A 72,089-nucleotide genomic window follows, 5' to 3' on the forward strand; every position below is an offset into this window, starting at 1 on the left:
CCATATCTTATCGTGATCATGGGAATGGGTTATACGTAAGGAAAGGGTTTTAGAGTAGAAGGGTAAACAATGTAAAATAATGAAAGGGTATAATTGTCCATCCGCATAAATTTGTTATGTATTGAAAAATCTTGTTGTATACAGATCAGCTTCCTTTCCAAAATCATAACTTGTTCCTTCATATACCAAAAGTCAAACATTCCAAATAAAAAAGATTTGAAATACTGCAAATTAACACCAAACCTATGGTTACAAAGTTCATGAATTTGAGTAATTTTATGTGACCATGTTCAATTGCACATGACATAACATTATGACCCACATAGTAGGACCAAGATTTAGCTATTGACCATTTAATTGTTATTTATTAGTTTTAAATTGTTAATTGGTTAGTTTTAAATAGTTTCATTTGTTGCATCAACATATTTGATTAGTGTTTCATATATTGGTATGCTTATTTGTTTAGGTTATACTACAATGATATGTTTATTTGTTCAGTGTAAAGTACATTGCTATGTTCATTTGTTTAGGGTTTAATTGAGTAGAATGATAGGCTAAATATTGTTTATAGATCAAAATGACATCAAATAGAGAATGGATATACACAAAGAGACTCACTAGGAATGGGGATTTTAATACCGAATTTCGACATTGTGTCAATCATTTCTTGGACTTCGCTTACACGAATGCAACAGACATCCAACATAGTACTGTGGAAGGGGTGGAGGTTTTTGAAATTAGATGCCCGTGTAAGAAATGCAAAAATCGTTATTACAAGACAAGAAATTTAGTTCAATTGAATCTATGCTAGAATGGATTCATGGAAGATTATATGTTTTGGTATGCACATGGGGAATTATATCCAACACAAGAAATTGGTCAATGTTAAATCTCTGAAACGGCTCAAGACAATGATGAAGGTGTGGGTGATTATCATAGATATGAGCAGATGATTATCGAAAGCATGCATCAACCTGAGGCTCCTTACTATCAACAGGCTCCTTATTGTCAACCAGCACAACAAAACCAAATCAATCAGCCCAAACTTTCTAAAAAATGTTAAACCAAGTTAGCGAGCCTTTATGGGATGGGTCTAAAAAAGCTTCCACACTCTCCACCACCACCAAATTGTTGAACTGGAAATCGGAGTGCAATATATCAGACTCTTCATTTGATAGATTAATTCCTATAATCAAAGACAGTCTACCTATAGGTGAGAAACTTCCTAACAACTTTTACGAGACCAAGAAAATGTTGAAGCTATTAAAACTACCTTCACAACGAATTCATGTGTGTATAAACCATTGCATGTTATTCTATCGATATCATGCTAATCTGGATCGTTGTGTAGTATGTAATGAAAGTAGATACATGGAAAAGGGCAACAAGGTTCCTAATTTGGTCATGACTTACATGCCTATTGGACCTAGACTTCAAAGGTTGTTCTATTCGAAGAAGACGGCTCAACATTTGACCTGGCACTCAGATCATGAAAAGATGATACGTCCTAGTGAAGGTCGAGCTTGGAGTCATTTTGATGAAGTTTTTCCTAATTTTGCACAAGAGACACGTAATATCCGACTTGGGTTGTGTACCGATGGGTTTAGTCCAAATAATTCAAATAGGAGTCTGTATTCATGTTGGCCAGTGTTTATCACAATATACAACCTACCTCCTTTGTTGGCCTTAAAAAATCAATACATATTGCTTCCTTTGATCATTCCTGGGCCTAAGAATCCAGGACAAAATTTGGATGTTTTCCTACAAGCTTTAGTGTACGAGTTAAAGATGTTGTTCATAGATGGCATTGAAACTTATGATGCTCATCAAAGGGAAAATTTCCAGATGAGAGCTGTATTGATGTGGACAGTTAGTGATTTCGCTGCTTATGCAATGTTATCCGATTGGAGCACACATGGTAAGTTAGCTTGCCCATATTGTTTGGATCAATCAGAATCATTCTGGCTTCAAAAGGGAAATAAACGTTATTGGTTTGAGTGCCATAGAAATACTTACGCAAAGGCCACACTTTCAAAAAAGATAAGATTAATTTTAAGAAAAACAAGACATCGAAGAGCGAAGTAGATATTCCATACCCAACCAGAGATGAAATTGGGCAGACAGTCAAACATTTAAGCATTGTTTACGAAGGGAATCCGTATGGTCCAAATTATATAAAGTCGGATGGTTTTGGAGTGACAAATAATTGGTTAAAGAGGAGCATTTTTTCGGAGCTTCCCTATTGGCATCATTTGTTGATCCGACATAACCTTGATCTGATGCATATCGAGAAGAATGTGTTTGAAAATATGTTTCATACTAGTATGGGCACCCCCAAATCTAAAAATAAATTGAGCGCAAGACAAGATCTTGAGATGCTATGTGACCGACCTCTTCTAAACCCTGTCCGGGACAATAATGGGAAGGCTTGGATGAAGAAAGGAGACTACACTTTAGAGAGGGACGATGTTAAAAAAGTTTGTGCTTGGCTGAAAAAGCTGAAATTTCCAGACGGGTATTCATCGAATATAGGGAATTGTGTGAACGTCAAAGATGGTAGTTTTTACGGTTTCAAGAGCCACGACTATCACGAATTTATGCAACAGTTGTTTCCACTTGCTATTAGAGGGTTTGTTCCAAATATGGTATATGAGGCCATAACAGAGTTATGCATGTTTTTTTGAGTATTATGCTCGAAAACATTGCATATGGAGGACTTGTACAACATGAAACGCAGTATTGCTCAAACCATCTGCAAGTTGAAGAAAATATTCCCTCCTAGTTTCTTTGATTCCATGGAACACCTAACCATACATTTAGCTGATGAAGAAATTCTTAGTGGTCCCATGCAATACAGATGGATGTATCAATACAAGAGGTAATCATTTTGTTTGTAATATTAAGTATTAAACTTTTACATATTCTTTTTAGTATTCATAACACGTTCTTGATAATTTCAAAGCATAGGAAGTTGGGCATAATAAAAAGAAGAATTAGGAACAAAGAAAGGGTTGAAGGTTCAATCATTAGTGAACATCTAGTGAATGAAATCGCTACCTATTGTTCTTTATATTTTGCCCCCACGGTTGAGACACGCCATAATCAAGAGCCACGAAATTTCGCACCACAACATGACAACTCTTCAAGTGGAGATTTATTAAGCGTATTTGCCTTTCCATCAAGAAGATTACATGAAAAGGGTGGAAAGAAAAGACTCTTGAAACATGAAGAACTTCACAAAGCACACACTTACATCCTACTAAACTGTGCAGAAGTTGCCCCTTTCATCCTAGAGTTTGATCGAGCAGCCCAAGCATCATATCAAAATGAACCAATTTCAGTACTTAGAGATAAATACTTTGCATAATGGTTTAAATACAAAGTAAGTAAAACCAATTCAATCATAGTTGTTAATTTTTGTGTTTTTTTAAACAAACATTTTGCATATATGCTCTTTAATGTAGGTAACGAGGGACTCAACCGATGGAAGTGCTAAACATTTAGAACCTATAGCAAATGGCCCTTCGAACGATGCTCAGTCTTACAATGGCTAGTTTGTAAATGGTTACAAGTTCCACACACAAGAATATGGTAAAGGACATGCAACGAATAACTGTGGACTATGTGTGATGGGGGGAGATGTATAATGGCGAAGAGTCAGACTACTACGGCTTATTGGATGAGATCCTATAGATTGACTATTATGGCATTGGGCGCTCGAATGTTGTACTATTCAAATGCACTTGGTTTGATAATATCCGTGGTGTAGTAGTTAACAAGAAAAATTGGTTGATGTTAAACCTAAGTGTCGTATCCAAACGAATGACCCTTTTTGTTTGGCATCACAAGTGGAACAAGTATTTTATACACCATATTATGCGGTGACAAAGGAAACAAAAGATCTTTGGGCGGTTGTCAAGAAAAAACCAAGAGGGGATATGATGTCACCGAAGTTGAAACGGAAGTTGCGCTTGATGGAAGCAATGAAGCAAATGGATTCTTTCATCTTGATGAGTGGTTTGAGTTACCGAATGAAGTAAATGTTAGTGAACGTTTGAGCCTAGCCTCAAATAGAACTAACTTTGATCAAATATCTTCCGATGAGAGTGAAGGTTCTGAAGCGGAAAACCAAGAAGATGATAGAGACGAACCAGTTTATTTTGCCTACTCTGATCCAGATGAGGACGAATGTTAGGAGGTTTGTTTTATGTTATATGGTATATAAAATTTAATATTTTTGTTATCCTGTTTTACTTTTAATTTATAATATGGTATGTGTACGCTAATCTATTTGTTATTTTTCATTATCATCTAACATATCTGACTATTTTTGTTCTATAAACACAACATGTCGGATAAAGGCCTAGCACGTAACCTTTTTCTGGTTCGTCCTCCGTCGGGTGGTAATCCATCCTCTTTGCCTGATCCTAGTGGCCTTCTACGTATCCCTCTCATAGGTGGTTCTGTACCAGGAGCCATGTCATCACTTTTGCCTGATCCTAGTGGCCTTCCACGCATCCCTCTCACAGGTGGTTCTGTGCTAGGAGCCAGGTCATCACTTTTGCCTGATCCTAGTGGCCTTCCACGCATCTCTCTTATAGGTGGTTTTGTACCAGGAGTCGGGTCATCACCTTTGCCTGATCCTAGTGGCCTTCCACGTATCCCTCTTACAAGTGGTTATGTACCAGGATCCGGGTCATCACCTTTTCCTGATCTTAGTGGCCTTCGACGCAGTGTGCCACACCCCAAAACCAAGAACGGCGGAAACGTTCTGGGGCGGAGGATGTCATGTATAGTATCACAACAATGAAATGTAGTAAACAAGCAACAACATCATCCATTTCATTAATAATATAATTTTAATACAAGTGTGTTCTGTCAAATTATAATAAAAACTAAAGCATAAATCAAAATGAAAGATGAGTCTTGAATGAACTCCATCTTCCTTTCTCCTTGCATCGGTACCTGTCTATAATGACCTGAGGATGCAAGTAATTTTGAAAGCGAGTATCAACTTTGAAGCTGGTGAGATCATAAGTATTTTAGTGTCTTAATTTGTATGTAAGAAGTTGTAAGTTTATGAACTGTAAGTATAAAAATGTTTGTAAAACAACTGTAAACGTTTGAAAAACTCTAGAAATCCCTATGATTCCTACTATTATATAAGGGTGTCTTCTACCAAGACTTAACTGTTCTCAATGTAGACTTCTACCAAGACTTAACTGTTCTAAATGTTCGTTTCATGTAAAAGTGTGAAATTTTCCCAAGTGTAATCATCATTTAATAAAATATAGTTTTTACATTTAAAGTTTAAGTGAAAAGATCACTAAATATATGTACAGGGAAAATTAATGTAGTACTAAAATGTAGCGCTATAAGAACTACTGTTGTACTAACTACCTTAAACTGGATTTATATTAAGGTATTATGTGATTAATTGTACCATACTATTGACTGGTAACAACGACATACGAATGGTCATAAAACGGAATGACGTTTGGCACCCGTAGACCTGCAGGTCCGGCTGTAGCTAGCAGCAAGGTGTAGGATAGTCAATCCAGTATAGATCTATACGCAAACTCACGCTCTCCCTCCAAGAGAATCTGGCTACAACACGGTCCATGACATTTAAGGCATGCTCCGATACAGTGGATCACAATTGTTAACGTATTCATGTATATGTAATGTAATGTTACTTGTTCTAGTATCGTTGTATATGTTCTCTTCTCTAGTATAGTTGTATATGTTCTCATAGTAGTAAGTATTAACTCATGAATGAACTGACTCATAGTATGATATTATGTTCTAGTAATAGTTCTAGTATCTTCCTAAACCACCTTATGGTAGTTTACTAGTAATCTAACTGGTAAGTATGAACATGGATGTATACCCTTGCTACCTAAGGGCATTGGATGAACTGGAAGGATCTTTATGATTATATATGTACATATGTTATATAACTAATATTTAAACAACCTTCGGACGAGTACTCGATATCCCACCAGACCACATCTCAAGCGCGAAAAGGAAATACGGTGGATAGCCTTCCTAAGTCTTTTAAACATTTCTTATATAACTATACATATAGAGGCATGCAATTTATAATATAAAAGCATAAATAAGTTTTGTAAAACCTTTGAACATAATTATTATCTTAAGGAAAGATCGACTTGATGTCAATCTATAAAACGGTTTGAAGGCATGGGTTTGATAAAACAATTTAGTATAAGGAAACATTTGTTTGAATCACAATTGTAAATAAATTTGAAATAAAACATACATAGTAAAATGTACAATGTAATAAGGAGTTTTAAACATATAAAATATTTATAAAAATAGTTTGAATGAAACTGTTTAGTAAAACGGCTAATGAATAGCCAATCATTTGAATGCTACTTATTAATCACATATGATTGATATGATAATTAGCATAATTCTACTTGTATCCCCCCATAAAACATTCAAAAACTATTAAAACATTGATTAAGGGGTATGAACTCACCTGCAGTAAGTGATTGGAATTGAACAGAAAGTTATCGTAAGGAATGATCGGATAAGTGCTTGGTGTCAAGTGAAGACTTTAGAGACACACAATGATCCTAATTACATATGAAGACATATGTATATAAATAATTAGTGATTAAAACACTAATTATACAAGTATAAGCATTTTAATGCGAGGAAAACGCTTTTGGTCTAGTGTTAGGAGGCAAATGGGTTGCAACAAAGGAGTGCAAGACCTCTAATGGGGGTTTATGGTCAAATGACCATATGATTTGGAGTTTACGGCCCATGGGAGTAAAATCCTGGCCGTAAATTCACAATATGGTCTCTAAATGAAGCGTAGAATTAATACAACTCTAGTGGTGAATTGTTCCAACGCTTAAACAATTGATTGGGCTTCCTATTGACTCCATTGAGGAGTTCACGGCTCTGGGACCATATCCCATGGAGATTACGGCCGTAATCTCCCTTGGGGAAAGGTTTATGGTGCTTTCAAGTCCCTAAGTTATCAAGGAATGCATTAAGGCAATTGTCCAAGGCTTTAGGAGGATTTATGGCATCATTTGGCACCATTTAATGGAGTTCACGGCCCTGGAACATCTTGGGTCGTGAACACCCTTTTCTTGGTGTTCCAAGTGTTTTTGCTAGTCCTAAACTCATTCAGGTACATGCCCAAATTAGTCTCTTGGCTTAAGGTGGGTTTTTAAGGCATTTTGGCACATAAAAATGGAGTTCATGGCCCAAGAATCTCCTTGGCCGTGAACTCACTTTCACCCTTGATTCTTAATTGTTTTGTGGTCTAAAACATGTAATGCTAGTCCCTATGTTGAGTTCTAAGGCTTTGAGGGATATTAGGACACTTTTGGCCCTTAAAATGGAGCTTACTCTCCGCGTGTTCTTGGGCAGTAAACTCCCAAATCTTGGGGTTTTGATTCGATTTTGATGTTATAAAACATAATCTAAGCTATATAATACAACTAGATCGAAGTACTCACAATTTGGGATAAAAACCCGAAGATCCGTGAGAGAGAATTTTGGCTTTTCTCAAATGGGAAATGTAACTAATGAATTATTTTGGTTCAGATTTCTATATAGAGTCCTGGGATTTTTGACAGAAAATATTTTTATTCCCGAAATGAACTCTAATATCATAGAGTATTGGAATAACAACGTTGCACAAAACCCTATTGCATCCACTCTCCTGATATCTCGTTAAGTATAAATCCTGAAAATCTACCAAACTTATACCCGAAGTTTGGAATTTCACTGTAGCTGTTCTAACTTCTATTGGCTTGGTATGGTTTGTTCAGAATGGAAATTTCGGGTTGTCACACAGTGGTTTTGTATCGGGAGCCAGGTTATCGCTTTGTCCCGATCCTGATCTTAGTGGCCTTCAGCACAACCTTTTTTTGGTTGGTTCAACATCGAGAGCCAGGTCATCGCCCGATCCTAATGGCATTCTACACATCCCTTTGTCGGGTGGCCTTTCACGCACTTCAATTAGGATGGAAAGGTTGGGATTCTCAGGGAATAGTAGCATGGGTGACATAAATACCTACATGGGCTTGACTGATGCTATAGAAGATACAGGGGTGGTACAAAATGGTGGGAATGGTATTGCATATGGTTATGAGATGACAGGCAACAATGAAGATACCGCTAGTGATTTTTTCTATAATGGGCCTGAGCATGAACATGAGCCTGAGTATGGGCATTAGTCTGTGCATGATCCTGAATCGTTAATGGTTCAGATGCCCCATTATTCGGGTACACATAGTGGATCAAATGATGCATATTCGAATGGCTCTCATAGTTCATTTATCACACGAAAGGGGTACAAGTAAGTCTTTTTTTTAATTATTATAAATTTATGATTTTTGATGTTATAATTATCCTTATATGGTTATTTCAATATTGTAGATTTGGAAGACAAAGTATTCATCGAGCGATCTTAAAGATATTTTGGCAGTCTATAAATGAACCTTGGATTACTTATAGAAAAATTCCGAAGGAAGTTGTCACTCAAATGTTTGAGCGTTTCAGGGTAATATATTAATTATTTATTTTTAATATCTATTTCTCATTCACTCTTATTTTGCATTCTAAACTTTTAATTTTTATTTTTTTTACAGACTTAATACCGATGGGATCCAAATGAAGAAGGGATAATTCGTGAAGGTTTTGAGAATACACTGAAAGATCGCTACAGGGGTAGAACGAGGTATGCTAGGGAAGCATCAGTAAATTCTGCAAGAAAAATTGGCCACGTTATCCCAGAGATTAATGATAACTTTGAGATTCTTGAAGATTACAATCCTCCTGAAATACATAGAGATGTTTTGGCGACGTTTGTGCAGGGCAAGGAATCTAATACATTATTGATTATTTTGTATTATATATATATATATATATATATATATATATTACAAAAATAGGACATAAATGAGTGGAAAAAGTTGTCCAAAAGCGGAAAAAAATCGTAACACTAATTCTGGGGGGGGGGGGGGGGGGGAGGGGAGCCAAACATACGGGTGGTAGCATTGGATTTGAGGAGCACCATCTTAAATCGGTAAGTAATCATAATTATAGATTTTAATGATACATTTTTCTTTCAACACTAATTACATCAATTATGTTATGTCGTTTATGTAGAAACAGTTGACGGGTGAAGACCCCTCATTCATTGACCTTTATTATAAGACACATCTTACCGCTGAATCAAAGAAAATATATTTTGGGGGAGATAAAGTGGCGCCAATGGATTTTGTGAATGAGACATCTAGGGTGGCGATCGTAAGTTGTCTTTATCTTTTTATATATTTACTAATATTAGTTTTACTTTTTAGTACAATAACAAAAACTTTCTTTTGGTATATTGTAGGAATCATATAACAAAGCCCTATCTCAAAAATATGGTGATGATCCGAATCAACATAATGTGAATGATCCTGAATTGTGGATCCTGATGTGTGTAAAACTCACTTAGTTTTAATCCTACTTTAATTATCAAATAACACACAAAAGGCAGTGAACCTATCAATTGTGGTATAGCTAAATAAGCAGGGTATCGAACACATGGAACGGCAAATTAAATTAAAAACTAATTCTATCTAAGTTGATTAAGAAAATAGGGGTTTTTCTCTAGTTTTACAAGACTAGAAACTTACTAACTATAACTAATTAAAGACTAGAAAATGACAATTTAACTAGATTCAATAATGGGAGAGGAACTTCTGTTTAGTTCAACTCGGTTAACTTTATGGTTGATTTCAAGGTAATAGTGCAATGGATTAATTCTTTCGTTGGTTACCGATTCAAGTAATTAGGTTCATGTTCACTACCCAAATCCTTAGCAAATAAACTAACTCAAACAGTGGCCAATTGCTTAATTTAATTATATTTACTAGATTAATTATTCGGGTTAAGTTAGACTTGCAATAGCTAATTAATTTATTATTCTTAATTAACCTCTTGTTTGATGGTCATCTTACAAGCTTGCACATGAATTTACTCAATTTCCTTATTAATCCTAGTTTTATATTCATTAATTCTAGACATATGGTATAGTGGTCACATATCATATGAGGTTGATAATCAATAGATGTTCATGCTAATCAATTATCTTCCTATTAACAGAAAATTAATTATCATTCATACACAAGGTTCTTTAGCAAGCTAAAATAACAATAATTCACCAACTTGGAATTAATCCTACCAATCAATCAAATCATATTGTCAACTTTGTATCCCCAAACAGAAGTCTAAAGAATTTAGTTCATAACTAAGGTAAATAACAGCAAACAAATAAGTTCAAGTTGCTTAATCATGTTGACAAAACAAAAGGAATAAGTAGAATGATGAAATTACGCCTTAATTACTCCCGGAATCGAATTCTAGCTTCCTTGGTCGACTTCTAGGGTTCTTCTGGCTTCTTATTCGCAGCAAGGCACTTCTGAAACTTTCCAGAATTCCCCTTTCTCGATTTGTGGAGTTATCTTTAAATATGCGTTCCGACTCGTCGAGTCAGGTGGTGACTCGTCGAGTCCCCCTCACATTCTTCGTATTGCGATAACTATCTTGACTTCCGAATCATTATCCTTCTGAATCCGCGACCGGACTCGTCGAGTCAAGGCTCGACTCGACGAGTAGAAGCCTTTTTTTGGGTGTTTTCCTTCTTCATTCCACTCTTGAGCTCCTAACCGCTTCTCTTGCTTCCTTTCGCTTCCGAGCTTCATCTTTGGACTGAAAAACATAATTTAACACTTTTAAGTACCTTTTGTCCATAATATGCAACAATTTAGCTAATATATGAATAAAAACTATACTTAATACACACTAAATATGCACATATCAGACCCAAACACAGTTGCTTAGGAATGGCGGGAAACAAAAAGGTCCTATCTATGGGGCAGGATACTCGGATCTTCACTTTCTGATGACGGGTGCATATTCTTATGAGTCAACTTCAGCTTCTGCTGACTTTGCAAAGTCACAACAGGAGGTACTATTATTTACATAATATATTATAGAGAAAAAAAATCAAGAGGTACTTAATATGGCTGAAAAACAATATGTTCATATTGGTAAGGTACATTGTTGTTACGGATGAAAATTGAAATATGTTGTCATTATTAATATTAGGTAAAGTGCATTATTATTATGGTTGAAAATGATACTATGTTGCTATTATTAAATTAGGTAAAACATAATGCTATAATGGGTGAAAATTATAGTATGTTGCTATTATTGATATTTGGTAAAGTAAATTGTAGTTATTGATAATAGTTTAAGTACATTGATATTATGGATTGGAAATGTAAAGTACAATGGTATAATGGATAAGAATATATTATTTTATTAAGCATATTAAAAGTTATTATTATGGATATTAAAAACAATGTACATTGTTATTATCAATAGTATGTTTTTATATTGAATTAAAAGTAAAGTACATTGCTATCATGGTTTAAAGTTGAATTATATTTACTAACTGCATGTGTTTGTCTTGCTATATTTTAGGTAAATGAGTTGCGACAACAAATGTCAAACATGGAACAAGCCATGGAAGAAAAGCAAAGTGAAATGAATTTGCAAATGCAACAAATGCGAAATGAAATGGAATTGCAAGTGCAACGACAATTGGCGGCCTTTATGAAACAAATCAATCTGTCCGGTAATCCACCAAGTAGTTCTCAGTTTTTGTTTTAGAACACTAAATTAATGTTATGTTATTGACTAGTTCTTAGTTTTTGTAATGGTATTGTAATGTTATTTTGAGTATTTGAATGTATGAATGGTATGTTAGTGACCATTTTAATAGTAATGAATGTAATGGTATTTGACTATTATTTTAATTATTTATTTGTTTTTTTTAGCAGAAAATTTGGATTTTTTTTTTTAAATTATAAATTTAATATAGCAATACATTTTTGACTGAATTGTAGGAAATAAATATTCGGTAGGAATTATAAGTTTAATATAGCAATAAAAACTGGTAAAAAATTCATAGAAAATTTGTAGGAAATAAATATTCAGTAGGTATTCTGTAGGAAATAAAATCCAATAAAATATGTAGGTATTCCATAGGAAAAGATGTTGGTAGGTAATTTGTAGGTAAAGTAGGTGGTATGTATTCTGTAGGAAAATCAGTTGGTAGTTATTCCGTAGGAAAATGTGTTAGTAGGTAATCTGTAGGTAAAGTAATTGGTAGATATTCTATAGGAAAATCATTTCGTAGGTATTCCGTAGGAAAATATTCCGTATGTATTTTGTAGGAGTTTCGTAGCTAAATAACTCGTAGGTAATCTGTAGGTATTCCGTAGTTAACGTGTTCCGTAGGTATTATGTAGTTAAATTTGTAACATAATATTTCGTAGGAAATGCGTAGGAACGTTTGTAGCTAAATTGTAGGAAAAAATTACCCACGAGGGTTTTTCCTAGAACCCGTTTTTTGTGGAAAATCTGTAGGTAACGCCTTGTTCCTACGGATTTACTACCAATTCTCCTGTAGGTAATTACTTAGTTTTCTAGTAGTGATATATATATATATATATATATATATATATATATATATATATATATATATATATATATATATATAGACTTAGGTTTATATATAATCTTTAAATATTGTGTGAATGTATGACCAAATGTCGTCCAATCATATCATAAGGGTTATTTTTGCAAAGAATTAATTTCTTATATAAAAATAAAAAACTGATAAATAAGGAAGGAGAATCAAGATACATTATAAATGATCATTTTGCCTCACTGTATTGATCTCCCTCCCATTGTGTTGATTTTAATCGAAGATTTTTTCTATTAAAATCATTGTTCATTTATACGGTTATGATCTTTCTATATTTTACTTATGTTATTGAGATGGAGATATGAAGATGATGAAAGTCAAGGTGATGATACGACCGTATTTTATCTATGTTTGTGTGTTTTGCTTTAATATTTAGGTGGGTACTTAAGATAGTGATGGTAGCGTTATATATATATAGATATATATATATATATATATATATATATATATATATATATATAAAGAGAGAGAGAGAGAGAGAGAGAGAAAGACTTAGGTTCATATATAATCTCTAAATATTGTGTGAATGTATGACCAAATGTCGTCTAATCATTTCATAAGGTTTATTTTTGCAAAGAATTAATTTCTTACATAAAAATAAAAAACTGATAAATAATGAAGGAGAATCAAGATATGTTATCAATGATCATTTTGCCTCACTGTATTGATCTCCCTCTCATTGTGTTGATCTTAATCGAAGATTTTTTCTATTAAAATCGTTGTTCATTTATACAGTTATGATCTTTCTATACTTTACTTATGTTATCGAGATAGAGATACGAAGATGATGAAAGTGAAGGTGATGATACAACCGTATTTTATCTCTGTTTGTGTGTTTTGCTTTAATATTTAGGTGGGTACTTAGGATAGTGATGGTTATGAAGATGATGGTGGTAGCGTTTTATATTGGCCTATGAAGAAGGTGATCACAAATGGTGGATTGACGTAGTATTATCATCAATTTTTAATACCTTTGGGGTTTTGGAGAACATGATGACGTACCCAGTGAAGAAGATGACATATTATGGCGTGTGTGTTTAACAGATTCTTTAAGAATATGCCTAGTGAAGAATCTCACATGGATATTGCGAGCAACATGGTTCACGAGATTGAAGATTTAAAAAAATCGCAAAAGCTAAGGTAATCTTTGGTTTTTTTTTCTTTACATTTATTGTTTATTTTTTAAGAATTTTTTTTATTACCATTAAAGTTTATTATGATATATTGTTTGTTTATGTCAAAAGTTTTTTTTTGATTTTGGGTTTCAGTTTTTCAGTTAGACGTGTTTATTCTACAGATTCTTCAAGAATGTCTATTATAGTACCATTTTTACTATAAGAATATATGATATTGTATCTCTAACAATGTTCTTCTAATAATCTTCTCTATATTCTTAGTTGTAATAACATTATTACAAAGATGTTATCAAATACTTACAGAATGTGATAGTGCTTAAGATTTTTCAAAAATGTCCTTTATATTACCAATTTTACTAGAAAAATATATGATAATATATCGTTAAACATATTCTTTAAGAATGTTCTCTATACTCATAATTTTTATCTTATCCTTATAGATTGTGATAGTGTTATAATCTTGGTTTCTAAGGGTTTTGGTTAGATTGTTGTTAAAGAATTTATTTAATGTTATTAACAACATAACAGAAGTATAAAGCTATAAATATAGTAGGTCATTATTCTATTTAAGAGTATGAAAGGCAAAGTTGATGATGGTGTTTTAAAGCATTTCATGGTCTACAAGGAAACAAAGTATCATAAGTTGGTTGCGGAAATACATAAACCATATAATATTACAAAGAAGGATGTGTTAAAATAGAAGCAAAAATAAAAAATAAATGTTTTTAATTAGAGTTACAGATATGAAGAGATATTGTTAAAATTGCAATTAATGTTGATCATGACAGTAGAAATTGTCATTGTAAGAAGAAATAATCATACAAGTATTGGTTTCATGTGAAAGAGATTTTTGTATTGATGTCTTTGTTACATTCTTTTTGTATATTTTGCATGTTTTGATTTTCTTATAAGAAGATTATTACAATTTCAACAACTTTATATTATTATCTCAAAAGAGTTATAAAATTGTTTAACTTTATTCTTTCTTAGTAACGTCTAAGCATGTGTATGTTCTTAAATAATGCATTATAATGTAATACATTTGTTATTAAAGAATGATTTGTCAAATGAATTTTCAATATCACACGCAAAAAATATTTAGTATGTGCATGTGTTTGTAATGGATAGTACAGTATGAGAATGATAAGATCAAATCTATGCATGTATTTGTAATGTAATTAAATCAAATAATTAATATTTTACAGAAATTGCATATCATTTTCATATGCATGTGGATTAAACTAACTGCTACATTCTTTAAGAATACACTATGTGCACAAAGTGCATTGTCATGTTTTCTTATTATCAACAAACGATAATCCGACATCACAATAATTCTTAACCAGTATGACGAAACTAGTTACAAACACATTCTAAAAGAATAGATCTTGCTCAATCTTTTAGTGTTTGTCTAAAATTATTCTAAACAAAATCTATACCAAATGGTAAACACAACAATAGGAACATATTCCATTCAATCATTCTATCAATGCAATCAAGAAGTAATCATGTACAATTCATAGAAAAACAAAAACATACTATGTTGCCAAATATGAAAGCACTACTATATCAACATGTTTACAAAGTTAAAATACATTCTTGATGAATCAAATGTTCAAAAAATTATATGTTTCAATATACTAAAATTCTTACTGAATAAGCCTTTATAAGTATAAGTTAGGGAAAGTTTCTGTATATATATTGTTAATGAATTTTAACATCTCATTATTAAAAATTGAAAAACTGAAAGCCCTAAACCCATAAACCTTCAAAAATAAAATTTTCTAAACTACATCCATACAAACAAATAAACCCAACCATACGAACATGTTATTTTAATAATTCATTCAATATAATTTTCAACAGAATCAAATAGTAATCAAGTAAAACTATTAGCAAAATCAAAACCGTACTTTGTTAACAGAGATGAAAAAACATACTTTGTTAACAATTTAGGTTCTCACCTACATTCTTGAAGAATCAATTGTTTAAAAATCACATTTTTCAACATACCAAAATTCTTGCAGAATAAGCCTTTGTAAGTATCAGTTGGGGAAGTTTTCTGTATGTTTTTAATGGACTGTAACATCTCATCCTTTAAAAATGTAAAACTGAAAACCCTACACAGTTACTCAATTGTTAATTTTCTTTCTTGAAGAATACAATAAATAAAAACCCTACACAGTTACAACAACGAAATCCTCATCGACTCCCAAAGTTAAAGGTGCATTAGATTCATTATTGAACGAATTAGATGTAATTTTGAACTTCGTTTTGAAATTATCTTGTAGCCTCAAACTTGTTCGTCGACCTTTTAATTCTTAATTGTTATCGATGTTCTTCTTGATTTCTAAGGAAATCATTGTAATTTGATTTAGGTTAACAAGAATGTAATGGAGGATAATTCAAATGACAGATAACGGATAGCAAAAAAAAAATGAAGTACACCTAGATTACACAACACTTCCAAATTTAAATTCCGATAGAATGTCATAACTTCCCTTATGAAGCGTGTTATCAGTAAATTGACGAAAGAATTTCTTAAAAAATAATTAATTCCACATCCATTCTTAGCTAATAATCTTAGAATTAATTAATCGTAATTATATAGTGTATGTTATTCACATGTTAACACCATGTACCATAATATCATAATTATTTATTCTTTTAATCTAATAGTTACAATTTGGTTACATATTCACACAACACTTAGGATTTATATTTGATCCTAACCCTATATATATATATATATATATATATATATATATATATATATATATATATATATATATATAAACAGAATTAGTTTATTGTTTTTTGAATCTACAACTAATGGATACATATAGTATTTATTTTACCTTCTGTGGTTTGCCTCCTCACAATATTGGCATCAAAAAATCGATTAATCTGCTTCACTTCCAAATGAATTTATAATATGGGCCATGTGCCAGGCCTACACTATATATAACGATAAATACAAATACATATAATATGCATTTACACTAACAAATCGAATTTCTTGCTGTAACAAATAGGGTCAATCACAATAAGCACAACTCAGTGGAAGCTAAAATGATTACTTGTTCTCTAATTGTCTTAAGAAAGCGATTCCTGAAACTGTGGAGTCACAAATGATGACTCCGCAAAATCTCACTAGTTTTTTGTTACACCATTTATAACAATAATGAAATTTATTTAATGTTAGAATGCATGAAATTTTCGAAACGTATCATTTTTTCTAATTGCAAGAGAACATCTTTATTTTATTAAAAATATACACAACGAAAGTTTGTAAACCAACCTTTATAATGTAATTTTTGTGATTCTTATTTTTCAAAAATTAGACGCCGAACCAGAACGAGTTCCGGGAGTGGTTCCGAAATCTTAGGAACCGATTTAACCGGTTCCGGTTCTAACATTCTAAGAAGTGTCGGTTTCGGTTCCAGTTCCAGCAAATTTGTTCGGGTATCCGCCTATGTTCACTCCAAAACATCCTCTCTAATAAATCAAAATGTTTTTGCCATTTGTCAAATTTTCATTGATTTTGCCACATGTAATTTTCTTAACATTTTTGATTAATTTATTTTCCACATGTTATTTTCTTATTTATTCTAATAATGAAATGTCTTAAATAAATTAATGATGTGTCAATAAAATAAAAATGGAATAAATAAGAAAATAACATGTGGAAAATAAATTAGTCAAAAATGCTAAGAAAAATAATGTGGCAAAATCAATGAAAACTTGACAAATGGCAAAAACATTTTGATTTATTAGAGAGGATAAATTAGAATAAATGTAAATGATAATACCAAAAACGGTTACTTTCTTCTCTTGATAGGAAATATTTCAAATTTTGAAAACGTTTTGGTCTCTTAAATTTCAAATGGTATCATATGTAACTGAAAAAAAAACATTTAATACAAAGTAGTGCATTTCCAATTTATTAATTTTTTGTTTATTGTAGAATCGCCTGAAGTAAGAAAAAATGAACTTGTATTCAACTTTTGGGTTATCTTGGTTGTAACCGACTTTGATTTTACATTTTGAAGTTTTATTTTTCTAGGTTGTGATAATATTATATTCATTTTTATTCGATATTCGTTAGAACATTTTCAAACTATGTAGCCTAAATCAAAGAGACAACAAATCATACTAATGGACAATCATAATTAATTATATAATTTAATTGAGGGTGTAATCATTATGGGGTATGATAAATTGATATACTTCAAATTTCATAAAATTTTACTTCTAATTTGATGTATATTTTATTTAAAGAAAGAATGCATATTTGGTTAATTTATATATATGTTTTTAAAATAAATAGAATGATAATGGCACTATTTCTTACAACATGTTTAAATGTAACAATTATAAAGTTAAACTATCTAATATGTATTCCTAAAATATAAGTTTTAACATCCTTTAATATTTCAAAAATTCATATAAGTTGATTTTATAAAAAAAAATTCCAAGCTTGAAAACAATTTCATCATTTCATGTCACATTGTTTTTTTATGGAATCCAATCCTTATTGATAACAATTTATAAGCTTGAATTTATATATAATATGATCGGTGTTTTTGTGGACTGCATAGTCAGATACTAAAATATACACTTTTGATACGACATTCAGACGTGTAATGTTGTTAATATGTTATCAAATATATTTAATCAACACTGAAAAATATTATATATATATATATATTTTTTACTATCAGTGTGTTTGTGATACCAGGTATAATTTGGTTCAAATTGAATGTTTTTTTCGTTTAACATCTTCATTTTCCCCTTAATTGATTACTAAACTTCATTTTCCCCTTAATTAATCATGAAACATCTTATTTCAGTATTTGTGCAGTAAATAACTATGCATTAATTTTGATGTATAACTTATCATATTTTAACCGTATGGGGTAGAATGATAAACTTTTTATAGGGGCGGAACATTTTTTTTTAATGTTTAAGCGTAGAATGATCATTTTCCACTGGTTATATATTTTGCGATGATAATAAACAAAAATAAAAGTCAGTCACTATTAAATGTGGGTTTGTTTTTTAGACAATCGGTGTTTACTTATAATCAAATGTATGTTGCATTGTTCAGAATTAAAAGCAGTGATAGATTGGAAATATTAATTTTATATAATGATAATAATCTTGGTAATAAGACATCTAATGTTGTATTCAAAGAATTTTTTGGAAATCTGTAATTCATAACAATTATTTACAATATGTCATTACTAAATTTTATTAATTTGGGTTTAATTACATACTTATTTATCAAAGCCTTTGTATATATGTAAAAGTACTACTTTAAAAATTGTTTAATGTTCATAATTTGATATTAAATTTATTGTTTTTAATAAACCCGTGTAATACACGGGTCTTACACCTAGTAACATCAAATATATATATATATATATATATATATATATATATATATATATATATATATATATATATATATATATATATATATATATATATAGAGCTAGGTTCAAATGTTTCTAACAACTATTATGTGTTTAAATGCACCAATGAGAATTCAAGAAATAATAAATAATTAAATAAATCATTTAAGGATATTTTGGATATTTTGTACATTTAATTAAGGAAATCATTTAATTGAAATCCTACAATTAAGGAAATAAAATAAATATATTTGACCTAGTAATTTAATTGAAATTCTGCAACCATTGCCTAACTACCATCTCATGTCGCCGCCTCCCTCTAGATCCACTTTCGTAGCCGCCTGTAACTCACTCAACAGTTGTAGCCGCCTCTGACTTCTTCCACTGCATCGCCAACACCCTCCATTACTACTGTGATGCCGCTTTGAGAAGTCCTCCACCTCCTTTGACTTCGTCCGGCTGCAGGAGGCTGCTGGCCTCGACTGTTATCATTAAACACCCCACCACCGCCGCCCGCCGGGTGTTGCTATTCTGCCACCTCCAGCCACCCATTTCAGTTTAAGGTAATCTCGCATACCTCTATTTGCTTCCTGTATACATCGTCGATCAATAGAAAACACAAAACGATTTTATTTTATTACTCATCGTGCATAGAGGTCGATACAGGAAGAAAGTCTCCTCCTGTTTATCAATTGAACCAAACTCCCAATTCAAAAAAAAAATTGTTTAACCCATTTATTAGAAATCTAGTCCCTAACTCAATAAACTTCATTTAATTTGTGCAAAACAAACCATCTCCTACAAATGATTTTTATATTGGTCCTAATAGCCTAAACTAATAATTATTTTATTTACATTTAACCCTCCTTGTGATTTATTTGCAAAATAATTTCAACTCTATTGCAAATGTGTGTTTGCTTCTTGAATTCATGACTAAGAATGAATGCAGATGTGTGTTGATGATTCAATCACCACTCATGAATTATGTATTCAATCACTCTTGAATTCTGTAATTTATTCTATTAGAATTTATTTATATAAATGTATTCTGTTAGAATGTTTAAGAATAATTGTTAACAACAAGTATATTTGTTTAACTGATAATGAATTTGTAATACTTTATCGTTGACTTTATAGTCTCTACTAGATTCTGTTAGAATTTATATTTTTTATTTTCTATGATATTCTATCAAACTTTATAGTATTTAATATATTCTGTCAGAATTTATAGTTTTTATTCTCTTAGAATGCATTAATTTTTTAATTTTTGAAACTTGATTATGTTTTCTTTGTGGATTTAGGTTTTGAAGAGGATAACATTGATGTGGAGAAGAAAGAAAACATAGAGAACGAGAGTGTATTATACCAGAATGTGTTATGCTACAATATATAAAGTGTTGCTTAAAAATAATATTCTTTCAGAATAGATTAATGTTTTTGTTAGATTTTGATGTTTTTTTTTTGTTTTCAAAACGTTGTTATTATTCAATGAATTACAACCATACAATGTAATTATTTGGTATATTATCAGTTCAAGAATTGATTTTATGTATTCTTTTCAGAATGTATTTACTAGTTTATGGTTGATATTCTGTCATTCTAACAGAATAAAATCGAAAAATATATTTACTAGTTTATGGTTAACATTCTATCATTCTGGAAGAATAAAATCGGATTTTTAATTTCTAATTAACTTAAAATATTCAGATTTTTAAAAATAAAGGAATTAATTATCCCTAAAAATCCGAAAATTTCCTTTTTTAATATAGGTTAATTGACTAAAATGCCCTTATGCTGAAATTTGTGTGATTATATGGTACATGTTATCCTATTCTACTATCATAGACCCTCAGATCATTACCTTTGATTATATTCCATGCAATGGTCCAGATCTGTGCATTCTGCCACACAATAGTTACTAGAAACAAAATAACGTAAACCTATATACATATATATATATATATATATATATATATATATATATATATATATATATATATATATATATATATATATATAGAGAGAGAGAGAGAGAGAGAGAGAGAGGTAGGTTCAATTGAGAAAATAAAAAAGGTTGAGAATGTGGGAATCATTCTCAGCCACTCATTTAATTAACCTCTAAACATACAAAACACGGTGGCAAACTTGTAAATATGATATAATAGTCTTCAATCACAAATACATAAGTGTAGAGAAGAAGCTAACAGTTGAAATTCATTCGTTTTTTGCTCTTTCAATCCAACCTTCAATTCTGCTTGAATACGAACATATCTTCAACATCTACGATTAATTATACACCCATCATCATTAGAATAACATCATCGATAATCAACAAAAAAATCAATTCTTATCATTCATTCAACATCGTTCATCAAATAAAACATCGAAATTAAGGTTAGAAAAAGATTAAATCATTTTTTGTTTGAAATTTTCATATATTTCTCTACCAATCTATTATTTTTTAAGATTTAAATAGTCAAAGTATCATATTTATCACATTTTTAAAAAATTTAACTTGTATGCACTCCAACTGTTTGATGAAATACATAACCTAAATTACCACGTTATATTCATATATGAATATGTTTTCTCACCTGAATCAATATGTGATTATTAAAACACAAAACAAATATGCAAGTCTGTATGTTATTCATATGTGAATAGCATATAAAAATTATATATATTTCTGAAAACACATTGTAATATTCATATATGAATATACTGTGCAATATTTACATATGAATATACCAACTATTATTCATAAGTGAATATAAAATCAAATATTCACAAGTGAATATACTATGTACTATTCTTATATGATATACCATGTAATACTATATAATATTCACATATGAAAATATCATATAATATTCATAAATGAATATACCATCTAACATTCATAAGTGAATATACCATCTAACATTCACAAGTGAATATACTATGTAATATTCACAAGTGAATGCATCGTCTAATATTTAAATATGAATATACTATGTTTAGTATATGCTATATTCATATTGAATGATACTTAAATTGTAAAAAAATTTAATCATAGTTTTTATTCATAGGTGAATAACGAATGTACTGTAGTAAAAACCAGATTTACTTTTATTCACTTATGAATAACGATAGCTGAAAAAGACTTTCAATAAATTTTTTTGGTCAAATATATCGATGGTCTCTCTAATGTCAATTCTATTTGGTTTTTATCCATCTGAAAAAGACTTTTATAACCTTTCTATTTTCTTTAAATGATTTTAATATAAAAAATTTTAAAAATAAACTTTTGGTTGTGCTATAAGTATTCCCTTAATCAATTTTACACCCTAACATCAATTTAATCAACCTTTTTATTTTTTATTTGACATTATTCTTTTTCTTTTTCCTTTTTTTCTTTTTTTTTTCTCTTATTATTTTGTTGTTGTTATTATTATTATTATTATTATTATTATTATTATTATTATTATTATTATTATTATTATTATAATAAATTTCGATAATCATATAAATTTGGACAACATTTTAAAATTCTGACAATATTATAAATTCGAATGACATTATAAAATTCGATCGACTATATAAAATGGAACAAAAGTAAACTTTGCTTTCAATCTGTATAATGCACCACACAAATATAATACTGAACAAATTAATATATCTGTAATAAATAAAGACAAACTTTATTTTTGTTCTGTTTTATATAGTCGTTTGAATTTTTTTTATGTCGTCCAAATTCTAAAATATCATCCGAATTTTAAAACGTTGTTTGAATTTTATATGGTTATTGAAAATAATAATAATAATAATAACAATAATAATAATAATAATAATAATAATAATAATAATAAGTAAAAGAATTAAAAACAACAAAAAAACAAAATATGGAAAAAAAACAACAAATGACAAAAAAGTCACATCAATGGGTGTGGGATTGAAAAAGGAGGAAGGGTACTTATAGAAAAACCGATAAACTTTTTGAACCTAACCTCCCACCCTCTCATCTTTCTCACTGGTTTCAATCCTTCATCTTCCCCTGTTTCATCGTCCGTTGTAGACATGCGACCACGAAATGAGTTCTTCAAAGGTCGATTGTTTTGATCCTCTCATGTTCTTTATCTGCAATCTTATAATTATCGATTTAGTTTTGATTTAGGTCTGATTTGATGTTATAGATTTTCCGGTGGGTAAGAGGCTATTGACGGTTTTCCGACAGTTAAGAGGTTGTCGGTGAGTCATGAGACTGAAATATGAGAGGGATAAGGGGTTTTGTTGGGTGGGTTGTGGGACTGAAGACGAAGGTGCTGAAGCAGGTTTCGATTTTGATTGATGGAGGTGGAATCAACTTGTAGGTATGTGAATTGATCTTCCTATTTCCCATACATTTGAGTTTGTGTTAGGATTTGATTTCAGTTTTCAACTTCTAATTTTAGGTTAAGTTGTCACATATTAGATGGTAGGGGTATCAAGAAGATAAAGCAAAAAGGGGTGGGACAAGGGTGGAGGTAGTGGTGGTTGATGGTGTTGATAATACTAGTGTATGGTTGACAATTGTGGTCTAGTGAGGGGTAGGTGGTGGTGGTAGAGGTTAGATGCTGGCGGTGGATTTTGATAGGAAATCAAGTGGTGGTAAAATGGTAACGGTGGACCTTGACAGGGAAAGGATAGGGTAGAATGGGGTGGGTAAATATTTTTCTTTATATTTTTTATCTTATAAATAAAAAAATTGTTAAAACAAACATGTAAAATAAACTAGAAAATATATAATGGGTTGGTTAAAAAGACACCCCAATTTAGCATACAGAAACCCTAATTAATTTTTAAAATATTTTTATTGGTTGAAATCAAATTGATCTTCTATACAGCTGAAAAAATAACAAAACTTAAAGTGTGTTTGCTTGTGAAAACTTTTTTAAATGGACCTTCAATGAATTTTTTTCTAGTTTTTTATTAAAACTTTTCAAATAAAAATAAAAAAATTTAAAATATATTTTGTTGATTTAGTTTTTAAACTTTTTCCAATAATATATATATATATATATATATATATATATATATATATATATATATATATATATATATATATATATTTGAATTGTATGTAAATTACAAAAATGATTTTTTATAGTTTTTCAAAGTTTTCTAAATTTATAAGATGTAAAATAAAAATTCTATTGGTTCTGACCAAATAAGTTTTTTAAAATTTCATTGAAAAGAAAAAATGAAAACTTAATTCTACTTTTCTAAAAACATGTTACTGAAAGATAAAATTAATTTTCTACAACCAAACCTATTTTTAATATTTCTAAAAATCAGATGAGCAATTTTTAAGTTTTATATCTCTCTCTCTCTCTCTATATATATATATATATATATATATATATATATATATATATATATATATATATATATATATATATATATATATATCATTATCATTATATACTTATAAAGGAAACATTTTTCCTTTCACCACATTCATTTGAAACTCCTATGTATTTTTCCTTTCATCACATTCATTTGAAACTCCCATGACTTTTCAATTTCTTTCTAATAATAATTATAATTTGGTTAATTAGGTTAAATAAATATCAACCCTAAAGTGTAATCATATATAAACTAAATTTCAGTATTAAAATAATATATTTACTTCTACTTATAAAGTTATTTTTTTAACATTTAACATATTATACTTAATTTATTAGTTTTAGTATATTGCTATATGTAAACTATTATCATTTTAAAGATACAATTTTGGAACAATTTGTTTAAAATACTTAAATTATTAATTTAAATATAACATTACGTTGTCAACTTAAATAAAAATTTTAGTTTACCTAAAACAACCCAAAAAATATTTGGTAAATAGTTAAAAGTGATAAATTGTAGCGTCTTTCTAATAATGATTATAAGTTATTTAATAAGGTTAAACAAATATCAAACCTAAAGTGTAATCATAAATAAACTAAATTTGAATTTTAAAATAATATATTTACTTCTACTTATAAAGTTATGCGTTTAACTTCTAACATATTATATTTAATTTATTAGATTTAATATGTACATATATGTAAACCATTGTCCGTTTAAAGCTACAACTTTTGAACAGTTTTGAGAAAATACTTAAATTGTTAACTTAAATATAACATTACAATATCAACTTAAATATAAATTTCAGTTCCCTTTAAAAACCAAAGAATATTTTGTAAATCGCTAAAATTGATATATTGTAGTGATAAATGAAAAAAACTAAAATATAATCTCGATTTAACCAAAATATTTCCTAAAGATATTTTTTATAATCTTAAAAGATTTTAAATAAATAGCTTAAAATAACAGACAATAACAATAGTTAAAAATAACTGTATAATAAATGATTATATTGTTACCTTTAAAACTAAAAATTAATATTTGATGTTTAAATAATTATAATGTTAGACATTAAAACATTAAACAAATAAATTTTAAAAAACTAATTAATAATAACAACAACTATAAATAACATTATCAAATATTATATTTAATTTTATTCATGTGTAACTCGCGGGTAAAGGTCATTCAAATGATTGAGATTATGAAGTTATAATAGATGTATATATTATCATATAATTTAAAATAATAAATATATTATATTAATTTAGTATAAAAATTATTATATCAAATTTAAAAACTATTATTATATTTATAAAAAAAAACATATATTTGTAAAGACTTCAAATATATCATTCTACTCTACATAACATTTCTTTCTTTCATTATGGTGTTATCATCTCCCTTTTCTTTTCTCAATTATAGTTTGGACGAACATTACTAAACGTCTAAACCCTCCTCATTTTCCAAAAATTTGTTTCCCGCTCTAAGCATATACGTACCTAACACTACTTCCAGATTTTGAATTGATTTAATCCCTATATATGATAACAATATCCCTAATTGCCCAAGATAGAAACAATCGATCCTCCAAAGTGAGAAATATGCTCATTAATTTTCGAGACTTTTCGATATTTGCAATTGATCGACGTAAATTATGAAAGTAATCTCACTAAATCAACTCAAAAATCACTGAGATTTTCAATCTCTCAATTTAGACTATTAGATTTCTCAATCATTGATTTTAATAAAAGTATTTCGTTTTCTTTATTCACTCAGTGTCGACCTGGAGGTTTTGTTGGTGCAATTGGCGGTTGCTATACCCAAACTTATACAGGTGGTCAAACCTGCTTCATTTTGTTATTTTGGGCTTCATGTTTAAAGAATTGATACGCTCTGAATTAAATCATTATTGCGTTGTTAATATCGCACTCTAGCTGCTTGATAAAATGTCCTGATAATTGGTATACTCAAATATGTTTCTCTTTTATTCCATGTGCATTAACATGAACATTTTTTATGTTTTGGAAAAATTTATGTGTTTTACACATATAATTTGAGGTTCATGGAATAATATATATTATAGGTTATGCTGTTTATGTATTTGTGTTTAGTTGATGACGCAATCAAGAAGTGGAAAGGAATGATAAGATGAATAAATCTGACAATTTTTAGAACTTGATTAGGTAATTGATGTCTTCACCTTTTTTTAAAATTAAGAACTAACAAACATGATTTCCACATAATAGATGACATGTGTTAAGAAACGTATTTTCTTGGAACATATACATGCCATTTCTTAGTAGTTTTAATGACATTAAAGTTGCACGCCAAGTGTTTGATGAAATGGATGAGTGAGAATTTCCTTCATTTGCTTCAATGAAATGGATGAGAGAGAATTCCCTTTATCAGTTTACGCATGAAGAACAAACCGCATACTTGCTTTTACATAAGCTTTTGATCTCTCTCTCTCTCTCTCTCTCTCTCTCTCTCTCTCTCTCTCTCTCTCTCTCATTGATTCCATGATTGCTATCTCAAAAACTTCCATTCCAAAAAGTTCATCTAAATACTTTACATCTATTTGATGTTTGCTATGTTAAAGAACTTCTTTATTTTGGATATTTTTCTCTTCATATTATTGCTAGGCTATTGCTGCATGACTTGCATCAAGTCAGGAATAACTAACATTTCTTTCAATTTCTTCTCTTTTTATTCAAAGTTTTGATTTACTATTGTGTTTATCAAAATTTGTTTTATATGATTATCTACTAGGATATTATGGATTTGAAAGTTTTTATTTGATTTCTTTCATATTTGTCTTCGCAGGTTGGGTTGCCCCTATAGTGATGGCTTTACTCAAATCTTCAGGTTATGATTGCAATTTAGACGAAATTACCCTCAAGTCTTTGTATCTGCCCAATTTATGTTGTAGTTGCTTTATGGTTCTTAGTAGGGGATATTGGAATACTTTAAAGAATTGGTAAGTTGCTCTTGGAGTGCATCCTCTGAAATTATATTGTAATTGTTGGGTGGATAATGAAAGTATACTGTTATTTGAAAGAATTCTTTTTTTTTTTTTAAGCCCTATTTCTGTTGTCTTATATTCTCTTTATTGTGTCTGTATACCTTGCCATTAATGAAATTAAAATATCTTACGATTTCAATTTATTCATAAACTATTTCTATAACTTAGTAGATTTGGGTATCTCCTGAGATCTAATTGCATTACATGATACACTGATCCATGCCTATTTATATGCTTTTTGCAAAATATTGAGATGTCTTAAGCATAGTGAAACAAGATATCGTAATTATGTATCAGAATTCAGAAATCAGGTGTACTATTATTTCAAGAGGATCAATACAAAAAAAAAATCATTGTTTAGGTTGGCTTTACTATTAATTTTTTTTCATGGTTTAAAGGTAGGAAATAACAATGTTATTTCTTACATTTCACCTGATTTTATGCAGATACCATTATATATATGTTCTAGACGAGCAATGGTCATTTTCCATAATAAAATTCTATAACTGGTACTTTAATAAATAAACAAATGAAATCCAAATAACTATTTTTTGGCATTACTTATTTTTATAGGAAAAAATGAATTTCAGTTTAGTAATAAATAACTATTTTTGGTATTACCTATTTTTATAGATGATTGGTATAATAATTTAATGTAAAACAATATAATTTTATAAAAACTGTACAGTTACTTACCTAAAAACGATTAACATGATAAAGAAGAAAAGTTGTAATTCAAAGCAAACACATTATAATAAGTTAAAACTTAAAATCTAGTTAATTGATATTCTATTTATGAATAAGTAGAAAAGATAAAAGCTAAATTATAGTTAAAAGCACAATTATTCATTTCAATTACAAAGAAAATTATGAAATTTGGTATTTATATATACTTAAAAAAGCCTATAGTCATTAACGATCAAAAGACAAAATTATACAAATCATATATACAGTTTGTATATGTGCTTTTGTTGATGTGTGTGCATATCTTGTGTTGTGTGTATCTTCGTTTCATAGATTATTGCATCAATTTACCGATTAACCCTTTTTTGATGGATAAGATTCCTTGATTTTTAATGCTTTTTAGGACACACTCGTATTGTTTGTATTAATTTTCCAGATTAAAAGCAGTGCTTATATGATCAAATATTACATAGTTTCTTCTAAAGTTGTCTTATATATCTCTTTTTGTGAACATATACATGTGATGGAGGAATGGATGAATCATGGATGTGAAGATTATTTTATTATGCTCAAAATTGGTAAATCACATTATTTTATAAACATCAGTCATATATATTAATAGATTTATATATAGCGACGTAATTTCATTTCCTTACTAATAAAAGCAACAAACTTGGTTCTCTTTACGGATTCATTATATGAAGTTCAACACGAGGAAAACATTTAATTTGTTTTTGATGTGTTGTCATTTATAATCCTCCCAATTACAACATTGTACTTTTAGAGCACAATGTTATTATTTAAACTATTTTAAGTTGTCCCGTGTAGTACAGGGGTTATAACCTAGTGTGTATATATATATATATATATATATATATATATATATATATATATATATATATATATATATATATATATATATATATATATATATATATATATAGAGGAAGATTCAAATGTGGATGCACAAATATTATATGGATGTAGGGATTAATATGAGCCAAGTAGTATTTAATTTTATTAAACAATTATTTAAATCATCTATTAATTATTCATCGCAAATTGTTAATTCAATTAATAACCATTTAAATAGAAAAATCATTTTTAATTTACACCTAATTTATCTTCATAACCACTATAATAGGCATGAAACATGAACACCATTCTTTAAGAACACAAAAAACATTCTTTAAGAACACCATTTGCATATAATTTAACATTTTTTAAGAACAAAAAAAACATGAACATTCTTTAAGAATCTCATGTTCTTCGTTAGGGGTGTAAACGAGCCAAGCTACTCGTGAGCTACTCGGGATCGGATCGCTAAAAGCTCGACTCGAAACCCGAGCCGAGCTCGAGCTTAATATTAAGCTCGTTTATTAAACGAACTCGAGCTCGAGCCTATGTCATTAAGCTCAATTAGGCTCGTTGTAAGGTCGAACCTTATAATATGATGATGTTTGAAACTGATCACTCAGCGTCAGCACATAACCCAGCGTCAGCATCAGCGTCAGCGTACCAGTTGTTCAGTGTATAGTTTTATACTCAATATTTTGTAACAGATTTAGTACTTATCTTGTTTCCATAGTTATCGTCTATTAGTTAGCTGGTATATCCCTGATTTGTAGGGATTGCCTAGATTAGTTCTATATAGTCTTTTTGTACAAGTTTGTGAGACGTCGTCTTTCACAAACCCTAATAGCCGCTTTGTGCATTCAATAATCTCTTTGTGAGATTATTATTCTTAGTGAAAGTTCTTTGTGAAACTTCGTTGTTCTTGTTGATAGTCATTGTTTGATCTAAGGTCCTCTCAATTGGTATCAGAGCAGTGTTCTCTTATCAAACAAATGGCTTCATCATCTTCCTCTTTAAACTCATCAAATCATCCTTCTGCTAAAATTCCTCCGTTTGATGAAACCAAATTTTCTATGTGGAAAATAAAAGCTCTCTATGCATTAGAATCTGTAGATGAAGACATGTTGGGCATCATCGACAAAGGTCCATATGTTCCGATGTATCAGCCCTTGAAAAACAATGTTCTTGATGGTGTCATGAAGAAAACACCTAGAGAAAACTGGACAACAGATGACAAAAGAAAGAATGGTCTCGATGTTCGTGCTCGGGCTGCAATCAGCTATGCTTTGCCATACAATATCTTTGGGCTGGTTCAGAACTGCATCTCAGCAAAAGAAATGATGGACACGCTGACTGCATCTTTTGAAGGCACTGAGGAAGTCAAGGCTACTCAACTAAATGATCTAAACAGAAGGTATGAACATTTCTTTGCAAAGAAAGGTGAAACACTGACTTAAACCTTTAACAGGTTTAATACTCTTGTTAATGATCTGTGGAGACTAGATCAGTTGAAGCATCGAACTGTTCTAGTGCAGAAGTTTTTAGATTCTCTGGGTGCAGGTTGGGAGAATCATGTTGATGTGCTGAAAAATAGTGAGAAGATCAGCACAATGGATTTACAAAGTCTCTATGGAAACCTTTGATACTATGAGGAATCCAAGCTTCAGAGAAAGGAGCTGATGAAGGATGCTCAGCGTGAGTCATCAGTGGCATTATTTTCAAACAAAAAGCAAGTGGCAGAGTCAGGCACTGAAAACCAATCAGACACCGATTCCTCTAAAAGTGAGACTGATGATCTGGAAAAGGTTGTTGCTAGTGCGGCTTTAATTGTGAAGACTTTTGAGAAATCAGGCCGAAATTTCTCAAAGTTTCAGAAGAAGATGAGTGGGAAATCTTCAAAAAGATCAGATGCTGACAAGAAACATGCTACTGAAAGGAAAGGGAAAGCTCAGTGCTTTAATTGTGGTAGCACTGATCATTTTGCAAAAGAATGCAAGCAAAGAACCCAAAGCTCGGATGAATACTGGAAGCAGAAGTACAACAAGTTGGTTGAGAAACTGAAAGCAGAGAACTTGGAACATAAAGTTCTTGTCACTGAAGAAGAAAAATGGAAGACTGATGAGGAGTCATCAGATGATGAAGTTAAATGTCTGATGGCTGAGATAGAAGATACTGATGAATGTAAAGTCAACAACAGTTCGTTTGATGCTGATATGTCTGATGCAGTTGAAAACTCCAGGAAGCACAACACTGATTCTCCTTCAATGTATCAGGTTCAAAATTTTGTTTCCTATTCAATGAATGAAAAAATCAAAATGTTTGAGTATTTGGGTGTTCTTAATTCTAAGAAGAATCAAATCATAAGAGATATGCAGAATCAAATTGATCTTCTTAAAACTTAACTATCCTTGAAAAATAACATTATTGACACTACTCAGGAAAATCTAAGAGTTATTAGTTTATCAAATTCCTCGCTATCTGCTGAAATTGATAAATTTAAAGACCTCTTGAACAAAGAACAAACTGTTTTAAAACTTTGGACTAAATCTCACAAAAATGCTAATTATGTTATTTCTGCTCAAATACCTCATTCATGTGAGAAAACCCTTGGGGGAAATTTTGCTGAAGCTGAAAAAGTTTTTAAATCTCAAGAAAAGGAATCTGAATTTTATTCCATGAATGAATTAAAAGATAGTTTCAAAAACAAATTTATCAGCAACACTTTTATTAATCAGAGTCTCATTGATGAATACTGTGTTACTGATTCTAATGGTGTTACTGAGTGTAATATTGAAATCACCGGAATTGATCCTACTTCTTACCCTGCACATCTTGAGAGACCAACTCCTCTCAATGAAAATATTATCGCATTTCCTATCTCAAACGGAGTGTTTCATGCTGTTCATGAACAACTTAAACATTATCCTGATTGCAGTGTTTCAGTGCATAAGTCTAAATTTGATACTGATGTCAGCTCCTTATCCATCATTGATTATAGTTATTCTGACACTAAATTCTATTGTAATTCAATGTCAAATAAAAGGACTCAAAGTTCACTTGGTAAATCTTTCAAATCCAAATGTGTTAAATCTAGAAATTTGCTTACCAAGAAAAACTTTGGTACTAGAGTTTGTTATAGATGTGGTGACACCTCTCACAAGATCAGTGAATGCAAGTTTGATAAAACATTGTTAAGAGCTAACAACATCAAAGTTAGAAATGAAAGATGGACTCTTAAATCAAATTCTTTGAACTGTCTTCCTAAAGAGTGCTATAATATATTGCCAAATAACTTTGTGAATGACCTATCTTACAATGGGTCAGTGTGTTCTAACTAGTTTCTCAGCACTGCAGGGTCAAGAGCATCTTTGGTACTTAGACAGCGGTTGCTCAAGACATATGACATGATCCAAGTCTCTCCTGGAAGACTATGTTAAGAAAATTGGTCCTGCAATAACATACGGAGACAATGGAAAGGGGTTTACTAAAGGATATGGGAACATCAAGTGCAATAATGTGGTGTTTCATAATGTTTCATATGTAAAGGGTCTCAAACACAATCTCATCTCAATCAGCCAATTGTGTGATGCTGATTATGAAGTTCATTTTACAAAGAAGGAAGGAAGAGTCATCAACACTGACAAGAACATTGTACTCTCAGCAAGTAGAAAAGATGATATATATATATATATATATATATATATATATATATATATATATATTCCTGACATGTTCTCAAGTGACAAGGCACTGATGCAATGTTTCTTTACCAAGTCTCAAACCAATCTCAGCTGGATTTGGCACAAAAGGTTCTCTCATTTGAACTTTAAGAATCTATCTAAAATATCCAATCAAGATCTAGTTAGAGGTCTCCCAAAACTCAGCTTTGTCAAAGACAAGATGTGCTCATCGTGTGAACAAGGAAAGCAAACCAAGTCATCATTCAAACCCAAGTCATGTTCTAGCATATCTATTCCTCTTCATTTACTACACATGGACTTGTTTGGACCTATTCCTGTTCGTTCCCAAGGAGGAAACAAGTATACTCTGGTGGTTGTGGATGAGTTTACTCGATTTACATGGGTGGTTTTCTTGAAGAAGAAAAGTCATGCTGCATAGGAAATTATCTCCCTGATTCGTCAAAACGAAACACTGACTGGTCTCAAAGTTAAGCAGCTAAGGAGTGATCATGGCACTGAGTTCCTGAATTCAACTCTTGAAGACTTTTGTGATTGTAAAGGCATTGGGCAGAACTTTTCAGCTCCTCGCACACGTCAACAAAATGGAGTTTCTGAACGAAGAAATCGAACACTGATTGAGGCAGGAAGGACCTTAATGATTCATGCTGGTCTTCCTATGTTGTTTTGGGCTGAAGCTGTTAATACAACATGTTATACTCAGAATCAATCTCTAATTCACAGGGTTCACAAGAAGACACTATATGAAATGCTGAAAGGTCGAAAGCCGGATGTATCCTTCTTTCACATGTTTGGATGCATTTGTTATATTCTTAATCAGCGCGATCCCAGATCAAAATTTGAGCCTAAGGCTGACAAAGGTATTTTTGTTGGATATTCATCTATTTCAAAGGCTTTTCGTGTTTTTCATGTGAACAGGCAGTGCATTGAGAAATCCATTCATGTAAAGTTTGATGAAGAATCATACACTGATAAAAAAGTAGCTCATTACTCTTCTATCTTTCAAGAGCTTCTCTCTTGCCCATATGATGAAGTTTCTCATACTGAAGAAGAAGCTATTATTCCTGATCCTATCGTTTCAGACCCAAGTTCTGTAAATCAAGATACAACGTTCAACTCGACAACTCATTTGTCCGATGCTGATGAAACCCTTGAGACTGAAGATTCTCCTGCAACTGATGTTCCTTTCAGTAATAACACTTCAGTGTCAAATCCATTGGAATCAGCTCCTGGACATCGAGATCACCCTGTTGATCAAATTATTGGGAATCTTCATGATGGTGTCCGAACCAGATCTCGTGTATCTAATAATTTTTGTATGTATGTTAATTTTGTTTCAATGATTTTACCTGACAAGATACACTCATCTCTTCAAGATGCTGGCTGGATTAAAGCCATGCAAGACGAGCTGAATGAGTTCGAAAGGCACAAGGTTTGGACTCTTGTTCCCAGACCATCAGGAAAGACCATCATCGGAACACGCTGGGTCTACCGCAACAAGGTTGATAAATATTGTATTATTACTCGCAACAAAGCAAGACTTGTTGCTCAGGGGTTCACTCAAATTGAATCTATTGACTACGGGTATACTTTTGCTCCAGTTGCCCGCATTGAAGCAATCAGACTGTTTCTCGCATATGCCTCATGCATGAACTTCATTGTCTACCAAATGGATGTCAAAACAACATTTCTTCATGGTGTGTTAGAAGAAGAAGTATTTCTCAAACACCCCCAGGCTTTGAAGACAAGAAGCACCCTGACTATGTGTACAGACTAGATAAAGCTGTATATGGACTGAAGCAAGCTCATAGGGCCTAGTATGAGACACTGACATCATTTCTTCTTGAAAATGGATATAGAAGAAGAGCAACTGATAATACTCTCTTCATCAAAAACAAAGGCTCAGAAATGATTCTTGTTCAAATCTATGTCGATGATATCATCTTTGGCTCTCCAAATGAGAAGCTGAGCAAGGAATTCGCTGAGATCATGTCTCAAAGTTTCGAGATGAGCATGATGGGGAAGATGACCTTTTTCTTAGGTCTTGAGGTTCAGCAACAAAAATTAGGTATCTCAATTTGTCAAAGTAAATATATTGCTGACATGCTTGTTAAGTACTCTCTCAGCGACTGCAAACCGACTTCTACTCCGGTGTCCAAGACTGATAAGCTACACGCTGATCCCACTGACACTGATGTTAATCACTCTCTTTATCGAGGAATGATTGGATCTCTTCTCTACCTCACTGCAAGTCGCCCTGATATCATGTTTGGAACCATTCTCTGTGCTAGATTCCAAGCTAATCCCAAGGAGTCTCATCTCATTGCAGTTAAACGCATCTTTCAATACTTAAAGGCCACTCAGAACTTGGTATTGTGGTACCCTCATGACTCAGCACTTGAACTCTTTGGATACACTGATTCCGACTATGCAGGATGCAACTTAGACAAGAAAAGCACGTCAGGTGGATGTCATTTCCTTGGAAATCTACTAATCAGTTGGTCTAGCAAGAAGCAAACCTCAGTAGCTATCTCCACTGCAGAAGCTGAGTATGTTGCAGCTGGGAGATGTTGTGCTCAACTCTTATGGATTCAGAATCAATTTTTAGATTATGGGCTTAAATTCACAAAGACTCCTATATACTGTGATAACACCAGCGCCATTCAGATCACACAGAATCCTGTTCAGCACTCAAAGACAAAGCATATCGAGATCAGACATCACTTCATTAGAGACAATATTGAGAAGGGCAAGATTGTTCTAAAACATGTCAAGACTTCAGATCAACTAGTTGATATTTTCCCCAAGGCCCTGGATACTCAAACTAATGCTCACATTATTGGAGAACTTGGAATGATCACTCTAGATTGAAAATGTTTTACAAATGTTTGCTATTGTCTTATAAACTAATGTATTTTTTTGCTGATGATGATGTGCTAATGATGTTTAGCATGCTGAGTACATTGTATGATCTCTTATCTCTATCTCTTATCTTCTCTCTCTTAAAAACCCTAGAATCCAAACTCTCTTTAATGGCGGCATCACTGTTCACTTTCTCCTCCATTTCAAGAAGAGTCGTCCCAGCTCCAAACTCTCCTCCTCTTCCCATATACATCAAAGCCACAAATGTCGTTTTCAACCCTGATATACCAGATGTTCATCGCGGTCTTGGACTTGATTATTTTGTCAATTTTTTAGTATCCTGCAGACTTCGATACGCTATCAGTGAGGTTCCATCAGAGTTCTTTCCCGAACAAGTATGTGAGTTCTACTACAGCGCAACAGTTAATGATGAAAACAACGTCATCTCCGGGACTATTGGGCGTGGCCGTCGCTCGGTTTTTATCACCGCTGATCTCCTCATTGCTGCACTCAGGTTACCAATTTTTGAACCATTCTCTGAGCTTCCAACTATTGAACGTTGTCGACGCTCTTTGATCAACTGGGTTATGAACACTCGAAGGCTGGTGCTCGATCAGCTCTCATTCTGCGTCAATGTATGACTCCAAGATGGAAGTTCTTCACTGGGGCACTTTGCAAATATGTGGGTCATAAATCTCGTAGTGGTGATCAACTGAGTACTTATGAGCAACAAGTTGTCTGTTCCCTTCGTCTCAACAAACGTCTTGATTATGGGGCCTTCTTCTTTGATCAGCTTGTCCAACTTCTTCGTGCCAATGTACGAGCTGATCATGTCCCATTTCCACGCTGGATTGCTCTTGTCCTGGATATATTTTTCGCTGAAGCCTACTACTCCCACTCTGGAAACCCCATCCAATACCCACACATGTCAGTACGAATGTATCAGGATGATCCACTGGCAAATGACATCAGCATCTCTGATCGGATGCGAGAATGGATCGCAAATCCATATACTGTTCCTTCACTAACCGCTGACACTGATGAAGGAGCTGATGATAACAACGAAATTCATGCTGATCTACAAGCTGAAATGCAAGACGGTGCTCATATCTCCCCTCAACTTTCTCATCATACTATTTCTATCACCGAAAGGGTTCACTCAGCTCAGGTGGAGCAACAATCTCAGGGGATGCCACCATCTCAGGGGGAGCAACCGTCTCAGGGGGAGCAGCATCACTCACAAGAAACTCCAGGTACTCAGCTCATTCAAATACCAGCCTCAGCGTTTAATGAGCTTCTTACACTGACTCGAGACATGAGTCAGCGTCTTCTACGTATTGAGGCTGATGTCAACCAACTGAAGGGAGTTCTTCTATCAACTCCTTCCCCTGGCCTAAAACATGATGATGATCAAAAGGGGGAGAAACTGATTCTATTGAGCTTGGATCTGAAGATAACATTTTAAACTAGACCGAGCCACCACAGGCTATGCACGAGTCTGATAAAATAGCAAAAATTGAAAAGCCTACTGATGAGTCTGATAGACCAGCATAGACTGAAAAGCTAGCTGAAGATAGTGAGCATGATGATGAAGATGAACATGATGATGAGTGTCAGATGTTGGACATGAACTTCATTGATCCCACTGTGCTAGTTCAAGGAGAAGACTCAGATGATGATGAACATGATGATGAGTGTCAGATGCTAGACATGAACTTCATTGATCCCACTATGCCAGTTCAAGGAGAAGACTCAGATGTAGCTAGCGAGGATCTTCAACCTTTATCTCGCAAGCGCAAGGCAGCAGATACTGAATTATCTGATTCACATAATGACACTTCTCTTCCCAGCAAGAAATCTAAGTCCATTGTCAGCATATCCAATTTGGCAGCTGAATGGAACATGTCTCCTGATCAAGTTAAGCAAATTCTTGATGAAGCCAATAAAGCTTAACTTCTAAAGAATATTGCTCATGCTGATGAATCCCTCATTCAGCACAAACTTCAGGCCAAAGGATCCTTTGAAGCTCAGATGCAAAAGTTTTTAGAATATCAGTCCAAATCTAAATCTACACAGCCTCCTCCCAATAGCAGTAAGTTAAGGACTGATATTGTTCTCGACAGGATTGATCGGAAGAGGTTTCAAGATGTTCTTAAACGAAGAGTGAGCAGTGATAAGATCATCAAAGTTAAAGCCTCAAAACCTCGTAACAAGAAAATTCTTACTTTGCTGATCACTCGTCAAGGTCTTCAACATCCGTACACTGAAGTTGTCAAGAGAGATGAGCTGATCAGATACGGATACTCTGAATGGATGGAATTGCTCGAATTAGCATCCAAGCAAACTTCAGCTCTCTCTTCAGAACTGACCTGTGCTCTTCATTTACTGATCAAGAAAGTTCAACGTCTTGATCTTGTTCCTACACAGCGTCCTCAGCAGCAAGGCCCAAGTTCCTCAGTTCCAAAAATCAAACGAACTAGATTTCAAGTTGATAGTGAAGATATATTGGTTCTAAATTTTGGTGCTGAAGGAATAAACAACTCTCTTCTTATCGGTGTCTAGCTCGTTTTGAACATCATCATATTGGGGGAGATTGTAAGGTCAAACCTTATAATATGATGATGTTTGAAACTGATCACTCAGCGTCAGCACATAACCCAGCGTCAGCGTACCAGTTGTTCAGTGTATAGTTTCATACTCAATATTTTGTAACAGATTTAGTACTTATCTTGTTTCCATAGTTATCGTCTATTAGTTAGCTGGTATATCCCTGATTTGTAGGGATTGCCTAGATTAGTTCTATATAGTCTTTTTGTACAAGTTTGTGAGACGTCGTCTTTCACAAACCCTAATAGCCGCTTTGTGCATTAAATAATCTCTTTGTGAGATTATTATTCTTAGTGAAAGTTCTTTGTGAAACTTCGTTGTTCTTGTTGATAGTCATTGTTTGATAAATTGTTTGATCTAAGGTCCTCTCACTCGTGAGCCTAAACAAGCCTTTATATAATATAATTTCTTATTTTTTATATATAAAAATAAAAACATATTTACGGATTAGGAATTTAGGGTATTAGTAAACGAGCTTCTTAACGAGCTCGAGCTGAACTTAAGCTTATTTAGGCAAGTCAGACAAAAAACGAGCCGAGCCCGAGCCCGAGTAGAGCTTGTATAATTATTTACGATCTCGAGCCAAACTCAGTACAAGAAGCTCAAATCGAGCCGAGCTCGAGCTCGAGCCTTTTAGAACTTAAACGAGCCCGAGCCGAGCCGAGCCAGACTCAGGCTCGACTCGGCTCGTTTGCACCCCTATTCTTCATTCAACACCATCGTAAAATCATGATTGTTCTTGGTACATTATATTTGATTGTTTAAAATCATAAATAGATTTAAATGCCGATTTGAAAGGTTTTGTGGTGTGCAATAATTAAGGGATACTTATTAAGAATGAAATATATACTTTTGAACTTAGTGATGCGGATAATAGTTTTCCATTTTTTTTGAATAACGTTTAATGATTTAAACCACAACCCTATACGGGAATGTGAGATGTTACTTTATGTGTGTTCCTATTAAGATACTCTTTAGACACCATATATACATCTTTATCAAAAGTTAACCTATAGGTAACAATTTTTAATCATCTTTTTCAAAAAACAATGCAATTTTAACCAATAAAAACACCTTAAAAAATATATAAAATGTCTAAATGGTAAAATGGGGTGTCCATTTAGCCAACCTCTACTTTATTTGTAACCCATAAAATCGGTTTGATTTAATTACAATCACACACACACACACACACACACACACATATATATATATATATATATATATATATATATATATATATATATATATATATATATATATATTAATTTTAATTAAAAATATAAATGACATTTTTAAATTAATTAAGATATTGGTTCATATTAATCCCTACATCCATACAATATATTTATCATCCATATTATAACCTAACTCAAATTCAATCTTTCTCTCTGCAAGAACAAGATCGGCAATTGATGACCTGTTGAACAACGTTTTCTAGCTAAAAAATATTTTTCATTTAAAAAAAAGTATTGTCATTCAACATTTATAAAAATGAGTTTCACAAGTTTACTTTTTTAACTTGCAAAGAAGATTTGGTGTATTGTTTCTTTAATCATATTTAGACATGGTAATATTACCAAATATTAGACTTTTGACTTAGTGTCATATGGACACCTAACTTAACAATCTTAACATGCAAGTTTCATGTCCACATGCAATTATAAAAACACACATACATTGATGATGCAAAAATGACGTGGATGTCAACTTAATAATACTTTTAGGAAGAAAAAGACCACCGATGAAAAGAAAGAGCTTCGAAGGTGGCTCTAAAGAAATTTTGTTGATAGATACAAAAAAATAAACTATTAAGCATAAGTCTTGTCTAAGTTTCATCTTTTAGCTTTATCATAAATAAGAAAATATATAGATGATTTGACAGAAACATAAACAATATAAGAAATAATTTTGTGAACCATTACATTTAGAAATTAATTCCATAGACAAATACCATGTATTTTATAATTTTTTTTCCAATTAAGATGCAAGATTTTTTATTTTTTAGATTTATAGTGTTTGATAGTCTCTCAACTTTTGTCTATTAATTATCAGTAGTCTATTTATTTTTAAGAAAATGAATTTATCCGAATTAGAAAAAGGTAAGGTGTTCCTGAAATAATCTAATTTTTTTTTTGCGCAGTTTTTTCTCACCTCCCTTTCTATTTTATACGGCAATCTCATTTTTTACCTCCCATTGCCCTCTAAATCTTTAAAAAAATTTGGATTTCTTTAAAGTTTCAGATTTTAAAAGTTCAGATCATGACTAACAAAGCTTTTATTAATCTTTTTTTCGATATATATATATATATATATATATATATATATATATATATATATATATATATATATATATATATATATATATATATATATATTACTCTAATTATATTTTGTATCTTATTAACTCGTATAGCAGTAAGATACAAAACTAAAACAAAAATAGTAAACGAATATATAGATGCAATGAATTATGCATATTAAGTAAAGCCAAGTTTAAACACGAATTATATAGAAACCAGTTTATCTGTCAGTTATTAATTAATTCTTAATAATTACGTGAAAAAAATGTAACTAAAGCAAAATGAAAAATGAGTGGATTGTCATTGTCTCTCATGGAGAGTGACCTACTTAATCCCCTATAAGTTTGCTTCCTTTTCAATCATTTTGATCCTAATTATCCCTTTTGTTTGTTATTTTTTTGGGTTAAAATTGATTTCATTAATGTCTCTTACTTAAATATTAAATTTTTAGGTTTACTTTCAGTCGACCTCAATACCCTTTAGCATTTATTGGGAAAAGCTCGGTTGCTAATCATAATTTCTAATAAGAAAATCACTCCTCCTTCTTTGAGACAATACAAATACAAATTTTAAACAAGTTGGATAAATATATAAATTTAAATGGATTGGAATTAGATGTATTTGTTAACATATATTATTATAAATTTAAAATCATAATCTATATCTTATATAACTTAAGTTGACTTTTGTTGATTTTCGGAAGCATCGCATTTCAAAGCAACATAACAACTCTAGTTACCATTCATTTGCTTATAACAACCTCTGGTAAGCATTTGTTTTCCAACCCGTCATTTGATTTTGAGAGATTTTTTTATAGGTTGCGGTTACGGGTTGTATTTGATCGTTTATTGACACTTTTTGATCTTCCACTTGCTTTGGTAACCAATTGCTTTTGCATGTATAAATAATGTATCTTGGACAATCTTTGCAACAAATGATTTGTTTATGTTCATTCATCATTGTAGTAGTTTATTGATTGTTGATTTGTGAATATTAGTTAAGACAAAACATCATAATCAGTTTTGTTTTTATTGATATTGTTAATGTCCATTCATCATTATAGTTTATTAGTTGTTGATTTATGTGTTTTGTTTATATGAAACATAATAATCAACTTTGTTCTTCTTTATGGAGGCAATATACATGCATGAAGGCGTTAGAATTGAACAACATTGATATGATTTTAATGGAGTAGGAGGTAACTATATGATATATTTACACTTCATTTCTTTACTTTTCATTAGTGTATGTGTTCTGTTTTTTATTTATTAGGATAAGCATCTTAATGGTACTGGTAAAGAGAGTCCGATAAGGAAGTTTAATGGATTATTCAAGCGATGAAACTTAGATATCTTTGTTGGTGATAATTTGACATGTTTTAAAAGGACAAATGATAACTAGGAAATAGTGGAAAATAATTAAGACAATTTAAATTGCTTGGGAAGCCCGACCCGTGCTTGTGCTTCGCAGATTAAAATATCCAAAATAATGACACTAACTGGGATCAAGTCGTAGGAATGACACGTGCTTAGGAGACATGACCTGTGCTTTAGGACCGAAGTTTGAAACGTCCTAAAAAATCAAAAATCTTATGGTTAATTTTTGTAAGTGAAGAACAACCCGTATTTGGTGAGACATATCCCATATTTGATCTTTTTTTTAGCGATTTGGTTCCAGATAAGCTCCGTATATGCTCCATAGACTTTCAAAATACCACTCCACTGCAAATTACCTAAAATAAACACTAAAACATGAGCAGTACATGAATTCATATGAAATACATGAGCTGAATATTATTTAAACTAATACATATGAAAAAGAATAAAATATGATGCAAAATGTTAATAAAGCTAATATAAAAGATACATAAAATGTCACCAATCAATTCTCCCCAAGCTTAAAACTTACCTGCCTCAAGTAATAAAAAAATTAAACATTATAAACAAAATGAAAAAATATAGACAACCTAAAAAGAACTTAGAATAAAAATTGGAAGAAAATAAAAGAAACTAAAACACATCACTTTTTTTTTTATATTATTAGACTTTATACCGAAGAAGCTCTAATGATATCATGAACTTATACAATAGTCCCAATGCTTTTATTGCACTTTTAGAACTTATATTTAGTAAGTCAAACCAACATTTGAGTATATAATTTTCAAGTTGAACTAAATTTTTTAAAACATTGTATTTTAAAAAATATTTTCACGAAAATTCGTTTATAAAAACTTAACTTAACCGACCCTCATCTTTTTCTGACCTAAAACAAAATAGTAAACGAATATAAAGTTCTGAGGAACAAGGAGGTACCTTTGGTCTTGGTTCGGTGGCAGCATCGGAAGGGGTCCGAGATGACGTGGGAACCGGAGCGTGAGATGCGAGAGCAGCATCCGGAGTTATTTGCAGAGTGAGACTTCGAGGGCGAAGTCTAATTCTAGTGGGGGAGAATTGTAACAGCCTGGAATTTCCAGGTATTTATTTTGGCTTATTTTTGGAAAATTGTAAGTGGACTCGGCGAGTTGGAGCTCAAACTCGCCGAGTAGGATCGCGGTTTTGGGCACGGGTTCGCGTCCGGACTCGGCGAGTCCAAGAGTGGACTCGGTGAGTCCACGCTGTGTGGTGAAACCCTAATTTCCGGGGTTTGAGACCTATTTAAAGCGCCTTATGGCCGTCATTTGTGCTCACCCAACCCTTAGAGAGAAACCCTTGAGTGCTTGAACGTTTTGAGAGAGAAAGGAAGCATTTCTTGACCTTGTGTGTGTTATTTAGCAAAGAAGGAGGAGGTTCTAGACAAGAGGGAGCAACGGAGGTTGCTATACTGTGGATTTGAAGCTTAGATCATCGATCTAGAGGAGGACTATAGATTGGGAGATCGAGCACTAGTGATTTCAGGATTTACGACTTACCGAGACACGCGAGGTGAGTCTTCTCACTATACTTTACCTTGAGTAGGTAACCAGAGTTGTGTGATAGAGTATTTGTATGCTATGTATGTTATGTATTGTACTGCATTATTTCTATGTGATTTATGCTGTGCATGTTTACAGAGTTAGAACCTGAGGGTTCACAGAGTTTGGGTGCACGGACCCATAGAGTTATAGCCTCGAGTGGATAATATGTGTTATATGTGGTATTTTGGGGAACTCACTAAGCTTTGTGCTTACAGTGTTTGATGTTATTTGTTTCACGTACTAGTGACGATCGCGGGAAGGCGCCGGCTTGATCAGTACACACATATGGGAGTTATGATTTGAGATCTTGGGATTTTGTATTTATTTGAATTGGATAATTAAATGTGGTTGTTTTCTGAATATTAAATGAATTATGTTTTATAAAAATTTGAAAATTTTGTTTTGAAATTTACGGTGTTACAATTTGGTATCAGAGCCTTGGTTTGAGGGATTTGGGTACACCTTCGGGAGTATTTGAACTCAAACTGAGGATTTGGAGAAATATTTTCAAAAGAGAATTAAACTTTTCTAAGAGTAAAAGATTTTTAGAGAAATTCAAAGAAGAAACGTGTGTACTATCAGTCAGCGCCCGAACGGTGATTTCCCAAAATACCCTTATATTATATGTTTATGGAATTGATATGATGTATTCTCTTGCTAGAGTAGGCTAGGTATTCTTATTAGGACTAGAGTGCCCTGATTTGTGATGCCTTAGCCTAGGGAGATGTGAGCTGCTATGAGATGCTTGAGAGCGAATAGGTAGCAGCGAGGAGCTTATGAGAGATCTGTTAGAGAGTGATAGAGTACTTGGAGTTTGGGATCCAAAGAGGAGGATTTGGGGTGTGTACTGAGACGGTGTGGATAGTAGTATTGGGCCCATACTACTGAAAGCACCGGGGCGGTGCACGGTCCAAGTAAGAATCTTCAGAATACCAAGGATCAAGGAGGGATGGGTTATCGAGTGTGAGTATGCTCGAGCAAATTCTAATTTATCGTATGTTGTATTTCCGAGGTTGATCATGGTGAGGACACGTCATATGCCGGAGGGTGTCGGGGTTAGTGATGAGGAGATCCGACAGATCATCCATGAGGAGGTGGCTGCGGTCATCAGGGAAGAGATACCAGAGATGTTCGGGTCTATTAAGACCGCGCTGATTGAGACTTTTGACGAGCGTTAGGATACTCTTTCTGAAGCTGCTGTTGCGGCAGCCACCGCAGCTGTTGCTGCTGCTAGGCCGCAGGGTGGTGATGCGTTGGTGTTCCGGGAGTTCAGCAACACGAAACCACCGGAGTTTGATGGGACCCAGGACCCGGTGGCGGCTATGAGATGGATTTCTGACATAGAGGGGTGTTTCTTCACTTGATCATCTCCTGAGCATTTGAGAGTACGGTTCGCGCTGAACCAGCTTCGCTTGGGAGCGAAGGACTGGTGGAAGTTTGTCACAGCACACTTTTTCGCCTGCTGAGCTTGCGGCAGTGACCTGGGAGAGGTTCACTGCCATGTTCCGAGATGAGTACGTTCCCCAGGTGGAGAGGGAGCGTTTGGCCCGGGAGTTTCTAACCCTCAAGCAGGGCACTGAGTCTGTTACGGTGATTAACAGGATGTTTCACGAGAGGGCGATGTTCTGCCCTGAGCACGTGTCCACTGAGCAGGCACGTATGAGTCGGTATTTGAGTATCTTGAGACGAGACATTCGGGAGTTCATGGCGAACTCCTCATACCGGACATTTGCTGAGCTTCAGGCAAATGCCCGGAAGAGGGAGATCGAGCTGGAGACTCGGGCTAGGGAGGAAGCTGAGTCTCACGGGAGGGATCGTCGACCGGCTCAATTCCAGCCGGCAGCCAAATGGGCCAAGCCCGCTGATCCCAAATCAAGGAGACAGAAGGGCCGCACTTGTGGAAAGTGCGGCAAGGGTCATGATGGAGTGTGTAGAGCGGGATCTTGCTACAAATGTGGCAAGGAGGGGCATATGGCCAAGGACTGCCCCAAGGGGTTTGCAGTATGTTTTCACTGCAACCAGACTGGACACCGGAAGGCAGAGTGTCTGCAGTTGCGGGGATCAGCACAGGGAGCAACTCAAGGATCTGCCCCTGCTGCCATCAGAGCTACCGGGAGTGGGCCAGTGAAGCCGAGGTGCCGAGGGCATGTGGGAGAGCGTTTCAGTTGACCACGGAGGAGGTCCGCGCAGCGCCCGATGTCATGGCTGGTATGTATTCTTTCGTGTATTTATTATAACGTTGAAATATTATGCTCATATTATGTTATGCATAGGTACTTTTCTTGTGAATTATGTACCTGCCTTGGTATTATTTGACTCCAGTGCAAGTCGGTCCTTTGTGTCGTTGGCTTTTAGTCAGCACATCAGTGTTAGTCGCGAGGCGCTGGGTCAGCCTCTGAGAGTTTCCATAGCTGACGAGAAGGCGATATATGCCACGGAGGTGATCCGTGGGTGCGTACTCGAGATTTTTGGTGTTGAGTTCCCGATTGATTTGGTTCTTATTGCCATGGGGGATGTTTGTGTCATCGTGGGCATGGACTGGTTGGGCAAGTTCGGTGCGGTTATCGACTGCGAGCGGCATCTAGTAACCATACGAGACCCTAGTGGGGGAGTTCTTACAGTGTACGGCTAGGGTACCCGTTCTGGATCAGCATTTTGTTCGGCCGCTAGGGTGAGGAAGTGTCTACAGCAGGGCTGTAAGGGTTTTGTGGCGTACGTGTCAGATACGCGGGTTGATTCCAGGAGGCCGAGGTCGGTGGAGGAGGTTCGTATAGTGCGTGAGTTCCCGGATGTCTTTCCAGAGGAGTTGCCGGGGGTGCCTCCCGTGAGGCAAGTAGAGTTTGGTATTGATTTGGTCCCGAGGGCCGCATCTATCATTAAGGTGCCTTATCGTCTTGCACCTCCAGAGATGCAAGAGTTATCCTCGCAACTTCAGGAGCTGTTGGGGAAAGGGTTTATTCGGCCGAGTAGCTCGCCGTGGGGAGCACCCATTCTGTTTGTAAAGAAGAAGGATGGTTCACACCGGATATGCATTGATTACCGGGAGTTGAACAAGTTGACGGTCAAGAACCGTTACCCGTTGCTAAGGATCGACGATTTGTTCGACCAGTTGCAGGGAGCATCTTGGTTCTCCAAGATCGATTTGAGGTCTGGATACCATCAGGTGAGGGTGCGAGATGAGGACGTCCAGAAGACAGCGTTTAGGACGCGTTATGGGCATTATGAGTTTGTGGTGATGCCTTTCGGGCTCACCAATGCTCCGGCAGTGTTCATCTATCTCATGAACCGGGTATGCAGGCCGATGTTGGATCGGTCGGTGATCGTATTTATTGATGACAGTTTGGTATATTCGAGATCTAGGGAGCAGCACGAGGGGCATTTGAGGGAGATCCTCGGAGTTCTGAGATCGGAGAGGCTTTATGCCAAATTCTCCAAGTGTGATTTTTGGTTGCGAGAGGTCCAGTTCCTAGGATATCTTAACCAGGATGGGATATTGGTCGATCCGGCCAAAGTGGAGGCAGTGATGAGTTGGGAGGTGCCGAGGTCACCCTCCGAGATCAGGAGTTTTCTAGGGTTGGCCGGTTATTATCGGAGATTTATCAGGGATTTCTCTAAGATCGCAGTGCCACTCACTAGGTTGACCCGGAAGGGTGTTGCTTTTTCATGGGGCCCCGAGCAGCAGGCCTCCTTTGAGACGCTTCGCCAAAGGTTATGCGAGGCCCCGGTGTTAGCCCTCTCGGAGGGAATGGAGGACTTTGTTGTATACTGTGACGCATCGATTTTGGGGTTGGGAGCGGTGCTGATGCAGAGAGGGCATGTGATAGCATATGCATCGAGGCAGTTGAAGCCTCATGAGATGAGGTATCCCACCCATGACCTAGAGTTGGGGGCAGTGGTGTTCGCCCTCAAGATTTGGCGCCATTATCTGTATGGGGTTCGGTGTACGATATACACGGACCATTAGAGTCTGAAGTATTTGATGGATCAGCCCAACCTAAATATGCGGCAGATGAGGTGGTTGGATGTGGTTAAGGATTATGATTGTGAGATCCTGTACCATCCGGGCAAGGCTAATGTGGTAGCCGACGCCCTGAGTCGTCGGGCGGAGAGTGCCCCGTTGCGGGGTGTATGTTTGCGTTTGACCGTGATGACTCCGGTGTTGGACACCATTCGAGGAGCACAGGCTGAGGCAGTGAGGTCGGAAAACCAAAAGAGAGAGCGAGTTGTTGGATTAGTATCGGAGTTCGTTACCGATGGTCGGGGGGCTTATGACTTTTCAGGGGCGTATTTGGGTACCGCTCATGGCAGGTGCGTGTGCCATTTTGATGGAAGAGGCTCATCGGTCGAAATTCTCGATCCATCCTGGGCCACTAAGATGTATTTGGATTTGAGGAAGGAGTATTAGTGGCCCTGTATGAAGAGAGATGTTGCGTGGTTCATTGAGAGGTGCTTAACCTGCCGTAAGGTTAAGGCCGAACATCAGAGACTGCATGGTAAGTTGCAGCCATTGGAGGTTCCCGAATGGAAGTGGGAACAAATCACCATGAATTTCATCACCAAATTGCCAAGGACTGCTCAGGGAGTTGATGCAATTTGGGTGATTGTGGATAGGTTGACGAAGAGCGCTCACTTCCTTACCATCAGTGAGAGTTCTTCCGTAGAGAAGTTAGCAGAGATATATGTGAGGGAAGTGGTATCTCGGCATGGGGTGCCGATCTCGATTGTCTCCGACCGGGATGTGCGTTTCACTTCTAGGTTCTGGAAGAAGTTCCATGAGGAGTTGGGTACTAGGCTGCATTTTAGTACCGCATATCACCCCCAAACAGACGGACAGAGTGAGCGGACGATTCAGACCCTCGAGGACATGCTCCAAGCATGTGTATTGGATTTCGGGGGAAGTTGGGATACGTATTTGCCGTTGGCCGAGTTTTCTTACAACAACAGCCATCATTCGAGAATCGGTATGCCACCCTTTGAGCTGTTGTACGGGAGGAGGTGTCGGACCCCCATTTGCTGGGGAGAAGTCGGGCAGCGCGTTATGGGAAACACTAAGATAGTGCTTCAGACGACAGAGCAGATCCAGCAGGTCAGACAAAGGTTACTGACTGCTCAGAGTCGACAGAAGAGTTATGCGGACAGACGCCGGTCTGAACTTGAGTTCCAGGTCGGTGATTTTGTGCTCCTGAAGGTCTCTCCTTGGAAGGGAGTGATCCGATTCAGGAAGAGGGGCAAGTTGGGGCCCCGATATATCGGACCATTTCGGGTAGTCGTGAGGGTAGGCAGGGTAGCCTATCGCTTGGATTTGCCAGCAGAGTTGGGGCAGATTCACGATACTTTCCATGTGTCGTAATTGCGGAAGTGTATAGCCGATGAGTCGGCAGTGGTTCCATTAGATGATATTCAGGTTGATGCGAGCCTGAATTATGCTGAGAGACCAGTGGCCATCAGAGATCGGAAAACCAAAGTTCTGAGGAACAAGGAGGTACCTTTGGTCTTGGTTCAGTGGCAGCATCGGAAGGGGTCCGAGATGACGTGGGAACCGGAGCGTGAGATGCGAGAGCAGCATTCAGAGTTATTTGCAGAGTGAGACTTCGAGGGCGAAGTCTAATTCTAGTGGGGGAGAATTGTAACAGCCCGGAATTTCCAGGTATTTATTTTGGCTTATTTTTGGAAAATTGTGAGTGGACTCGGCGAGTTGGAGCTCAAACTCGCCGAGTAGGATCGCGGTTTTGGGCACGGGTTCGCGTCTGAACTCGGCGAGTCCAAGAGTGGACTCGGCGAGTCCATGCTGTGTGGTGAAATCCTAATTTCCGGGGTTTGAGACCTATTTAAAGGGCCTTATGGCCGTCATTTGTGCTCACCCAACCCTTAGAGAGAAACCCTTGAGTGCTTGAATGTTTTCAGAGAGAAAGGAAACATTTCTTGACCTTGTGTGTGTTATTTAGCAAAGGAGGAGGTTCTAGACAAGAGGGAGCAAAGGAGGTTTCTATACTATGGATTTGAAGCTTAGATCATCGATCTAGAGGAGGACTATAGCTCGGGAGATCGAGCACTAGTGATTTCAAGATTTACGACTTACCGAGACACGCGAGGTGAGTCTTCTCACTATACTTTACCTTGAGTAGGTAACCAGAGTTGTGTGATAGAGTATTTGTATGCTATGTATGTTATGTGTTGTACTGCATTATTTCTATGTGATTTATGCTGTGCATGTTTACAGAGGTAGAACCTGAGGGTTCACAGAGTTTGGGTGCACGGACCCACAGAGTTATAGCCTCGAGTGGCTAATATGTGTTATATGTGGTATTTTGGGGAACTCACTAAGCTTTGTGCTTACAGTGTTTGATGTTATTTGTTTCAGGTACTAGTGACGATCGCGGGAAGGCGCCGACTTGATCAGTACACACGCATGGGAGTTATGATTTGAGATCTTGGGATTTTGTATTTACTTGAATTGGATAATTAAATGTGGTTGTTTTTTGAATATTAAATGAATTATGTTTTATAAAAATTTGAAAAATTTGTTTTGAAATTTACGGTGTTACAGGATGGGTGAATCAAAAGATTAATGGTGTTGAGAAACTTCTCTTTTGACAGTATAACCAGTGAATCGTCAACAAGGTTGAGATGAAATTCTTAGAGGTTGTTGAGTGGTCGATACGTAGAAAGGGCGCATTTAAAGAGTGTAGACAATGGAACCACGTCTGTGAAAGCATCGAATGGACCATACAATGGATGATTCTTTAAGAACTTGATCATCAACTTGAGTGGGGCATTGTATGAGGAATGATCATCGAAGATTGCTCGGAAATTATTTGAAGCATTTGTGGGAGAGTCTGCGGGGTTGGAGCTTTGAGATCCAGAGGGCTTAGCTGGTTTCTTTGATACATTTGATTTCACCATTGTAGAAGATTGAAAGTGTCTGAGAATTAGAGAAGCTGTGATTGTAGTGAGTTTTTTTTGAGAGTTTGAGGGTTCTGAAAGTGTAAAGTGTCAATGGAGAAGACGAAGGGTTTATATAGGGTAGAGGATGAACTGTAAAAGGAATTTACCCTAGGTAAAAAAAACTAAGGGTCGTTTTGGGGGGGGGGGGGGGGATCTCATGGATTAAGATTTAATCTTAGCCACATAAAATCGAAACGGTTTCTAAAAGATTTTGAGGATTTTCTAAAAAGGGGTAGCATTTAATGAAAAGTCAGACGTGCGACATTACGTCGTGTGGATAGGGAGTGGAGGTTGTAACTGATGGGACGTTCTGGGTAGAGGAAAGGACAGGGTTGAGATGTGTTGATGGAAAACCAATCTTTTTTGTCATCATGCCTAATATAGGTCTGACACAAAGGTTTTTTAAGAAAAAGAAAGATGATAGTTTCTCAAGGAATGTTTTTTTTTATTTAATGTTTTATTTAATGAAGAGTCATTAAATACCATACTATGGTTTATTTTTTTGAAAGAGTTTTTTTTTTTTTTTTATTATTATTTATTTTAAGAAAATGATGTTGCGGATGAACTCATCACTACAAATGGATCCTTTGCCATTGCGAATGATCACGGTAGGAGAAACTGAGAAGAACACTTGAAAAAGATATTAGTAATAACAAACAAAAGACCAATGACAGGTAAGTATAATATATGGTTGCAGTATACGACTACAGTACACAGGATATCCCAAAACCATTTATTATAAATATCTTTCATTTAGAACCGCAATGGAGACCATGAATGGTCCGCGGTAGCTATCAATTCTGGAAGAATTGAGGGTTCGGATTCATCATTCCTAACATTTGTAAGAATGCATTAAGATTGGTAGAGTCAAGTGCCTTTGTAAGCATATCAGCAATCTCTTCATGTGTAGTGACAGAGATGAGTTCAATGTTACCTTTTAGAATGTGGTCTTTGATGAAGTGATACCGAAGTTCAATATGATTGGCCTTTGAGTGATGGATAGGATTGCGAGAAATCACTATGGCACTCTCAGAGTCGCAGTAGATTGGTATCCGCAGCATTCTGTACCCATAGTCCATTATTTGTGTTTTCATCCATAACACTTGTGAGCAACAGCTGGCAGCAGCCACATATTCAGCTTCTGCGGCACAACTTTGTTTTCTCGAGGACCAACTGACTAATCTTCCACCCAAGAATTGACATCCACCAGAGGTGGTTTTCCTATCCAGCTTGCAACCAGCATGATTAGCATCAGTAAATGCTTGAAGACTAAAGTCATTTCCTGTAGGATACCATAGGCCAAGAGAGTTGCTTCCTTTTAGGTATCGAAGAATTTGTTTGGTTGCGGTCATGTGAGACATTTTTAGATCAGCCTGATACCTTGTGCATACACCCGTTGCAAGCACTATATCTGGTCGATTAGCAGTGAGATACATGAGAGACCCAATGAAGCCTCTATAGGTCTTGTGATCAACAGGTTCTTCGGAGGGGTCAGCGGAGATCTTATAGCCGAATGCCATGGGTGCCTTAGCTGAAGAGCAGTTATCCATTGAGTATTTCTTTATCAGTTCAGAGGTATACTTTTCTTGATGGATGAAGATTCCTTGAGGAATCTATTTAACTTGGAGTCCTAGAAAGAAGTTAATCTCTCTATTCATGCTCATCTGAAATTTGTTGGTCATGAGCCTAGAAAAATCATCCACCATCCTCTGATCTGTGGAACCGAAGATTATATCATCCACATATATTTGTACAAGCATCAGGTGTTCACACTTTGCTCTTCTAAATAAAGTGGGATCAATTAATCCTCTTTTAAATCCGGACGAGACAAGGAATTCAGAGAGAGTCTCGTACCACGCTCTTGGGGCTTGCTTCAAGCCGTAGACTGCTTTTTTGAGTTTGTAGCAGTAATAAGGAAATTCTACACTTTCAAAGCCTGGAGGTTGCTGAAGGTAAACCTCTTCCTTTAGTTCCCCATTAAGAAATGCACTCTTAACATCCATTTGATGAACTTTGATGTTTTTGTGAGCTGCGTATGCAAGAAAGATTCGGATAGCCTCCATTCAAGCTACCGGAGCATACGTTTCATCATAGTCAACACCTTCGAGTTAACTATAGCCTTTTTCAACTAGTTTGGCCTTGTTTCTGACTATAGATACGGATTCATCGAGCTTGTTCTTATACACCCATCGGGTGCCAACAATGGTGTGACCTTGCGGTTTTGGAATCAGTTCTCACACATTGTTTCATTCAAATTCTGCTAGTTCTTCCTGCATCGCAGATATCCAGTCAGGCTCTAGTAAGGCTTCTCTGATTGATTGAGGTTTAACCAAGGACATGAATGCTAAAAAGTGGAAGTGATCAGATAAGTCTTGTGAAGATCTGGTTTGAATGCCTGCGGATGGATTACCAATGATCTGACCAGGTGGATGGTCTTTCGTCCAAACATGAAGATGTGGTTGAAGATGATCAACAGTTGCGGTAGAAGGAATATCTTCAATGTCAGAGGATTCGGAAATAGGGAACGACGGCTCCCCCTGAACTTGAGAATAGCCTGCTGAGCCTGCGAAGTTGTCTTGAATTGTTGGTGCTACGGTAGAATGAAATGGTTCCCCCTAGGCTTCGGATGGTATTCCTTCCGGGATTGAAGGATGTTCTCCATGGATTGATGGGAGAGTCACAATTCTTGGATTAGATCTGGTATCAATAGTTTCTATGTTTTCATCATCAGAGTCAGACGATACATTTGATGGTTGAGATACCCTACGGATGGACGGAGCTGCTTCAGTTAGTACTAGAACCTCGATGGTTGTAGTATGCTCGGGAGTGGAGTTTTCCCCCCTCAACCGGCAAGGTGGAAGTATCTAACGACACACCATCAGAAGGCGTAGGCCCAAATACTTCAGCATGTTGTAATTGAGCTTGCGGAGAGACCAGAACTTCGGATAACTTGGCAGTCTCTTTAGGATCAAAAAGATCATCATAGTTGACTTCAACTATATTTAGAGGACCCGAAGTCTCAGAAATATCATATTCAAGAATTGATTTTGTTTCAAAGGAGGGAGCAGCACTGCGGACATAGGAATCGTCAAACTTACATCAAAGCTTTCAACTATTAACCTCGTACGTTTGATCAGAACATGATATACAATCTTATTGTTTGGATAGCCTAAGAAGATGCCTTCATCGGATTTAGGAGCAAATTGTTGAGATTATTGGGTTTTGAGCAATCTAACACTTCCTAAGTGTGCATGAAACCCTAATAAACCTTGGATCTATGTTTGTCTAAATACATGCAAAATAATAATTTTCCAAGGTTCATAACTTATCTAACATGGCATGGGGTACTTTTAAACATAAAAGTATTAGATGAGATTACATATGTTTTGATGAGTTTGATTCCTTGGAGTTTGAGAGCCAAGCACCAATAGTATGAAAGCCTCAAATGGAAATCACAAATCACCACAAACACTTGGAAAACTTTGAGAGAGTGTATACACACTTAGAAATTCGGCCACACACAAACACACACACACACACACTAGTGGCTATTTCATGCAACATAAGCATGCTTATATAGTGTGCATGGTTAGGGTGAAACCCTAATAACCCATGACCTTTCATTTTCCAAGGATCCATGGGTTAAAAGCTCCATGGATCATCCATGGACTTCCATATAAGCCTAGCCCATTTACAAATGAGTGTTAGCCCACACCATATAAAATACAATAACCCACAATTTAATTAGTCTTCCTTTAAATCTCTAAATTAATTCATAATTAATTTAAGACTAAGACTAATTAAATAACATAACTTTATATTAATATATTATAACTTACAATATATTAATAAACATATGTTTATAACTCTCATAAAATTATCCATAAATAGTTCGGGTGAAGTGCAACCCAAATGGACCATGTCGGGTCAAGTATATACCAAATAAGTTATGGACTTAGACACCTTATCCAACAGACTACTTGGATAAGTCTAATAACTGTATTTTCCTATATTACTTCAGGAACCAACCGGCAATCGTAGCTCTCGAAAACTCTGTTGAACTATGAAGCGCCATTTTAAGATAAGTGATCATATAATCCTCTGTTCTTATGATATCAGCCGGACAAACACATGGAACTATGTCTTGCTTATTCTCTGGCAGTTGTTTCCCGATTTCTGATTTGTTTGACAAAGAACTTAATCGAACACATCAATTTAGTTCTGACCGGGCCCGGTACATGGGTCAACACAATATCATCGAGGGGCCCAGATATCGCTTATATTTCTAGAAGGAACAGATAAACTTCGACTCATATGCTTGTTCTACTACTTGTTGAATTATACACAAATGCACGTTTTATAACATCAAGTTACTGATGCGTTTATGTGCAATCAATGCACAACCAACTCATAGGTAATAAGTCACATCTCTAGGTTTGAAGACTTATATGATATTATCGTCTCACGATCACTCGAGATAAATTCCATGAAGTGATACAAGTGAGCGTGGGTTTATTCCAATACTCATAACTTATGAGCATTCATGAATGTTGTAGCAACCATTGCTATGTCTAAACACTTTTAGCCATCTACAAATCCAATTCATGACAATCTTGATTCATACCTACTTCCGACGTATGACCGATTGTGGAGGTTTGAATAAATTAATTATTCTAGAAGTCAAAACATGCAAAGCTGAAACAATCGTAAATAATATATAATGATAGCAACACCTTACTCATAGATAAATCACAATTTTATTCATCATCAAATGTCGATTACATTTTACAAGTTTCAGAAAATCTATCTAATCTGTAAAACTAATATCGTCCCTCATCCCGATGCGCCTCGCATGCTGAAAATGCTTAACCCTTGTCAGTCCCTTCGTAAGGGGATCCATAGGGTTCTCATCTGACGATATCCTCTTTGCCACGAGGAGTCCTTCTTCTATCTTGTGTCTTATGAAGTGATATTTTTTGTTAATGTGTCGGGATCTCCCATGATCTCTCGGCTCTTTAGCTAAAGCAACCGTACTATTGCTGTCACAGAAAATTTCCATAGGCTCTTTAACAGCTAGTACAACTCCAAGGTCTCCGATGAAGTTCTTCAACCATATTGCTTCCTTTGTTGCTATGTACTCTGATTCACAAGTCGAATCAGCCACTGTCTCCTGCTTGGAACTCTTCCAAGATATTGCCCCTCCATTTAGGGTAAAGACCCAGCCTGACTGAGAGCGGAAGTTATCCCTATCAGTCTGAAAACTAGCATCACTATACCCCAATACTCTCAAGTCATCACTCCCACCAAGGGTAAGGATACAATCCTTAGTCCTTCGCAGGTACTTGAGAATATTCCTTACCGCGGTCCAATGAGCCTTGCCAGGGTTCCCCTGATATCTGCTGACCATGCTCAAAGCAAAGGCCACATCAGGTCGGGTACAAGTCATAGCATACATGATCGAGCCAACAGCGGAAGCATACGGTAATTGTCTCATCTAAGCTATCTCTGCCTCTATACTCGGACTCTGAGTCTTACTCAGCTTGGCATTGCTTTGGATCGGTAAATCTCCTTTCTTGGAATTCTGCATGTTGAATCTTTTCAACACTTTATCCAAACAGGTACTCTGACTAAGTCCAATTAGTCTTTTACTCCTTTCTCTTAGTATCCTTATCCATAGGATATAGGCAGCTTCCCTTAGGTCCTTCATAGCAAAGCACTTCCCAAGCCAGGACTTAACCTCCTGCAAAGTTGGGATGTCATTTCCTATAAGCAGTATGTCATCCACATACAGTACCAAAAAGCTAACTATACTCCCACTAGCTCTGATATACACGTAGGACTCATCTTCGCTTCTCGAGAACCCAAACTCTTTGACCTTCTCATCGAAGCAAAGATTCCAGCTACGAGATGCTTGTTTTAATCCATAAATAGATTTCTCAAGCTTGTACACTCTATTAGGTATTCCGCACTGACAAAACCCTCTGGCTGATTCATGTACACATCCTCAGCCAACTTTCCATTAAGAAAAGCGGTTTTGACATCCATTTGCCATATTTCATAATCATGAAATGTAGCAATGGCCAGCATAATCCTAATACACTTAATCTTAGCTACCAGTGAGAAGGTTTCATCATAATCAATACCCTGAGTCTGAGTAAAACCCTTCGCAACCAGTCGAGCCTTATAAGTGTGCACTTTACCTTCTATGTCGGTCTTCTTCTTGAAGATCCATTTGCACCCGACTGTCTTACGGCCCGACACATTGTTAACCAAGTTCCACACTTTATTGTCATACATGGACTGTATCTCGCTGTCCATAGCCTCCTTCCATTTAGCAGACTCCGGGCCTACCATGGCTTCCTTAACACTGCTAGGTTCATCCAAATTTACCAGTGTACTATCACTGATAAATTTATCACCTTTCGTAGTAATATGACAACCATAATAAAACTCAGGTGTGTTCCTAGCCCGAGTGGAATGCCTCGGAGGTATAGGTGTGTCAACCAGCTCAACAGGAGTTTCCTCCTCATGTTGATTGCTAGTGTTTGAGGTTCCTTCACCAATTGATTCTTGAATTTCTTCAAGGTCAATTTGCCTCCCACTATCTCCTTGGCTTATAAATTCTCTCTCACGAAAGACCACTCTTCTCGCAATAAAGACCAGATTCTCACTAGGTCTGTAGAAGAGATAACCAAAGGATTTTTGTGGGTAGCCGATGAAAATACACCTTTCGCTTCGGGGTTCGAGCTTATCATGAGTCTTGCACCTCACGAAAGCCTCGCAACCCCAAATCTTGATGTGGTCTAATTTGGGAGCCTTCCCAGTCCACATCTCATGAGGTGTTTTGGTAACCTTCTTTGTAGGGACTAGATTAAGGATATGGGCGGCAGTATCTAAGGCATACCCCCCAAAAAGATATTGGTAGCGAAGCTCGACTCATCATAGAGAGAACCATGTCTAACAAGGTCCGATTACGCCTCTCAGCTACACCATTCAGCTGTGGTGTCCTAGGTGGTGTCAATTGTGAGACAATCCCACACTTCTTAAGATAGTCAAGAAACTCGGTGCTAAGGTACTCACTACCTCGATCGGATCGAAGTACCTTAACGTTCCTGCCCAATTGATTTTCTACTTCCTGCTTAAATTCCTTAAACCTTTCAAAGGTTTCTGACTTATGTTTGATTAAGTAGACATAACCATATCTACTAAAATCATCAATAAAAGTCACATAATACCGATTAGCATCCCTTGTGGTGGTATTGAATGTTCCACATACATCGGTGTGTATTAGGTCCAATAAACCTTCACCCCTTTCACAAGTACCAGTGAAGGGTGATTTTGTCATCTTTCCAAGTAGACAAGATTCACAACTATCATCCGATTTCAGGTCGAATGATTCCAGGACTCCATCCTTTTGGAGTTGGCCTATGCATTTCTTGTTTACATGTCCAAGACGGCAATGCCATAATGATGCTTTATCTAAGCTAGTAGAAGAATCAATATACAACACATTATTTCCGAGGTTATCTACAACCGACACAGTTTCATACACACCATCACAAGGTAATGCTTTAAAATAAAACACATTATTAAAGAAAGCATCAATACCACCACATTCATTATCAAATGAAAAGGTAAAACCTTATTTGTACAAACCATGAAAAGAAATAATATTTCTTGCCATTTCTGGCAAGTACAAACATTTATTCAAATCTAATTTTAACCCATTATTCCTCAAAAAAGTATAAACCCTAATCTTGGAAACAGGAGAAGCCTTCTTATTCCCCATGGTCAAGTTTATCTTCCCGTGCTCCACAACCTCACTTCTTCTTAGGCCTTGCAAATTTGAACATATGTGAATACCACATCCTGTATCAAGCACCCAAGAGTTAGAATATGGTGAGTTATTAGACAATATTGTGTAAATACCTGCATGGGTGGGTTTCACTTTCCCATCCTTCAGATCCTGCAAGTATTTAGGGCAGTTTTGCTTCCAGTTCCCCTTGTCCTGGAAATAGTAGCAATCAGCATCCTTGGGAATGGCAGAAGGAGTGAGAAAACCGCTCTTGGTCCTTGATGAGGAGCCTTCAAGAGACTTTCCCTTGGTACCCTTCGAAGGGGAATTCCTCTTTTTCCCTTTGCCTTTCCCGATAGCCAAAACATGGGTAGATGTTGGAGTAGGAGTAGTAGAGGTAACAACCGATTTACCCTTAAGACCGGTTTCAGCGGTCTTCAAGAGTTCTTGAAGTTTGCCAAGAGTAACTTCCTCCTTGTTCATATGATATGTCATACGAAATTGGTCATAGCAAGAAGGTAAGGAGTGCAAAATGATGTCAATTGCCAACTCCTCAGGGAATTTCACGTTTAGCTTGAGCAGACGGTCCACATACCTTTGCATCTTTTGCATGTGGCCTGTGACGGATTCACCGTCCTTCACGTGGGTTGTTATCATGGAGGAGATTATTTCATACCGCTCCTGACGAGCACTCTGATGGTACCTTTCCATCAGGTCTTGGTGCATCTCAAAAGGGTAGAAGTCCTCATAGGACTTTTGGTGTTCGGCTGTCATCGTGGCTATCATGATGCATGCTACCTTAGTAGTATCTCTCTCATGTGCCCTGAATTCAGCGATCTCCTCAGAAGTAGCAGTGGACTCTTTTAACTCCTTATCTAGGACATATTCCTTGTCCTCATAACGAGTCACCATCTTGATGTTCCTTATCCAATCCATGAAGTTGGAACCATCAAAGATGACTCTCCCACAAAGATTCATGAGAGAGAAAGAACCAGTTGGGTTGGAGCCCAAATCATTGTTGTTGGAAGACATCTGAAAAGAAGAGAACAAGTTTAGATTAGATATATAGAGTCCTTAATAAGACACCCAAATGTAATATTAAGGCTAGGATCCAATCACAATATATTATACTTAGAAGCGTTATGCTGTAATCTAAGTAATAATATATTTGAAAGGTAGGTGAATGACGATTCACCAATTTCCACCACGAAAAACGAAATGATTTATTAGGTTTTAATTGGATTTGAAATTCCTAGATGCTTTTGAGATTCATTGAACTTTTCAATGGGATGTTTCAATCTCGATTGTGCCCTTCATGTTTTGTGACTGGTATGCCGAGGATCACTAAACAAGGTGTGAATAACCATACCAATTCACATGGTACCCTTAATATTATCACCTAATCAATGTGTCGGTAAAACACAACGCTCCACCGATCTATGATAAAATTAAGTCACCCTTCGTGATCCTTACTAGTCCAAGTTAGTGTGCCGGTAAACCACACGCGCTCCACCAACGACTTGGTAAGGTACAAAGTGTGAATTCCATGGTCTAGCACCAAATTCACATTTTTCCTAAAGTAACTAAGATTGGGAATTAAATAAAACATTTAGTTACTTTATAATATTCATCATACTTAATGATAATTTATAAGTCCTTGTCTTACCCGTTCAGCTAACGACCCTCCACCAGTCAAGCAAGCGGTGGGTGAGAGTGGACACCCATTAAGTTGCCATTTTATAGGCAACAACCTTATACCCACCTTATAGACCGGCTTCGTAATTGAGGCCTACTAATGGTAAAACGACTTGTTCTTATACATATATATAATAATTAACCATTAATGTTATAAATAGTATAAGTGTTGAATTTTAACTTTTAAAACTCTAAGTGTTGGAATTAAAGTTTATTAAATTGTGTGAAACTTTTCCAAATTCCAAAACTTGAGGTCAAGTTTTGTAACTCTTCAAAACTTTTCATTTCATAACTTATGAATTAAAGGTTCATAAAAAATGAAGGCTCTTCATTTTTATGTAACTTATGTGTTTTTAATGTGTGTTAAAGAAAAGTGGCCTTTGGATATCCATAACTTGAAGACAAATTATGGACTACATTAAAACACATAAATGATTGAGAATTAATTCTAAACAATTCAGCAAATAATTCCTATCATCTTCTAAATTCATAAGAACATGAACATCAAAATTTCAAGAAAACGTGAACACATGTAAGACATGAAATTTTGATATAAGCCATTGTAAATGGATTAGATCAACCATTACACCAACTAGAACAAGTTTTAAAACATCAAAAAAGTTTAGGGTAAAGTTTCTAGTCCATTTCCAGCAGCAAAAGTCGACAATCTGCATTCTGAACCTTCTACTCGCCGAGTGCACGAACCTACTCGGCGAGTAGGATGAATTTTGCCTTGAACTCGCTGAGTCCCCCCCATGGACTCGGCGAGTCCATCATGCAGACAACAAAAATTTTGACTTTTTTCACTATTTTGCATCAAGTATCAAACAAGTAAGCCTAGGCTCTGATACCACTGTTGGCTTTTGAGGAATCTAAGACTTCCTAAGTGTGCATGCAACCCTAATAAACCTTGGATCTATGTTTGTCTAAATACATGCAAAATAATAATTTTCCAAGGTTCATAACCTATCTAACATGGCATGGGGTACATTTAAACATAATAGAATTAGATGAGATTACATACCTTTTGATGAGTTTGATTCCTTGGAGTTTGAGAGCCAAGCACCAATAGTATGAATGCCTCAAATAGAAATCACAAATTACCACAAACACTTGGAAAACTTTGAGAGAGTGTATACACACTTAGAAATTCGACCACACACAAACACACACTAGTGGCTATTTCATGCAACATAAGCATGCTTATATAGTGTGCATGGTTAGGGTGAAACCCTAATAACCCATGACCTTTCCTTTTCCAAGGATCCATGGGTTAAAAGCTCCATGGATCATCCATGGACTTCCATATAAGCCTAGCCCATTAACAATTGAGTGTTAGCCCACACCATATAAAATACAATAGCCCACAATTTAATTAGTCTTCCTTTTAATCTCTAAACTAATTCAGAATTAATTTAAGACTAAGACTAATTAAATAACATAACTTCATATTAATATATTATAACTTACAGTATATTAATAAACATATGTGTATAACTCCCATAAAATTATCCATAAATAGTTCGGGTGAAGTGCAACCCAAATGGACCATGCCGGGTCGGGTCAAGTATATACCAAATAAGTTATGGACTTAGACACCTTATCCAACAACTATATCAATCACATGTGATTATTAAGCAACATTCAAATGATTGGCTACTCATTAGCTGTTTTACCAAATAGTTTACTTCAAATGTTTTTCATATACACGGACCACAAGAGTTTAAAGTATTTGATGGATCAGCCCAACCTGAATATGCACTAGAGGAAATGGTTTGATGTGATAAAGGATTACGATTGTGAGATCTTGTACCACCCGAGAAAGGCTAATGTTGTAGATGATGCTCTGAGCCGTAGGGTAGAGAGTGCCCTGATTCGAGGCATTTGTATGCGATAGACGGTGATGAATCCGGTATTGGACACTATTCGAGAGGCCCAGGCAGAGGCTGTGAGACCGGAAAACTACAAGAAGGAGCGGCTAATTGGTCAGGTATCTGAGTTTGTTACTGATAGCCGAGGGCATATGACTTTTCAGGGTCAGATTTGGGTGCCGTTTGCGAGTGGGGAGTGTACCATTATGATGTAGGAGGCGCACAAATCGAGGTTTTCAATCCATCTTGGGGACACTAAGATGTATTTGGATCTGAAGAGAGAGTATTGGTGGCCCTGTATGAAGAGGGATGTGGCGTGGTTTGTTGAGAGGCACTTGACCTGTCGCAAGGTTACGGCTGAGCACCAGCGTCCGCATAGGAAGTTACAGCCACTTGAGGTTCCCTAGTGGATGTGGGAACAGATTTCTATGGATTTCATCACCAAATTGTCGAGGTTGGCAGAGACGTATGTGAGAGAGGTGGTATCGCGGCATGGCGTACCGATTTCAATTGTGTCAGATCGAGATGTACGTTTCACTTCCATGCTCTGGAAGAAGTTCCATGAGGAGTTGCGTACGAGATTGCATTTCAATACCACATACTACCCACAGACAGACGGGTAGAGTGAGCGATCGATTCAGACGCCCGAGGACATGCTTCGAGCATGTGTGTTGGACTTCGGAGGAAGTTGGGATACATACTTACCGTTTGCTGAGTTTTCCTATAACAACAGCTACCATTCGAGTATTGGTATGCCTCCCTTCGAGTTGTTATATGGGAGGAGATGTCGGACTCCTTTTTGCTGGGGAGAGGTAGGGCAGTGCGTGTTGGGTAGCACTGAGATAGTGCTTCAAATGATTGAGCAGATACAGCAGGTCAAGCAAGGATTGCTTACAGCCCAGAGTCGTCAGAAGAGTTATCCGGATAGACGAAAATCCGATCTTGAGTTTCAGGTTGGAGACTTTGTACTCCTGAAGGTGTCTCCTTGAAAAAGGAGTGATATGATTCAGGAAGAGGGGCAAGTTGGGTCCCCGGTAGATTGGTCCTTTCAGGGTGACCGTGAGGGTGGGCAGGGTAGCGTATCATTTAGAGCTACCAACAGAGTTGGGCCAGATACATGATAATTTCCACGTGTCTCAGTTGATGAAGTGTATAGCTGACTAATCGGTTGTGGTATTGTTGGAGGATATTCAGTTGGATGCGAGCCTAAATTATGTTGAGAGGCCAATCACGATGCTGGATCAGAAGATCAAGGTTCTGAGGAACAAGGAGGTGCCCCTGGTTCAGGTCCAGTGGCAACATCGGAAAGGGTCTGAGCTGACTTGGGAGTTGGAGGCGAAGATGCGAAAGTAGCAGAGTTGTTTGTAGAATGAGAATTCGAGGGTGAAGTCTGATTCTAGTGGAGGAGAATTGTAACATCCGGATTTCCAGGTATCATATTTTAATTGTTTAATTTGAAATTTTGAGGAGGGACTCGGCGAGTTGACGCTTAGACTCGCCGAGTAGGATCGCGATTGCTGACTGGATTAATGAACGTACTCGATGAGTCAATGGGTGGACTCGACGAGTCCGGGCTGATGTCAGAAACCCTAAAACTCCAGGCATGTGCGCTATTTAAGGGACCTTATAGCCCTAATTTGCAGCTACCAGTCTATAGAGAGAGAGACACTTGAGAGCTTGAGCGATTTGTGAGAGAGATAGAGCTATTTTTGATCATTTTTGGTGTGGTTTTTCAAAGAAGAGGTTGTTTCCAGCAAGAGGAGGTCAAGGGAGTGGCTGATTCAGGGTTTTCAAGCTCAGATCTTCACTACTAAGGTAGAAAATCGAACTATCCTTATGTTTTGGTTAAGATCTATGAATCTAGGGTTTTCTATACCGTTTTTATGGCTTGAATTGATGAGTTTATGGTCCCTTTATGTGTTAGACTCTGGATTTGGATCCATAGGCTATTTCTTCAAAAGGAACCATATATGTGTTGCATGAGTGTAAAAGTTTCACCTTTACGTGATTAGTAGGTATGGAAAGGTCAGATCTATAGGTTAGAGAAGCAGATCTGACCTCAAAAGGTTGATTTGGTAGTTGTCATGGAAGAAATTCACCGAGTCCATAAGGGGACTCGACGAGTTGAGTCGGGTTGCCTCGCGACTCGTGTCTAGATGTAGCTGTTGAGTGGAAGGTTCACTCGACGAGTCGAGTGGGGTTTAGAAGGATCCAGAGTACACCCTTGGACTCGTTGAGTCACCAATGTGCATTCGACTAGTCTGGTCAAAGTTGATCGTTGACTTTTGTTGACTTTTAGGGTTAGGTCAACACTTGGATTTTTGGACCATTAGAAGGGTAAAATTTTATTTTACACTTCTGAGAGATCATTGGAACAAACTAGTGTAACCTTGAGAGCCATTATTTATTTGAGATGCTTGCTTATATGTTTAGGCAGGGCTAGGTCATTGTTACGAGGTTCAGGGATACCGAGCACGTGAGTTACTAGATAGCATAGCAGGTGAGTCTTCTCACTATACTTTACCTAGAGTGGTAACTATGTGTGACCGGAAGGTCTTATATGTTGTGCTAGGTATGTGATATATGTTCCTATATGATATATATGTGCTATGTTATGTTATGAGTATCATGATATGGATCGGAAGGTCAAGATGATGAGGACCGGAAGGTCATACGGGTAGGGCCGGAAGTTCTACCAGAGTTGGGATGGAAGTCCCCTAAGACACATGGATCGGAAGATCCCATAGAGTTATGACCATGAGTGACGTATGTGTTGTATGTGGTATTTTGGGGAACTCACTAAGAATTTATGCTTACAGTATTATATGATCTTGGGATATGTTTTTATCGTGATGAAATTTGTTAAACTTGAGAATTTGAGAATGTTGAATGATTTTCATGTTATGTGAAAAATGAAAATTTTTTTAAAAAATTTATGTTGTTACATCTTCCGCGTGCCAACATCATGTGTTATGAAAAAGCTGTTCGCCTTAATCTTCCGTCTAAAGAAACTCTTATTATCTACGACGACAAACCCGACACGAGTCTTCACGTCATCTCAAGTATTCAATCCTATAAGTACTTACGTAAGGAATATTGTGCATTCCTTTCTCACGTTGTCGATACGAGCCAAGAAACGAAAGACCTAAAGAACATTCGGGTAGTGCGCGACTTTCCCGATATCTTTCCAGAAGAACTACCAGGATTACCTCCGCAACGACAAGTCGAGTTCAAAATCGACCTAGTCCTAGGAGCTATGCCAGTAGCCAAATCACCCTATCATCTGGCACCACCAAAAATGTACTAACTATCCGGTCAACTTAACGAAATGCTCAGCAAGGGCTTTATTTAACCAAGTTTGTCACCATAAAGAGCACCTCTTTTATTCGTGAAGAAGAAGGACAAATCGTTCCTTATGGGCATTGACTACAGTGAACTGAACAAGCTAACTGTCAAAAATTGCTATCTTGTACCTCGCATAGACGACTTATTCGACCAACTGCAAGGGGCGAGCTACTTTTCAAAGATTGATCTAAGATCTGGGTATCACCAATTTTGAGTGCTAGAGGAGGATGTTCCGAAGACAGCCTTCTGAAATCGTTATGGATACTACGAGTTCGTGGTGATGCCATTCAGATTGACCAATTCGCCCACAGTATTCATGGATTTAATGAATAGGGTATGCCGTCCTTACTTGGATCAGTTCTTCCTCGCCTTCATCGATGACATACTTATCTACTCTCGAAGTAAGGAGGAACATAGCGATCATCTACGACAAGTCCTTAGAACCCTACAAACAAAGGATTTTGACGCGAAGTTCTCTAAATGCGAATTTTGGATCCTAAGAGTCAAATTCTTAGGACACGTGGTTAGCAAAGAAGGAATCCACGTGGACCCTTCCAAAATTAAAGCCATTGAAAACTGGTTAGCGCTGAAGACGCCTACGAAAATTCGTCAATTCCTAGGCCTCACTGGCTACTATCGCTGATTCATACAGAACTTCTCACGAACTGTGAAACCTCTTACGACATTGACCCAGAAGGGTTGGCTTTTGACTGGGAAGAGAAACAATAGAAGGCGTTCCAAATGTTGAAACAAGACTTATGCACCACACCGTTACTATCAATCGGAAGGAATAAAAGACTTCATGGTCAATTGTGATGTATCCAACCAAGGGCTCGGCTATGTTCTGAGGCAATGGGGTAAGGTCATCGCCTATGCCTCAAGACAGCTAAAGACGCACGAGGTCAACTACACCACACACGATCTTGAGTTAGGGGCAGTTGTGTTTGCTCTGAAAATCTGGAGAACTACCTGTATGGTACGAAAAGCACTATCTTTACAAACCACAAAAGGTTACAACACATATTCGATCAGAAGGTGCTCAACATGAGACAATGATGGTGGGTCGAACTACTCAATGGCTACGAATGTGAAATTCGTTATCATCCAGGTAAAGCCAACGTAGTAGCAGACGCTCTAAGTCGGAAAGAATATCTTGGTCGAAGAGTCAAATCATTAACCATGACTATCCTTTCGCACCTATCCACACAAATCAAAGAGGCTCAACTCGAAGCTTTGAAACCTAAAAATGTGGCGGGTGAATCCCTGCGAGGTAGGGATAAGAACTTGGAAGTCATGGGTGATGGAGCTTTATATCTCATGGACCGAGTCTCGACACCGAAACACGGTGGCTTCAGAGACTTGGTCATGACCGAGGCGCACAACACTCGATATTCCATCCACCCAGGTTCAGATAAGATGTATTTGGATCTTAAAAAGTTATACTGGTGGCCTAACATGAAAGCAGAAATTGCAACCTTCGTACGTAAATTCCTTACTTGCGCCAAGGTCAAGGTCGAATACCAGAAATCCTCAGGTTTACTACATCAACCCGAGATACCATAATGGAAGTGGGAGAGGATCACAATGGACTTCATAACTAAGATGCCCAAGACAATGGGTGGAGTTGATACCATTTGGGTCATCATCGATAGATTGACCAAGTCTGCACACTTCCTACCCATCAAAGAAACTGACAATATAGAGAAGCTTACAAGAACATACATCAGGGAAATAGTATGATTGCATGGTGTTCCGATATCTATTCGCTCCGATAGAGATAGTAGATTCACTTTGAGGTTCTGGCAGTCGCTACAAAGTTCCCTAGGAACGACGTTGGACATGAGTACAGCCTACCATCCTCAGACCGATGGACAAAGTGAGAGAACTATTCAAACCTTGGAAGATATGCTCTGAGCCTGTGTGATCAACTTTGGGAAGGCATGGGATACTCATTTTCCCCTTGTTGAATTTTCCAACAACAACAATTATCACACGAACATAAAGGTTGCTCCATTCGAAGCCCTCTATGGATAGAAGTGCAGATCCCCTCTGTGTTGGGCTGAGGTGGGTGACATCCAGTTAGCTAAAGGATGAGTTCCTAACAGCACTCTCACAGGTCCGGAGATCATACGGGAAACGACAGAGAAGATCGTTCAGATTCGTGAACGATTGAAAGCCTTTAGAGACCGACAGAAAAGCTACGCAGACAAACGAAGAAAACCATTGGAATTCTAGGTGGGAGACCGATTTCTTTTGAAAGAATCACCCTGGAAGGGTTTGATACGCTTCGGAAAGCATGGAAAGCTCAATCCAAGATACATAAGGCCTTTTGAGATTCTTGCTAGAATCGGCCCTATATCTTACAAACTCAATCTACCTCGTGAACTTAGTAACGCACATTCTACTTTCCACGTCTCAAACTTGAAAAAGTGCCTATCCGAAGAGACTCTTGTTATCCCACTTGACGAGATCGAGATCAACAAGAGCCTCAACTTCATGGAAGAACCAGTAGAGATCGTGGACCGAGAGGTCAAGAAAATGAAGCAAAGTCGTATCCCGATACTGAAGGTTCGTTGGAACGCTAAGCGAGGACCTGAATTCATTTGGTAGCGCCAGGATAAAATGAAACTTAAACATCCACATCTTTTTACTTAGTTATTTTTAATAACTTAGTTGCTTAAACTCTAATTTCGGGATGAAATTCCCTCTAACGGGGGGATGATGTGACAACCTGAAAATTCCAAGCTTGTTTAATCAATTAAACCTATCAGTGTTAGAATCATTTTGCTTCCAGTTATCACTATTTGGAACCTGTTTTGAGTAATCTAACCCTAGTACATCAAAGGAATAAGAGATTGAAAATAGCAGCTTAAGATCTTAACTGCCTGCAACCGTAAACCTCCTCAAAAAGGGATTTTACAGTCAAGACCAATGAGTTTACGGTCATGGTGACTGTAAACCCATCCCTACATATATGGAGGGTGATCATTTCAGCCATTCTTTTCCCACTTTCAAGCCTTAGAACCGATTCTCTCTCAAAAACCATAAACTTTTACTTCTAAATATTCAAGAACAAGTAAGTGATTCCTTCTTTGTGTGTTAGATCCTTCCTAAATCCATGTTTCACTATTGATTCATCCAAGGATTTCGTCTTTTATCTAGATCATAAAAGATTCTCAAGAACACGGTTGTGTTTTGGACCAAAAACACCTTCTTTTCCTTCAAAACCATAAGTATCATCTTCCCTTTCAGGAATCTAGTTACAATCCTTCATTTTTGACTTAAGATCATCACTCTTTGCATGAAAAAAAGAGTTTACGGTTCTATGAATCTTCATAGACTGTAAACCCTTATTAAGGGTGAAAATGAGACATTAAACCCTTCCTAAGGCTAAGCATGGTCCCTAGAATCTGATGCCTTTGAATGAAACCCTTGAAAACCATCATTTGTGAAAGATTTGATGAGTTTGTAGTTGAATATCCTTAGACCATGAACTCCATGACCGTAAGGTCATTAGACCGTGAACAATTGGACCGTAAACTCCAAGGACCGTGAACACTTGGACCGTAACCTCCAAGGACCATGAACACTTGGACCGTGAACTCCAATGGTCATACCTCTTTAACCGTAAACTCTATAGGGTGGCCATATACCCTAGTTATGCAATCATATGTGATTGTATCCCATAAATCTTAGAGTTTCCTAGTGTATTAGGGTGTTATGCCTTATAATTAGTTGTTTAAACACAAATTAGATACATATATGTGTCATTATATGCTATTTAGGATCCATTGTGCTCAAGTCTTCACTTGGCACTTAGCAATCCTACAAACCAATCTTTCATTCACATTACTATAGGTGAGTTCATACCCGTTAACATATCTTTTAAATGATTTTAACTACTTTTATGGGGGGAATACAAGTAGAAAACATGTTAGTTATATAATCAATCGCATGTGATTTATAACAGTGTTTCAAACAAAGGATTTCTTTGACTTTTAACTGTTTTACGATAGTAAAATCTTTAACAAACTTGTATTTATATGCTAAACCTCTTCTTTTAACTCTTTCAAACTTATATATTGTCAAAACCATGTCTAATGCATATATGTAGTTATATAAGTAAGGTTTGAAGGGCTTAGGACTGACAACTCATTCTATTTCATGTTCCTTGTTTGGTTGTGGACTTAGAGTACCCTGTTATTTGTCCAAGTGTCGTTTGATCCATAGTTATATATCTGGTATAATGGTATATACATAAAAGCTTTTATTTTAGTTTAACACACTCAGTCATACAAACAATGCTACTAGTAAACTATAATAGGTCAGTATAAGCTTACTATTCTGAGAAATAGAAAGAACATACTATGATGAGAAACTAAGAGAACATACACTATACGATACAAGAGAACATTAATACACTATAACTTACTATGCAAACACTAAGATACGATAACTAGAATGTGAAATACTACTTCATGATACAATAATACATTGGTGTATCAGATTGTAAGCAGAGTCTCCTGTAGGGAGTGCGGGAATCGTCTGTATAGATCTATACGGGACAGAAACTCCCACACCCTGACTGCTAGCTATAGTCCTAGTCGGTAAGGCTAAGGGGTGACAAAATGTCACCTCACTATTTTATGACACAGAAAGGTCGTCAGGTATTCAGCCGTCAATCAGTATGGTTACAATCAGTTCACATCTAAACCTTTAATTAACCAACTAATAATTAAAGGCAATAAGACTCCCCGAGGAATATAGCATTTTTAATACTACTTGGAGTCTTTATTTTATCAACTTATGGTCAGTAGTGTCACTGCCGAGATAAAACATTGTTTTCCCTATTGCATTTACTTTGTGATCTTCTCACATAAACGATAATGTAAACTATATTTTGATAATGATAGCTATACTTGGAAAAAACTCATACATTTACAAAGGAACAAACATACAAATAGTCGGGTCTTGGTAGAAGACTATATTTCAGTAGAAAATATATGATTTTATAGGAAGTGCAAACATTTACAAACATTAACGAACAATTACAAACACTTACATTACTTTGTTACAAACCTTTTTATACAAACAATGACACTAAGATGCTTACGAACTCACCAGCATTAAAGCTAATAAACTCTTTCAAAATAACTTGTATTTTCAGGTCATTAGTAGACAGATACCGATGCCGACTCTTGAGAAGATGGAGCGCATTCAAGACTCATCTTTTATTTTGATTCGTATTTTTGGTGTCTGTAAACTATACAGAACGCACTTATATTAAATTATATTATTAATGCAATGAATGATGTTGTTGCTTATTTGCTATTATGCTTTGTTGTGATACTGTAGATGATGTCCTCCGCCCTAGAACGTTTCTGTCGTTCCGGTTTTGGTGTGTTACACATGATTTCGACAATTATAAGTTTAAAGAGTTATAAAAATATTTAAAAGAGTTTAACGTTATTCTAAAAGATTTATGTGACTTTAACAGAGTTTACATGACTTTAAGTCATTATGGAGGTATTTGGTAATCCTTTATTGCAAAAATAATAATTAAAAGCATACGGAAAGCTTTTATGTGATTGATATCACATGTAATTAGTAACACAATTAGATTGTGTTCAACTTGTATTCCCCCCTTAAAAGCATTTAAAACCATTTAAATAGGTAGATTATGGGGGTATGAACTCACCTTATGTTGGAGATTTGATTGAAGATATGATATAGAATGATAAGTTTCACGGCTGAAGTCTCGAAGCACAAATGAGTTCTAATTAACATATTATCATAGATATATGTATATAGTTAATGAATATAACTACAAAGATGTTTAGGAAACAACCTTAGGAAGCAAGAAACATGTATAGGATTAAGTGTTGCGTCATTGGGCCTATTCTTTTGAGTCCATTTTGTATAAACGAGTTGGGCCGTTCCACTCGTATTTACTACTAGGGTTAGTATATAAGATTCATGCGTGCTACATATCTAAAGTTAAGCTTTTGAGAATTATCTTTTAACCCTACTCTCCGCCTCTACATAAGTAATTCTTCATCGAGTTCTTCTGAGGCATGAGTATTAATCATTCAACCCTTGTTTGATCATATTGTGTTCTTGTTTTTCCCACTTTAATCTATTCGATCATAAAGGATTTATTCTTATCAATTGGTATCAGAGTAGGAGACTGTGTACTTAATACGCATCTCTTCTATTTGAAGAAATTATTAGGGTTTCCCCAAATATTAGATCTGTTAAGAGCTGTCACTGATCTATTGACGTAACTCTATGATCTCGATTTTAACCTAATAAGTGTTTGCAGTCTGATTAATTGCAGGTATTAATAGATTTTTCACCATGCAGAATGATGATTCAAAGATCAACTCCATGAATATCTCAAGTAGCATCGGATCGACAAAAAGAATTCCGATTCTTTTTCCTCAAGAATATGAAGTATGGGCAATACACTTTGAAGACTATGTTGTAGGTTCAGAAGATAATGGGTATTTGATTTGGGAAGCAATCACTCATGGTTCATTTGTTCACACAGAAACCAAGAGAACAATCAAAACCCATAAAGAATACAATCAACTGCGTCTTAACATGAAGGATGTGCCTCAAGACGAAAAAGACAAACTCCTAAGCAACATTAAAGAAATGAGGATCATTAGATTTGCTTTGCAAGAAGACACCTTTCGTCTTGTAAGTTCTTGTGACACAGCAAAGGCCATATAGGATAGGTTGAGAGATCTATATTCCACAAACGTAGATCTATAACACTCGACTCAAACACTCTTGTTGCTCGAGTTTGGTGAGTTCGTTCAAAAGCCCGACGAAATTCTAAGTGTCACTTTCAATTGATATAATCATATTCTTAGTAAGATGACCAAGCACGGGATTAGACATGAGGTGATTGAGCAAAAGGTTATGTTCATGAAC

At 35.6% G+C, this 72,089-nt stretch overlaps 2 protein-coding genes and 1 long non-coding RNA gene across 3 annotated transcripts; 2 read left to right on the plus strand and 1 right to left on the minus strand.

Moving 5' to 3' along the window:
- The first annotated feature begins 25,960 nt into the window (after window positions 1-25,960).
- LOC145039212 (uncharacterized) lies at window positions 25,961-27,573 on the plus strand. Its single transcript, XR_013679791.1, has 3 exons — window positions 25,961-26,175; window positions 26,292-26,349; window positions 27,339-27,573. It is a non-coding gene; the product is annotated as an uncharacterized LOC145039212 (long non-coding RNA).
- Window positions 27,574-30,149: 2,576 nt separating this feature from the next.
- Window positions 30,150-30,533, plus strand: LOC145040783 (uncharacterized). The gene has a single exon (XM_078988679.1). The coding sequence runs from the start codon at window positions 30,150-30,152 to the stop codon at window positions 30,531-30,533; it is 384 nt and encodes a 127-aa protein (XP_078844805.1).
- A 9,088-nt stretch (window positions 30,534-39,621) lies between these two features.
- On the minus strand, window positions 39,622-51,994 carry LOC145040784 (putative mitochondrial protein AtMg00240). The gene is made up of 2 exons (XM_078988680.1): window positions 51,623-51,994; window positions 39,622-39,684 (listed from the first exon to the last, which is right to left on the minus strand). Exons 1-2 carry the CDS (start codon window positions 51,992-51,994, stop codon window positions 39,622-39,624), a joined length of 435 nt encoding a protein of 144 aa, XP_078844806.1.
- Between the last annotated feature and the right edge of the window lie 20,095 nt (window positions 51,995-72,089).

This window comes from Lactuca saligna, chromosome 4 (genome assembly GCF_052625555.1).
Source record: "Lactuca saligna cultivar CGN05327 chromosome 4, ASM5262555v1, whole genome shotgun sequence".
NCBI lineage: Eukaryota > Viridiplantae > Streptophyta > Magnoliopsida > Asterales > Asteraceae > Lactuca > Lactuca saligna.

What these genes read in the sequence shown, in the direction of transcription:
- LOC145040783 (XM_078988679.1), top strand. Translation starts at nt 30,150, where the DNA reads ATGTGGAAAATAAAAGCTCTCTATGCATTAGAATCTGTAGATGAAGAC.
- LOC145040784 (XM_078988680.1), bottom strand. Translation starts at nt 51,994, where the DNA reads ATGGATAACTGCTCTTCAGCTAAGGCACCCATGGCATTCGGCTATAAG. An exon ending in AATTCTTGGGTGGAAGATTA is followed by an intron (nt 39,685 to 51,622) that starts GTCAGTTGGTCC and finishes AATATTTTTTAG; the next exon opens with CTAGAAAACGTTGTTCAACA.